The sequence below is a fragment of the Urtica dioica genome, chromosome 3 (genome assembly GCF_054948205.1).
Source record: "Urtica dioica subsp. dioica isolate 48M chromosome 3, U.dioica_male_clone48M_v1_H2, whole genome shotgun sequence".
Lineage (NCBI taxonomy): Eukaryota > Viridiplantae > Streptophyta > Magnoliopsida > Rosales > Urticaceae > Urtica > Urtica dioica.
Genome location: NC_142758.1, coordinates 43,100,583 through 43,170,756, shown reverse-complemented (window position 1 = coordinate 43,170,756; position 70,174 = coordinate 43,100,583). Strand labels below are relative to the sequence as shown.

Here is a 70,174-nt window from a genome sequence, read left to right as displayed (position 1 = left end):
AGTTACTCATGACAGACTCACAACTTAGTACTTCACCAATAGGCCTTGTTCGGAATCACATAGTGAGTCCGAACTTTGACTTTCTCAAATGAGAATACTAAGGTGTGAAATGGCATGTCTCATTTCAGGATTAAGGTAAGCATGATGCAATTCATACATAGTGACTTCGAGACATAAGAGGTTAAATGGTTTGTTCTTATATTGTCTCTAGAAGTGCACTGGTCAATTCAGTACCTTCGGAAGATACCTAGAAGAACTATAGAGTCCCCAACTCTCAATGCCTCATAACCAGACATCATAGATTCTTCTAACAATCATACTGAGGTCAATAGTCCTTTGACCCTAAGATTGCGAATATATCGTTTTAAGCAAACTACGAAGAGTTTGTTCATGCAAATCTACATTTGTCTCTTCGTAAGTTGTTAAGTTTGTTTATGGACTAAAAGACTAAGGTTTTATCATAAAGCTTCAAACAAAGAAAGAATGAATGAACGTTTCAACTTTATTAATGAATAGGCAATTACAAGCAAGAGTCTTCATGAGACTTTATTACATCAAATGTACAAAATAAAGACTACAACTCTTCTTGTGGGCACCATTGACAACAAGGACCCTCTCAACCCACTCCCTTGACACAACGACCTCCACAGCCCCTACCAAACCGTCCAGGATTGGCCGTGAGCACATTGGGGAGAATTAAGTGATGGATTTGAACTCTCCTATCAGAGTTGAGCTAGGAGCTCTATACGCTACCAAATAGGCCTTGAAGAAGCATTTGAATATGTATGCGATAAGTAAACACTTTGCATTCACGACAAAGAGTTCTTGTAAGAAGTATCTCCACGTCGTTTGCCCGGGTGACAATTGTGCGTGGGCAATTCGTGCGGTTAGATTAAGGGAGACCGAGGTTTTTCAAATCAGGAGGTATGTGTTTCTCCCTACCTTTCTCTTTTTTACATCATTATTTAGTTATATTCACGAACCTTAATGCACAGTATTTATTGACATTAAATTCAACAAACACTGATTTATTGACTTTGATATCAATAAACACGGTGATTTATTGACTTCAATGTCAATAAAGACTATGATTTATTGACTTTAATGTAAATAAATATTGTGATTTATTAACAATATTATTTTATAGGTTTGTGATCTATTAACTGACATTCATTTATTCTTAATATAGGTTTGATTCTGAGCATACATATTGCGTAGAGTCTAGAAAGAATCCAAAAGCCACGGCGCTATTCACAGGAGATGTTGTGAAACACAAGTTAGTGGATACTCGACAAATGAATTGTAAACCGAAAGAAATCCTTGGTTACATGGAGACAGATTATGGAGTTCGTATGACGTATAAGAAGGCTTGAAGAGCAAAATAAAAGGCCCTTGGGTTGTCATCGTGGAACTTTGTTTACAGCGGTAGCGATGGATGCAAATGAACAATGTTTTCCTCTCGCCTTCGGTGTTGGAGACTCTGAATCGAATGAGTCATGGTTAAATTTTTTGAGCACGTTAAAGGCAGCGATAGGGGAGAGGCCACGTCAAGTCATTGTATCTGACATGAGCAATGGAATATGTATTGCGCGCATCATCTTCTTGGAAACGTGAAGAACAATTTCAAGGGTCTCACCAAGAGTTTCAATTGGAAGTTTTATGGTGCAGCAAAGGCATATACTCGTATGGAATTTGAAAAGTATATGCGCATGATCGACCGGAAAAATATTGAAATTCGACAATACCTTGTGAATGAAGTGGGACATGAAAAATGGGCTCGTTGCTACATTACCAATACAAGGTACTCAATCATGACCTCAAACAATGCCGAGTCTATGATGCAATGGACTCCAAAGCTAGAGATTTTCCAATTTCGAAGTTGATTGATTGGTTGAGAGAGAGAATGCAAAAGTGGTTCTACGACCGAAGAGAATTAGCAACGGCTTCAACGAAGGTGCTTACTCCAAAATTTCAAAAGCGAATGGATGACTTTCATGCTCTTTCTACTTTAATGCTGGTAAGATCTATACTAATGTAATATGCTCTTTCTGAAGAAAAAAAATTCAATAACTCACTGTGACTTTTTATTGACATTAATACCAATAAGTTCCAATGTTTATTGACATTAATATAAATAAAAAAGAACATGAATTAATTATTTTTTCAATAACTCACTGTAACTTTTTATTGACATTAATACCAATAAGTTTCAGTGTTTATTGACATTAATATAAATAAAAAAGAACAGGAATTAATTATTTTTCAATAACTCACTGTGACTTTTTATTGACATTAATACCAAATAGTTCCAGTGTTTATTGAGATTAATATAAATAAAAAATAACATGAATTAATTATTTTTCAATAACTCACTGTGACTTTTTATTGACATTAATACCAATAAGTTCCAATGTTTATTGTTCCAGAACTCACTATAAATACTTGTTCATTGTAGGTGAGACCTTCTTCTGTTTTCGAGTTTGAGGTTTTAGATAAAGATGGAGAGAGATGGGCTGTGAATTTGCAGCATAAAACATGCTCATGTTTAGAATTTCAAACAGATAGTTTTGTATGCGCTCATGCGATTGCGGCATGTCATATTCGTAACCTTCCACCTGTGGACTTTTGTTCGGCCTATTATACAACCGAGTACTGGAAAGGGTGTTATTTAGGTGTCATCCACCCCCATGGCAGTGCTAAAGCATGGGACATTCCTGTTGAAGTTAAACAAATCAAATTACTTCCTCCTCACTTCAACAGCCGTCCTGCAGGTAGACCTAAGAAGAGAATGATACTATCCCAGGGTGAAGTGCCTATTGGGCGTAAATGTAGCAGGTGCGGCAAAGAATGACACAATAGAAAGACATGTGACGATCCTGTTCCTTTGTCCCAGTTTTATTGACAATGATGTCAATAAAACCTCAGTTTTATAGACAATGATGTCAATAAAATCCCAGTTTTATAGACAATGATGTCAATAAAACCCCAGTTTTATTGACAATGATGTCAATAAAACCTCAGATTTATTAAATACCATACCTGAACACATCAGTAAATATGATCTCAATAAATCCTCAGTACATTTCAAAATAACATACTCTAGACATTAAATAGTGTACCTGAACACATCTCATAATACCACACACAAAAGATTACCATATCCTGAAGACATCTTAATGCTACCTAATATCATAGTTATGGGATAGCAAAATAAAAGCATACATATCAATGTCGCTAATACTACACATCACATATCATTGTCGGACATGCATCTATTCTCTTGCTTCAAACTGCCGTGCCTATAAAGATCAATCACTAGCTTTTGGCGGTACATGCCCATGTTGTCTTGCTTCAAATCCGTCAATGGAAGCCCGTGCATCAAGAAATCTGCGGTCTTAATGACAAACATCCCGCAGTCTCCGCTATCAATATAATACACAATATTAAATTTAAAAATATATTTACTATCTAGAAGTAGACATTTATAATGACAAACATCCTTACCCGTTATGTTGTTGAGGCATATCATCGGCGAATATAATTTTGAATGGCTCGGAAGTTTGAGCCTCAATTTTCAAGCTTCCAAATGCATCAATTGAGCCTAGCAAGATGGGAAGGAATTCAGCCAAACCGGCTATACTGCTCTAGTTCCCTTTCGATAGCTCAACGAGTCATAAACAGTCATTGACTTGGCGGGGAGGGAGATAACCAAAAGAATCCAATGATCCTTTGAGTGAAACGGGACATAAATAATACCCACGTCTACCCAAGAACAGACGCAATTCCCTGCTGATTTCATCCCTAAAACGATCTTCTGCGCAGTTAATTGCTTGGACCAGTCAAACTTGTCGGGATTCTCACAAGATTTCCATTCGTTGTATAGTTCTTCCACATATTTCGTGAAATGCGTGTTGGTGGTCGTGTATGCATGGCTGACTTCCGTGTACTTACTCTTCTTTCTAAGGTAGTAGAATAGTACACTCATGTGCTGTAAACAAATAGAATTCAGATGATTTCTTGAAATGAATAGATATAAATCAGATTATTTATTGACATTAATGTCAATAAACACTTCTGTTTATTGACATGAATGTCAAAAAATGATACCTCATCGGTTAGCCATTCCTCTGCCATCCACAAGGTGTAAAACCATGTTTTCGAGCTAATGCATACGTCCCGGAAGTCCCATGATGGAGACAACGACTCTTCAAAGTCATTGTATTTAATCTTGACATTTGTCTTCTTGTATCCGGGTTTAGACCAACTTCCAACCACTTTTTCATCACATCAACATCATCAACGGAAGGCGGTGCCATTGGATCCGAGAGTGGATAAGGAGAGGGCATTTTCTTCGAGCCGGTGGTGAAAAGAACATATGGCCGCGACTTCGGTGTAGGAGTGTATGTTGCCGGGGGCCTCCGGGTCCACTGTTTTTCCGGCGAATCGGAAATGATGATAGCTTGCTCTTTGACCCGGTCTACAATATCCTGGGTAACAACTACATCGTCATCGTACATGCCGGCCTCTTCTTCCACTTCAATATCTCTCAGTTCTTGTGAAGTATGGTTCAAAAAACCCCATTCTCCATAAACAACTACCTGGAATTGAATAAACAAATATAAATAAATTAATAAATAAATAAATTTGGAATGTTTGAGTAAAAATGACTACCTGAGATTGAGTGAAAATGTCGTTCTCTCCGTATACCCGCTTCTCTGTGTTCTCCCTGTCTCCCTCACCGGCTTGAGTGTCATCATCTTCTTGCTCTCTTTCTTTTTCTTCTTCACGTGTCTCTTCTCTCTCGTCATCATGTGTCTTTGGTCCTCTCTCGTCATAATCTCGTGGGTCTTTATTCTTCGGAAAGATCAATTTGATCTTCTCGTCAAGGCCCTTGACATGTTGGCTTAACTCGTCAATTTTGCCATATATGTCCTTGAGATCAGACTTTACAGTAGCCATTTGATTCTCCAAAGCTTGCAACCGCTCCTCCTAATAGAATGAATAAACAATTCAATATACATCAGTTATTAATATTAATGTCAATAAAGACACGTTTTTATTGAAATTCATGTCAGTAAAAACATGTGGTTATTGACATGAATGTCAATATTCATGTCAATTATGTCAATAAAAACTTGTGTTTATTGACATGAATGTCAATATTCATGTCAATTATGTCAATATAGTATTTTAAACTTCACCTTCTTCTCAGTCTGCCATTCTTCGCTCTCAGAGACCAAGGACTGCACGATGTCCCTCTTATTTAAGGCACCCTTGTGGAAGACAGTTTCGTATAGACCATCCTTAACAACTTCCGAATAAGAACATTTACTGTAGTCATCAAGAAACCGTAAGCCGGTGATCTCCGCAAAATTCTCCTTACTGAATGACCGAGGTTCACCGCCAATTTCAAAAAACAAAGCATCAGAAGATGAGTCCTTGTATTGTCCAGCCCGCGAGATAATATGGTTGACTATCGCCGAAGAATTGGCTATCTCGGGGACGTCAAGGAAATTCCCAAAACAAGACTGCCTGAATATATTGGTCTCTTCCTCGGACATTGATTTCTTCATGACCTCATTGAACTTTTGAATACCGCCCAAAAAGTTGAACGTAACCCCGGCAATTTGGTCATCGTCCAAGTCTCTGCTCCATCCCTAAATGAAAAAAACATTACTTAGAACATGATATCGTTTAAGTACCATTGTCAAACCTGCCGGTTTATTGACATCAATGTAAATAAAACAGACGGTTTATTGACATCAATGTCAATAAACCAGACCGTTTATTGACATCAATGTCAATAAAACAGACGGTTTATTGACATCAATGTCAATAAACCAGCTATTGTCAACGACCCCGGTAACACCATACACATGAGAAACTAACATCAACGTCAACGGATTAAAACTATAATTAACATCTCACATTTGGGCGCCAATGATCTTTCTTCAACAACATAAAACTATAATCAACATCAACACTATAATCAACATAAAAAATAATCACTAACCTTTTGATTTTTATTGGATGACTTCGTGATTCTGGGCTTAGAGGATAGTTTTTATGACGAAATCGTCAAAGGAATCATCTTCGGATACCACATTGGTATCTATTTTTGGTCGCTTGGCCGGAGACTTCGGCGACTTTGAGATGATCGTCTTCCTCTTCTTCTTCTTTGCAACACTCGGCTTCTTCTTCGCAGCGCTCGGATTCTTCTTCTCCGCGCTCGGAGGAGATTTCTCAGGCAAGGGATGGGAAACGCGAGGACTTCTACGCACCACCGGGGGAGATTTCTCAGGCGAGGGTTTGGGTTTCTTGGCGGGGGATTTTTTCTTCGGGTTTGAGTTTGGGTCCGATATTTGGGTTTGAGTTTCGGCCAAAATGGGTGTGGTTTTAGGGTTTTGGTTTGGGTGTTCGTCGTTAGGGGTCTGGGTGTTCGTCATTTTGGGTGGTTTTTGCCGAAGAAATGGAGAAGAACTGGAGAGAGAAAGAGAGAGCGAGAGAGGCGCGGTGGTTTCGGTGAGGTCTGGGTGAGAGGCGTGGTGGGTTTCGGCCGAAGAAATGTAGAAGATGAACTGGAGTGGGAGAGAGGCGCGGTGGGTTTGTTTAGGGTTTCGGTGAGAGAGAGCGAAATGGAGAGAGATGTTGAGCGATATGGAGAGAGAGAGAGAAGTAGTTTTTGGACGCGAGAGAGAGAGAGAGAGAGAGAGATTTTGGACGAAGAAGAAGAAGAAAAGAAACGCAAAAGATGAAAAGAAAAGATTTTGGACGGTTTCAAATTTTAATTCCAAATAAAATTAATTGATATAGGTAATAAAATTAAAAGAAAAAGGTTAAACTAAATTGAAAGGATATAAATGTAATAGCTCAATTCATGTAGTCATATTTTTGGATTAAATTTGACTTATTTGATTTTGGTCCAAAATCATTGTAGAAGTCATAGAATATGAATAATCCCATTTTAAAATAGCAAAACTATGGGAGCCTTCCCCATTTTCTCTTCTTTTATTTTTGTTTGAAATCACTTATTAGTTTAAAATAAATATAACAAGGTGCTTTAAATGTTTAAAGCGAAAAAAAGATGATAGAACTAAGGTGACTTCTAACAAAAAATAGTTTTGCCAATTTAAAATTTACTAAAAAAAAATCTAAAAAAAAATAAAAAAAAAATGGCTTAAGGGATATGGAGTTAGTATTTGAGGTTGTTTTATTTGGAGTTGGTAATATTAGATATAGCAATGATAAACATTATCTGAAGTTATATTTTGGGTGTTTATTCTACATACCAAAACGGGCCATCGTGAGATATTCAAACCTTTGCTTTGACACAAAAAGTGCGACATGTATATGTGTGTGCATTTCTATTTTTTTTATTTTTTTTATAGAGGTTTCATAGGAAGAACAAAATTCTATAAGTTCAGAGTATTCTTTACCCAAAAAAAAAAAAAAAAATTAAATAAATAATTAATCGATTTATCCGGTTTCTCTACTTTAGGAAGTTTACACTAATTTTGAACTTTGTTTTACTTAGAAACTAAATTCCTCAATCTTGAAAGTTTCGATAAAAAAATAATTCAGAATCAAATAAGTAGCTAACCAATAATATTAAGGGAAATTGCCTCAAGTACTATCATTTTATAAGATTTTTTTCAATGTTCCACCAAAAGCCTAATTTGGTCAGAAATACTACTAGATCTTGTGTACAAATACAATTTTACCCTCATATTTTTTATTCTTAGCATTCTCTCTCCCCGCTCAATTTAATTCCCGCCTTTAATTCCATCCCTTCTTTTATTTCTCTCTCTTTCCCTTACACTTTATGGTCTCGAATTGACCTCATTTTCTTGTCCACTATTGACATTCATGTTAGACAGCTCCAACAATTTATCTTTGACACTTTGTGTGAATTCTTAGAAACTTTGTTTCATCTCCATCCTAAACAAACTCCACTCTCCCATCATATGGTTGACTGTGTCTTCCACATACTTCAACCAAGCCTATGTTAAAAAGTAGATGTTAGACATGTTTTTTTTACTAGACATAAATCAACAAAGAATAAAATTTACATACCTCTGAATCTTTGTTGAGGTCTGAATGAGGTGTTCTTGATGGAAGGGATATGTCTCTAGTTGATTCTACTCATGCCTGTAGCAAAATGTCAACAAAGGTTAAGAAATAAAAGCAGCAATTGATGTTAGATGTTAACAATTGACATCGATGATTGTCGTAGATATCAATAGTTAACATCAATTGTCGACGTATATGTCAACAAATGACATCAATTGTTGACATAAATGTCAAAAATAGATATCCATTGTTGACATCCATGTCAACAAACAGAGAACCCAAAACTCACGTATGTCAACAATAGATATCTATTGTTGACATCTATCCCAATAATAGTTATCTATTGTTGACATATATGTCAACGATAGTATCTATTATTGACATATATGAGTTTTGATTTCTCTGTCCGTTGACATAGATGTCAACAAAAGACATCTATTGTTGACATCTGTGAGTTTTTGTCACCCTCATTTCTTGGTATTTGTTACTAGGTCATCTGCACTTAGGAATAATCTTGCCTAGAGACTTAGATTTTTCGAGACTGCGTCCTTGGAACTAAGTGCTATTCGTGAGACAATTGTTGTACTAATTTTGTCTGTCAACAAATCCAATCAGAAAAAGTATTTATAATCGCTCTTTCTCTCTCTATAGTGATTTTTCTCTCTTTTGTTTTTTCACACAGCCAAAAGTGATGGCTATAATATATTTATAGCGAAACAACTAAGGCAACAAACAAGTCTGAAATACCCAGAGTATCCTTGACCTAATTTCTGACCAAAATGACATACATCAATTAGACTCCACACCAACAGTGCTATGCCGAGGTGTGTTGAGAGAGTCGACTAGGCAATGCCTAGGCAAACTACTGACGATGTTGTGAGATCTTCATGAGGGTTAAGTTGTTCAATCTGGACTGGATTGCCTCACACAGTTGGAGCAATTGTATCAGGAAAGAAATAAGTGGGAACTTAGGTTTGTGGGGGGAGTTATGTGGTGGGGAAAAGTGTGTAGTGAATTTTAATTATAGTATATGAGCAGTAAAAAATAAAATAAGAAGTTGAGAGGGATGAAGGATCATTGATGCAATTAAGTTTTTTGTGGAACAACAAAAAAGTACTCGAATTAATTTCATCAACATGAAGTGTTCTATCGGCAAAGTTTAAAGCAACTATGGCTTCAAGAAGTGATGTAGACTCGGATTAAAAAAAAACACTATTGATCAAAAGATCGATTTTTTTCATTCATTCCAAACTCCTATTACAATGAGGTCTTGAAGCCTATTTATAAGAAAACCCTAATACTAATTAATACCGGAAAAATAACAATAAATATAAAATATTCCAATATAGGGATTCCATTTAACGCACGGCTTCTATTTTTTTTAATTGAGGCGAGAAACTTTGGTGAGTATTCACATATTTTCGACGGTATAAATAATTGCTGGTAGCTATTTACCAAAAATTTATGAACTATTGGCTATCTAGCAATTCATATAGTTTTGGTAGCTTAATTTGCTAATTATTTGTATTTTGAATACCTTTGGTCAGACTGGTTATACTTGTCCGACTTATAAAAAAGAATTAAGTTTTACATATTTGATTGATGTAAATGGATTTCCGACTTGTTTGACTGATAAAAATAAATATAATTGTAACATGTCCGATTAGTCATACTGGTTTGATGGGATAGATCGGTCTAATTAATAAGAATAAATTTTAATTTTAACATGTTCGACTTATAAAATCAACACAAAATTGTATCATCGTTTACATATTAAATTTATACATTATTCAGATGTTTAGGAAATTAATGAGTGACCACATTCATAAATATAAAATCACTATTATTTTTATAGATTATGAAGTGTTTGAGAGGATTATGATCATTTATCTCTTAAAATAGTATATTTAACTAATACAACATATTTTATATATCATTATACTAAAATAATAAAAGTAACAATTTTAATAATAGTCATAATAAGAATAATAACAACAGAATTCTTAATATTATATTTAATATATGTACTTCATTCGACTTAGTTCAACTGATCTTGACTACTTAAATTATTGAATATGTTAATCGTTAATGCTCATGAAAGAGTATAGTGAAGTACCTCAAATCCATTACCGCGTGCGATTTTTTGTTTTTGTTTTTCATAAACAGTTTTTTGTAGAGTTTATTTATCAACCAAAAAAAAAAATATCGATTATCACGTACAAAGATGTTATGATATATATATATATATTACCACGTGTGAAAGAGTTTATGATATAATATAATATATATCAATATATATATTATATAACGAACAACAAAAAAATATATATTAAGATGGCTGATATATATTACATACCCGATATAATATAATATATATTAAGATCAATATATATTATGTTTACTTTATCATCAAGGAACAACAAAAAATAGTTTTTGAAATAGTATATTTAACTAATACAACATATTTTATATATCATTATACTAAAATAATAAAAGTAACAATATTAATATAAATAATAATAGTCATAATAAGAATAATAACAACAGAATTCTTAATATTATACTTAATATATGTACTTCATTCGACTTAGTTCAACTGATCTTGACTACTTAAATTATTGAATATGTTAATCGTTAATGCTCATGAAAGAGTATAGTGAAGTACCTCAAATCCATTACTGCGTGCGATTTTTTGTTTTTGTTTTTCATAAACAGTTTTTTGTAGAGTTTATTTATCAACCAAAAAAAAAATATCGATTATCACGTACAAAGATGTTATGATATATATATTACCACGTGTGAAAGAGTTTATGATATAATATAATATATATCAATATATATATATTATATAACGAACAACAACAAAATATATATTAAGATGGCTGATATATATTACGTACCCGATATAATATAATATATATTAAGATCAATATATATTATGTTTACTTTATCATCAAGGAACAACAAAAAATAGTTTTTGAATTTGGTTATATATATTTCGTTAGTCCGACTGTCTCACGTAAACCTAAACAAACTCAACGCACACATATAACGTACAAAGATGGCTGTTAAGGATAACGAGAATCCGTGGGGCCGGGGGTGGTTCCGAAGAAGAGGAGGGGATGGCCGGGCGTGGCGGCGGAGGGAAGTGACGCTCCAATAATGGACATAGATGTCAACAATAAATGTCTTTTGTTGACATCTATGTCAACGGACAGAGAAATCAAAACTCACAGATGTCAATAATAGATATTATCGTTGACATATATGTCAACAATAGATAATTATTATTGGGATACATGTCAACAATAGATATCTATTGTTGACATACGTGAGTTTTGGGTTCCTGTTTGTTGACATGGATGTCAACAATGGATATCTATTTTTGACATTTATGTCGTTTGTTGACATATACGTCAACAATTGATGTTAACTATTGACATCTACGACAATCATCGATGTCAATTGTTAACATCTAACATCAATTGCTGCTTTTATTTCTTAACCTTTGTTGAAATTTTGCTACAGGCATGAGTAGAATCAACTAGAGACATATCCCTTCCATCAAGAACACCTCATTCAGACCTCAACAAAGATTCAGAGGTATGTAAATTTTATTCTTTGTTGATTTATGTGTAGTAAAAAAACATGTCTAACATCTACTTTTTAACATAGGCTTGGTTGAAGTATGTGGAAGACACAGTCAACCATATGATGGGAGAGTGGAGTTTGTTTAAGATGGAGATGAAACAAAGTTTCTAAGAATTCACACAAAGTGTCAAAGATAAATTGTTGGAGCTGTCTAACACGAATGTCAATAGTGGACAAGAAAATGAGGTCAATTCGAGACCAGAGATCCCTCGGAAGGATGAACCACAGATTCAAGTTAAAGAGGACAAGGAAGATGAAGAAGACAAAGAAGAAGAAGATGATGAAGTAGAGAAGAAAAAGAAAATGAAGAAGACAAGAGTGACGAAGACAAAGAAGATGAAGAAAGAAGAAAGATGACGACAAAGAAGATGAAAGAAAGAAGAAAGATAAAGAGGAAGATAGAGATGATATGTACATTTATGTCAACAACTGCAATCATATAATGTACAACTTGTTTTTTAATCAATCTAATGTTACAGGTCCGGTTCAAGAAAGCCGTGTAGAAGGTGAAGAAGAGAATGAAGTCACACAAGACAATCAAGGAGGTATAATCATTTGAAGACCAAGTGTCTTCGAGATTAGTGATAAGGGTCAAGTTTTAGACATCAAAAACACTACTTAGTCTTATTTTGCTTCGTGTTTTTATAAAAATTGTTGGAAAGCTGGTTTCCTAAACAAGACTTTAGTTTTTGCAAAACATAATGGATGAATCAGTAGTCATTAAATTTTGATATATGTTACAAAATATTCATTAACCAAATGGAAACGTAATAAATGGATATCTATTATTGATATAGATGTCAACAATAGACATCTATTGTTGACATCTATGTCAACGATAAATGTCTATTGTTGACATCTATTATTGACCTAGATGTCAATGATAGACATCTATTGTTGGTCAACAATAGACCTTAATTTGTCAATAATTACACAAACTTTACTTTTTATGGATTAACTTATACTTCTTCTAAATTCGGGACAGATCCAAGACAGCCAGTTAGATTCAAATAAAAAACTAACTGAATCACAATCGAGAGCCTACCTCTTACGGTTGGATTGTGAGCAATACGAGGAGGAGATGTACAATGACAACCAACTTATTTATGTTGGCTCGGTTCCTGAGGGCAGAACCTTGGAGGAAATGGAGGACGACATCAATGAAGCAATGGACAAGGAAAATCGGGGCTCCTGGAAGATTGTTCCGATAAACATAGAGGATTCACCAAAAAGACTTGTCAAAATCACTCGATCTCTGAGAAATACACTCCAAACTCTCATCCCGAGGCCATAGAATCACCCCAAAAGAATCCTTTTACTGCTCATTTCGTTCCAACGTCTCTTGAAAACATCCTTGTAATAGAGACTTGACTGAATATTGGATTGAGGAAAAAGAAGGACGAGGAAGGGCTTTGGTACGTGAAAAGTGAAGATGCTTTATAATGGGAATGGAATTTCACGGAACTTGAAGTCAGATCAAAGACATTTTTGTACATACTATGGACTGAAGAAGAATGACTTTCCGACATGTACGACTGTAATCTCTTTATTTTTATTTTTTCCTTTTTATGACATAGATGTTAAGAATTATTATCAATTGTTGACATCTATATCAACAATACCCGTCAATTGTTGACATCTGTAAGTAATTAGCCCACTGTTTGCTGACATATATGTCAACAAATGACATATATTGTTGACATCCATTTTAACAACCGGAGAGCTAATTACTTATAGATGTCAACAATTGACGGGTATTTTTGACATAAATGTCAACAATTAACATATATGCCAACAATTGATATTAATCCCTCACACTTTCATTTTTTTTTTTTTTTGCAGCATGTAGATATTATGTCTACTACCTCAGCAAGAAGAGGAAGTGTGGTAAATTGAATGATTCGTTCACAATATGAACGTTTTCTTTCATAGTTATTGCATTCAATGGTATGAAGCTTGGCTCAAGTGCAAAGACAAGGATCGGTTTGATTGGACCAAGCAGTCCCGAATCTATGGTTGCATCACTGCCACCAACAACTCCCTGAAACCCTCTTGGCCATGGGTGGACATCGATGTCGTATACATTCCCTTTTTTTCGCGGATAGGTTGCACTAGCTTCTTCTAGCTGTGAAGATTCAGGAACGGTCTATTACGATCTACGACTCTATGTCCGAGAACAAGCATCATAAAAAATGGTACTGTGCGATGTCCAAAAAATTGTTGAATCTTCCCGTTAGTCCTCTGTTTCTATTAATGTGTTCGATCTATTAGAGATTACAGACACCAGTTCAGCCCGGTTCAAAGTCGGAACTTACACAAACATGCCACAACAGAAAAATGGGTACGTATATGGCTATTGTTGAATAATAGCATTTTCATACTCCACAAGATGTCTAATTACTGTTTAATCCCAGCTTTTTTAAACAATGGCGATTGTGGCATGTTTGTTATGAAGGCCATTGAGTTTATGAATCATGGGTTCGATCTGTCAGAGGTCAGACAAGATGACATGGTCATGTACCGACATAAGTTCACGATCGACCTATACCGACACGGGGCAGTGAAAATAGCAACCAAAGTGCGATCGGACATGGAGATGGATGACGATTAGGAAACTTTTTATTTTGGTTTGTTAAAGAATGTAATATTTAAGTACTCATTTATGACTTCTTCTTTTAGTTTGTTCATGTAATAGACTAAGTACAATTGAGGTAATTGTTGACATCAATAATAGATATCTATTGTAGACATAGTTGACGTCAACAATAGAGAGCAATAGTTGTCAACAATTGCTCTCTATTGACGGTTTGTTCATGTAATAGATTACTTTCAATTGTGAACTTATGTCCAAGTTCCACTGTGCTTGAATAATAAATAAATAGCCGTCATCACTGCGCACAAAAAAAAATAGGCAGAGTTATTATTTTTGGCTTTAGATGTTAGCAATTGTCATCCATTGTTGACATTAATGTCAACGAAGTTCATTATTTGTTGACTTCAGATGTCAACAGTTGATGGCAATTGTTGACATCTAAAGTCGACAAATAATGAACTTCGTTGAAAAACCTTTAAACATACACAGACCAAACAAAGCATTTAAACAACCTATAAAAATTACAGAGAACTTTTTAAACTACGGAAAATTTTGAAAAGGCAAAAACAACGAACCTCGAGCTTTAGTTTGGGCGAGGATCTGGAGTTGGAGCTTGGACGAGGACTTGTGCGCTCAGCGCGGGCGAATTCTGCGGGCTGAACTTGGACGAGGGTTTTAGAGACAATAATTTCAAAGCTTGGGTGAGCTTCCACGGGATTTACAGGGGAGAGAGAGAGAGAGAGAGAGAGAGAGAGAGAGAGAGAGAGAGAGAGAGAGAGAGGAAAAAATGTTTCAGACTTATAAAGAGCGTGAATATTAAAGAGACAATATGGAGATTAAATGGTCATTAAAAGAGTTGGTGTGGGTTGGTGTGTGATTGTAAGAAAAATTATAGTTGAGTGTAAAATTGTATTTGTACAAGTGAAGTAATAGTATTTCTAGTCAAATTAGACTTTTGGTGGAAAATTGAAAAAAACTTATCAAATGGTGGTACTTGAAACAATTTCCCTAATATTAAATTAGGTGCATAAAGGTAATATATCAATCAAATATTTCAACTTGTTGTCTTCATAATTCTGTCAAGTAAGGAGTACAAATTTTATTAATGTTTATGATCCGCGGTTTTTTTTTTCGTAAGAATGCCACTGAAATTTTGTACTCCTTACTTAAATAAGTGGCCTGGCAGACCGTAATGTCAGCGACATACGATAAATAAGTTATTTCGGAAATTTAGGTGAATTTGAGTAAGAAATCACTGAAAATTCCCGATGTTTTTAATTATATAGAAAATAACATAAATTCGACAAGTAATGCAAAATTTTCAAATTGTGATTCAAGCCAGTTCAAAAACTTGAAGTGCATATCGGCCGAAGCAAATATTTGAGCCTGTATTTCTTTGAACAATAGTAAGACATTTTTTTACTGTAAAATCAAATCATCGCATTTAATCATTGGTTGTACCGAAAACCTCTAATTCCAAACAAAACGAGATAAATATTCTCTTATTTCACATCAGCGATGTAGTTCAGTTTCAATATTAGGCTCGTGATGTAGGAGAAAGGTCCATTAATCCAATGAACATTATCATGTAAGACTCAACTTCAAGGCAACAAAATTTCTTGCGCAAAAATCCATCATGTTATGACGTCTCACACCGGTCATAAAATGGCGTTTATGAGAAACATTATAAGCTTCATATTTTATTTATTTGAAATTCACAAACTAAACTGAATAAAATACACTTGGGATACTAAAAAAAGAAAGAATTAAAATCCAATTACAATCCAGTAGAGAAAATAAACAATATAAATTTATCTGGACAAACATGGTTTGTGATGAAAGATACAAGACTCCAAAGTCTGCAGAATAGACAAGTAAATAAAATCTATTTTTTAGATGAATCAGAATAGTCAAATTAATCACAATTCTTTCCCAGTTCTCAGTACTGACCCAGCTGAGAGGTATAGAAAAATAAGGCAAATCTACGTGTCTCTGACAGTTGACTGGCCTTAAGAATCAGTTATTGAATAGACTCCAGTGATGATCCGCGGGTAAGTTCTCCTTTATCTTCTCGAGTCTCTTGAGAATTTCCAAGAACGAAGGCCTCTGATTCATGTCCATGGCCCAACATTGCTCTGTCAATCTGAACCAGGGATGGGAAAGAAAAATAACGATTCAGATCGGGCGACAATCAAATTGGAGATTTTAATAGAATTAAATCACGAAAGAAACACAGCGTCTAGATGGTATTGAATGCACATAGACCAAGTAGATAGAGAGCTAGAAAAGCATATACGTACTCATTTTGAAATATATATATATATATATATATATATATATATATATATATCTATATATCTTTGTACTAATTTTACAAAAAGTTGAGGTAAAGTCAGAAAAATTTACGACTTACTCTCTCAAATCAGCAACGTATCCTTTTGAGCGAAACATAGGGCGATGCCCCTCAGACACATACTTGGCTGCCTCATAAGGCTCGTAATTCGATAGTGGCGGGTCTCCTTCGAGCATCTGAATTGGTCATGTTTTAAGTTTATCAGAAATTTTACTAGTGTTCCTGATATTACTAGTGGTGACTAAAAAGCTACATTACCTCGTAGAGTATCATCGCAAAAGAGAAGACATCAACCTTTTTATCGTATCTCCGGTGCTTGAATACCTCCGGAGCCATATACCGGTCTTTTGGTCGTTCCCATGAAAAATATTAAGGAGCAAACATATACATAAAATAAAATAATTATCCAAAGTTCTTAATGCGCCAAATACGGAACGTTACATTTGATACTTACAACTTCCAGTCTCGCCAGTCATTTTGTACACATCATGAGAGTTCTGGACCTTGATGAGCTTGCTCAAACCGAAATCTCCAACTTTCAAATGATCTGCACTAGAATTGACTAGAAGTACGTTCCTGCAGTGAATAGGAAAGTTTGTTCAAGATGCATAAAATGAGTTGCTTTGGTAATGTAATCCAAGAAATGAGCGACTCACCTCGGTTTAAGGTCTCTGTGAATAATGACATTAGGCTCATTGTGAAGATAAGCCATTCCCCTAGACAGAATAAAATTGCAGAGAGTCATATGAGCACAACAGTCATTTCAAAAGATTGCATGAACAAAAATAAAATGGGCAGTCCGTTAAATAATAGAGAAGCGTATATATACATATATAAGAGCAGCTCTGTGTGTTAGGAGAGCTACTTTTCACTCTTGTGCTCGTTTTGTGACTTTACGGAACTTAAGTAAGCACCTGAGAATGTCTGAAGTAAAAGATGTTGCATGACTAACCTGGCTATGTCCAATGCAAAGTTAATAGCTGTCGTAGGAGTAAGCGATCCCTTTTCCTTTAAGTACTGATGAAGATCACCCTAAAATAGTACGAGACATGAAATAATGAGCAGTAGCTTTGAAACTGTGAGAACTTCTTGACACGCGAAATGCAAGTTCAATAATCAGCGCATTTGCAACTATACATCAAAACGTGTTGTACAAGTAAAATCCAACATCATCGTTGTTACTCAGCAAAATACACTTTTTTTTTTCTTTTTCTCCTTCAATGACTTATAGGAAGTTTGAAGAAAAATACCCCTCGCAAAAACTCTGTTATTAACATAAGTGGCTTCCTTTCGGTTACAGCTCCAAGGAATTGCACAATGTTTGGGTGGCGAAGCTTAACTAGCAGCTTGACTTCATGCCGGAAGTCCTGACTGAATCATAAAAGTAAACAGGCAGATAAATTTTAACTTATAGGTACCAAATATACTGGACTAAGCTGCAACACTGTCCCACAGAAAAATTGGAAGTTCACTTGTTCAGTTATCAGTATCATATTTTTTGTTTCCTTTTCAAGCAAACAAAATACAAATCCTTTAACTCAGACAGAAGACTAAAAATAGGGAACCTGAGAGAGAATAATGTAACTATAAAGATAATAATGCATACATAACAGAGCTTACATTACTAATCTATCATCTGAAAGGGATGGAAGAATGCGCTTGACAGCGACTGGTGTTCCACGCCAATGAGCTTTTAGAATCTCACCGAATGATCCCTGCAAGGACAGCATCATAGGCATAATTCATTTACTGCGGTTACTAAGAAAGTACAGCATCACTGGTGTTCAATGAGAAATAACCACACTGCACATATAGCACATTCCCTTCGACTCGCTTGAGAAGATTCAACACACCCATGCAAAAGATATCCCGGTTTGATTGTCAGGAAAATAATTGCTTAAGGATTTCTCTTTCGCATTTCAAATAGAGTATGAGAAAATAAACTATAACATTAACAAAAATAAAAGAAGACAGAACTTATCTCATTTTCATTCTATTGAACAGCTTGGTATTGCGACTAAAATATTCAGGACTTTTTTTAGTAGCTTGAAGGTTATTATAAGAATCACCAGTACTATCAAACATTAATTACCTTTCCAATGATAGCTGATCCCGAGAAGTCAAGCTCGGAAGGTTCGATTTCCCAGTCACACTTGTTTGGAAGAGGAGGAGGAACAGGCTTTGGTTCAAAATGGCTTCCAGTTTGCCCCTGAAACGTGAAGATTGAAGCCTTAGAAATAATTGAATAAATAATAATAAAAGAAAAACTGACAATCATGAAGAAAGAATCCCAGTATTCGAAACAAATTCTTCACTTGAATGACACAGTAAAAGCTGTTACAATTGAGCATTACTCCAAATACATTTGAAAGATTAGAAACTTCTAGTCTCAAGGACTAGAAGAAAAACCAATAAAGTTTCTAAATCGAGAATCGTTGTGTATTTCATAACCTATTAAATTATATAATAACACAAAAACTCAATTAACTTCGCGGAAAATTTAGCCCTCCCAAAGGCCAACAAAGCTTCATATATCAACTCGAAGAACCAACTTCTTCGAGAAACAAAAATCCACAAAATAAACCAGAAGACTAGAAAAAAAAAAAAAAAAAAAAAAAAAAAAAAAAAAAAGAATTCAAAACCACATAAATGCGAATACTCACATAAGACAAGCCGCCGTATGATTTCAAGATCTCGATCATCGGATGTTTCTTAGCGCCCTCTGCATCAGCCAGTGGCTGTCCAAATCCAAAAAAATAATATATATTATCAAGAATATCATCAACCAATCAATCATCGATTAATAAAAATAAAAATTACAACAATTCAATATCGAGAGAGAGAGAGAGAGAGACCGTGTTCTTCCATCGATCTTGGGCGTTGACGTCGGCGCCGAAGTCGAGGAGGCATTTGGCGACGTCGGTCCAGCCGTGGAGAGATGCCACGTGGAGCGGAGTTCGGCTGTCATAGTCACGAGCGCTGATGAGCGAGCGATCCTCTTCGAGAAGCTTCTTCACGGCCGTGGCGTCGTTCTGGTGAGCGTGCCATAGGATCAGCGACGTTTTGCTCACCCTCGCTTTCTCTTTCTGTTTCTCCGACGACGACGCCGACGCAGACGCCGGAGAACCTCCCTTCCCTCCTCCTCCTCCGCCGCCACCGCTCTCCGTCGTCGTCTCAGAGCTCATCGCGATCTCGATTGATATTTCTCTCTCTCTCTCTCTCTCTCTCTCTCTGGAGTTCCTCTTGGGCAAGCTGACTTTTGGTCTTTCGGAAAATGGAATTATATCTATTATTATTCTTAATTCCACATCATATTTTTATATATATATATTGCAGGCAAAATACTTAACGTTCATAGACTAGTAGACTCTTAAGTTGGAAGAAAATACTTGACAACCTCATATCTAATGAAAAATTAATATTTTTAAAATTAATTATATCATTTTATAATATAAAAAAAAAATTAAAAACAAATCCTCATTAGTATACAAAAATCATTGATTTTTCTTAAAAATAAGTAAAAATTACTAATATATCATTTTATAATTAAGAAAAACAATTATAAGAAAAGAAATTTCTCATCATTGATAAACAAAATTATTATGATAAATGTTTAATCAATTTTAAGATAAATTAGTGATAAAAAAAAATTATTATAAAATAATATAATTAATTATAATTTTTTTAACAACAACTATTCTTAATTTATTTTTGTTTTATAAAATGATGTAGTAAAATGATTAATTACTTTTAAGAAAAATTATTTAAACAAAATTTGTATTCTAAAATGATAAAGTTAATGTTTAATTATTTAAGAAAAAATTAATGATTTTTATATACTCAGGATATATATATTTTTCTTTTGAACTGTTTTGTATTATAAAATTATATAATTAATATTTAATTAGTTTTAAGAAAAATATTAATTTTTCATTAAATCTAAGATTGTCACGTGTCTTTCCATCTAACTTAACGGCCTAAAACGTAACATTATGTATTTTTCTCACCGAAAAAAATGAGATATATAATTATGATTTTGAGAAAATATTAAGTATTTTGCCGCTATTAACTCTATTTTTTTATGGATTATTTGAAAACAATGCGTATGTGGAATGTCTGATGTCCACATCTTTTTTGTAAGAGATAGTTGTATATAGTTTACTAGTTTTTATTTTTATAAGTAATAAGAGAGATAGACATAACTTATTTAAATTTTAGTATAATTATTTAAAAATTAAGAAAATATTTAAATTAAAATAAGATGCATACGCTTAGGTGAAACTTATATATGAATCGTGTTAAAATTTTATTTGAATTAATTGAGTTGTAAATTTGTTCCATAGTTTAGTGAAGACTTTTTAATCATATATAATATTTTTAAAATACAAAAAAATACAATAAAAAAAAGCAAGCACATGCAACGAATGAAATTTAAATGGTTATATATAAATATATATATATATATATATATAATATTTCACATAATTTATACAAAAATTTATTACAATTAGTCAATCCATCACTTATTTTTTCTAGACTCTACCCTAAATTTCATAAATAGCCAACATAATTTCACATGTATCATTACACTCCTATTTACTATCTCTCATTCATTACGGTGGCTCTCGATGAATTCACCGGTGGCTCTGTCATCATAGAATTCAGAGTCGTCGTCGAATAATTGGCGTCAGATAGCAGTTTGAAGGAAGTGGAGTGGCAGTTCCATCTAAGCACCTAGATTTAATATTAAGTATTGTGTTATTTATTTTAGACCGTATCTTTCATGATCATTTAATTAGCATTGATTCCCACCAAAGTGACAAATAGAAAGTTAAAAAAAGAAGGTCAATTGCTTTAATACTCAAGTTGGACAGAGTAGGCATTTGTTTTTCATTGGACAATTATTGAAAGCATATCTGCTTTTGGAACTCCCGAAATTGAGAGACTTAAAAGCTAACCGACACAATTGGAGACACCAAATATGAAACTTCTTTCAGAAATATGAATGAAAACGATTATTCATCATTTGTCCTTTTTTATTATTACCAAAAATTACATCGTACTCGAGGGTCGAGATTTGCGTCTGCTTCTTTTTCTATATTTACCCCGACGTTTGAGAAGTGATGTTACTCTGCACTGCATTCCACTCTATATTGTTACAACATTTTTTTTTAAGAAAGTTTCATGCACAAAAAAAAAAAAAAAAAAAAAAAAAAAAAAAAAAAAAAAAAAAATCAGGAACTAGATATTCAAAAAGAATTAATGACATTTTTTGCCCCTCGTCTTTGACCTCTTTAACACCTTGGTCCCTGATTGAAAAAACTTACAGTCTTGGCCCATTATGACCAGCCAATTTTCATATTTGGTACTTCTGTTAATTTTTCTGTCAAAATTACCGGATACTCGTCACGTGCAAGTCACGCCTGCGAATTGTGGAGGGTAATTATCGTTTTGCCCTTACATGTTTGTAGAAATATGAGTTGGATGAAAAAAATAAAACAAAATAATATACTAAATGAATATAGAATATATAAATTAATAGAACAAAAATAAATAAAAATATCTATGTCATCGAGCTCTGGTTCAGCGTCGCGCTCGAAAGACTCCCCACCTCCGCCGCAGCCACGTCATCGTCCGCCGATCCTCCGATCTCGAACGCGCTCATGGCGGCGCTGAAGCGCGCCCAGGCCCACCAGCGTCAAGGTCGAGCTCTGAATCGCGCCGAGGTCATTCATCTGGAGAAGGATTTGACGGAGGTTGTGTCAGCGGTGGAAGCTCGGATCGGGAACTCCGGCGGAGGAGCGGTGGTTCTGAATTTGGGAGATTTGAAGTTTCTGGTGGAGCAGCCGGGCCAGGAGGCCGTGGCTGAGGTCGGAAAGCTTTTGGCGAGATTTGGCGGCGGCGATGGAAGGCTTTGGTTCATCGGAACCGCCACGTGCGAGACTTACTTGAGCTGCCAAGTTTACCATCCTTCCATGGAGAATGATTGGGATCTGCAGGCGGTTCCGATCGCCGCCAGAGCTCCTGTCCCCGGATTGTTCCCCAGGTACTTCATCTGAAAGTTGCCCACCATGTGTTTGATTCATTGTCTTTATCTTTTTTGTATTGAATTGGTTTTAGGCAGGGGACGAATGGGATTCTGAGCAGCTCGGTGGAATCGTTGTCTCCGTTAAAGGGCTACGCTCCGGCCAAGCTCGGTCCGCCGAGAAGGCCTGGTCTGTCGGAGAATCCCGATCCTTCGAGAACCGCTATTAGAATTCTTATTCTTATTTTTATTTATTTTATTAATTTTAATTGTAATATGATTTGTTTTGTAATTTATTATTAAATTACGATTTTGTCCTTATTTAAAAGGCACGTGATACGCACATGATCCATTTTTCATCTGTTTTGACGGTTTTTTTAACAGAAGGACTGAAAGTGAAAAAATGACTATCATAATGGGCCAAGATTGTAGGTTTTTTTAACGAAGTACCAAGGTGTTAAAGAGGTCAAAGACGAGGGGCCAAAAATGTCATTAATTCATTAAAAAACAAAAAAATAATCAGTAGACAATCGCTTAGTTTTTTGTAGAAGAATGGGTTGCATTGCAAAAGTATTCAATCTTTAACCCCCCCCCCCCCCCCCCCCCCCCCCCCCCTTTTTTATTAAGATTTTGCTAAAATAATTCATCATTACAAAAAAATTAACAAATATTTGTTCAATTACCTTTTTATAAAGATTTAGCCCACATGTTTTCGCAAGTACAATTAAGAAGTATTAATTTAATTTACTTTTTCAGTTAATTTAAGAGATTTGTAACTAAATAGACCACTTTAAATATGTGATTTTAGATCTAGCCTATGTTTGACAATTTTTAGGGATATAGCGAAATGACTTATGTGGCAATGATTAAGGTCTGATTTGTCATTACTTATTAACAAATTCGTCATTTTCTCTCTCCTATTTTTTTTCAAATACTTTTTTTTCATCAAAACTTCAAAAATTCGTATATTTCTCATACGAACTCGAAATTGAGTGATTTTAGATCCTACTAATTTGAGGCGTCGAGATCTTGAAAAATAGACCCATTGTTTGATGAAAAATTATATTTATGTCGATAATTTCAAAAAAATTCAGTTATTTCCATATTTCAGGTAGTAACGTTATTTTTCTACATCTATGGTATTAAACATAATTTTTCATTAAACACAATGGATCTATTTTTGAAGATCTCAGCGTCACGAATCCGTAGGATTTGGAATCACTCAATTTCGAGTTCATATGAGATAGATATGGTTTTTTGAAGTTTTTATGTAAAAAAAAGTGTAAGAAAAAAAATATGAGAGAAAAAATGACGAATTTGTTAATAAATAAGAACAAATCATACATTAATTATTGAAACATAAATCTGTTGACTATTTCCCTAAAAGTTGTGAAACGTAGGCTAAAAACAAATTTCATAGTTTCATTTTAGCTATTTTGCTACAATGCCCTTAATTTAATTCACTAAAAAGTTAATTTAATTTAATATGTAGTTAATTTAATTTTACTCTTCTAATTAATTAAATTTATTGCGATGTTAATTTTAATTTTTCTATCCAATTAATTAAATTTACTGTCGATCCGAGTATTCACCTTCATCGATTTCAATCAGCCTCCGCCATTTCCAAACAACAAAAATACGAAGGTTAAATTGAATTTACAGTTTTAGTAAATTAATTTACTAAAAAACATAAAAAATTTCAGAGTTATGTACGAGAATTATAACAAAAATCTTAGGCAGAATAATTTGAATTGATTATATAATGAGCATGCAAACGAATATTATAAATTAAACTATGTAAATATCACCATCACCGATTCCAAATAGCCAGTGCCGATTTCAAACGGTAAAAATACGAACGCTAAATTGAATTTACTCTTCTCGTTAATTAATTAACTAAAGAAACCAGTAAAATTTACAGAGTTGTCTACGAGAATCATAACAAAAAATCCTAGGCAGAACAATTCGAATTGATAGTACAATGAGCCTGCAAACGAATATGGTTAATTAAATTAGGGTAAACTAGCAACGTAGCCATTTTGAAACATGGTTTTTGGAATCTAGCCAACGTTTGGTAAATTTTGCAATCTAGCCATTTACTGAAATTTACGGATATAAAATACCTAATTTACCGTTTTTCTTATACTTACTTGATCAAAGCACTAGCCCACGTTTGACCGGTTTGAATTGTATACGGCCAATTAATTTAAGATTTTTTTCGCAATTTAATTGGATATTTAGCTATTTTAATAGGAGATTCGGTGAAGTAATTAAAAGAGAAAATTTAATGCAATAAATGCACAAAAAATTTACCATAATTAACAGAAATTAACAAATCAGCGGAGATTAACAAAAATTTACAAACATTTACACTATATTTGCTTACACGGCTATAATTTCAGCAATTTAATTTCAGCTTTTTGAATTCATAATAGGAGATTCGGTGATGTAATTAAAAGGGAAATGAAATATTTACTTGATTGAATAAGTCAAACAAGATAATGAATACACGTAATTATGATAAAATCCCGTTCAAAATTAGAAAATAAATTTGGAAAACAAAAATACCGTATTAAATGCGTATTAAAGTAAATGAAATAAATCGGCTCTACCTGCACATATGTAAATTTACCATAATTAACAGAAATTAACAAAACAACGGAGATTAACAAAAATTTACGAACATTTACACTGTATTTGCTTACACGGCTATAATGTTCATTAAAGAAATAAACGCTCAATAACCAACTTTGCCAAATATAGAATTTTTTTTAAAATTTGAAATATAAACTGAATATAACAAATTCAGCTACAAAACCAAGTTTCAAAACGTGGGCTAGTATTTTTGAAACCAAACCAAGGCTAATATAGTAAATAGCATCTTACATAAATATGACACGTCATCAAATTTGGCTAGATTCGAAAATTAAACGAAACGTTGGCTAGATTACAATTGCAACGTTTGATGTGGCTTAGATCGACTAATTTTTCATTAAATTATGTAAATATCACTATCACCGATTCCAAACAGAAAAATACGAATGGTAAATTGAATATACTCTTGATAAACGACCATGGCCAAAGAAGAGAGAAATTAGGGTTTGAAGATATTTTTGGATATGTGGTGTAATATTAGATGAGGTGGGCTAATTTATTAATTACAAACTTGGGCTATTTTTTAAAATCAAAGTGGACTATTTGGCTAGTGAGGTAATTGATTCATACATTATTTTACTCTTTATTCTTACCTAATTATTCCTTTTTTTATTCTGAATTTTATTTTATTTAAGTATAAAGCGTATACTCATTCATGGATACATCATACATCCAAATAAACCACTATTTAACTTTTAAAATACTGTATACAACAAAAACCTTCAAATTGATATAAATTTATATTGATCCACATATGGAAATGGACTTGTAGCAGCAATAGACTTTCGCTATTCATTTTCACTCGCAATTATTATTATTATTTTGACGGGATTCATTCACAAATTGTATATGAATGAATTCCACTTCATTTACAAATTCTATTAGCTTCTAAGATTGATTTTTTTCTTTTAGTAGTTCTTCGCATCAAGTCCTCTTGGATCTTCAAGACATTGATATGGTGCCCCGAGATTTCGTAAACGTCAAATACGTGCAAAGCGAAAAAAACCAGTAGTAAATTTTTCTTCTTCTAATACATACGAGTGTTTTAGAGCTTCGTTTTCGACTTCAAACGATTAATTAAAAAAAACAAAATAAAATTACACGACGAGCTTATCTTAACAATGAAAATCAGGCTTTTGTCACGGCTGCAAAAAAAAAAATATTTCTTTGATCCTAATTCAAGACTGAAGACTCTGCAAAGTAACATGAAAACTCTAAAGACTGTAAACGAATTTTTACTTTTCCAGATTAAGATATATGTAACCTTTCTACAAATCGAGATTAAACAAGTTGGCGTGCATGAGGTTCCATTATAAAGTAAATTAGAGAAGAGAAACAGCTTACCCGTGATCTCGTAAATCTTTTAAGATTTTCTTTCTTCCTTTAATGAATTTCATAACAAAGGATTGGTCAGCTTCATAACAATAATGGAACTAAAACTAGCAATAGAAAATTACGATCTGAAGATACAAAATTATAAGAGCAAGCTTGGCAATAATTCACACCATTATTCCGATGATCGGATAAATCATTACCCTGGACTCTTCTTTTAAATTTTTACCTTCACAATCCCCAGCACATTACCCAAAAAAATAAAACCACCTCAGCACCTCTCACACAAGTGAATCCTATTCGGCGATACAAAAAATAAAGAGCCGAATTCTGGCCAAACTCGAAGGAAACTTCTGTTCCGCTACTATTCCAAAAAAAAAAAAATACTATCTAGTTCTCGAAAGAAAGAAAAAAAACGGAATATCGGCCCAAAATATAAATCCTATTGGTCAACACAAAAAAAAACCTACTCTCTCCCAGTTCTGCCCAACGATTTCCTTCGCTTGGGGTACCTAGAACGGATCGGCAGCCTAGGACCGCTTTTGCGTTGACTTTCGATCAAGTCCTTGTAAGTGGACTTGTTAGGCACGCGGAGACGAGACAACATTTCCTCGAGATACTTGTTGGCCATTCTCGTGTCCCCGGCCTTGACGTAATTACGAATGAAAGCTCGATAAACCCGCTTAGTCGGACGAATGTTCTTGGCGGACATTTCGTCCAAGTACGCCCTAGCCGACCCAAAGTCTCCGATCATGCAAAAACCCGTGATCAAACAATTGTACGTGACCTCGTCGGGTAAAATCCCTCGCTCCGTCATCGCTTTCAATGTCCTCTTCGCTTCCTCGGGTTTTCCTTCCTTCAGACGAGCGAAGATCACGGTGTTGTAGATCGCTGAGTCGGGTCTCAGCCCGAGCGAACCCATCTCCTCGATCAAGAGATCGGCTCTCTCGAAATCTCCGGCGTCGCACGAGCCTTTGACCAAAACGCCATACGTCACGACCGAGGGCTTCACGTTCTTCCTCTTCATCTCGTCGAAGGTCTCGAACGCTCTCTTCATCTTCAAACTCCGACAATAGCCCTCGATCAACAAGGTGTAGAGTTTCAAGTCGGGCTCGACGCCCAAACCAACCATTTCGTCGAAAATCTCGCTAGCCTTGCTCATCTCGTTCCTGGCCTTGCAAACCCCGTAAAGAAGAGTTTTACAAACGTACGAATCCACCGGAAACCCAAGAGCGACCATTTCGTCCTTGATCTCGAAAGCCTCCTTTAATTTATTCATCTTAACAAAACCCGTGACAAGAAACAAGTAAGTGTATTTGTCCGACGAAATTCCCTTCTCGGCCATTAAATTCTTTGTCTCCATCGCTTCTTTGATGAGCCCGGCGTTGCAGAGACCGTCGATCATCCGATTATACAAGACCAAGTCCTTCTCGCCCATCTCGGAGAAGACCCTTTTCGCGGCATCGACGTTCCCGCTCCGAAAATGAGCAGAGAGAACACTCGTGTACGCATAAACGTCGAGACCGATCTTCATCTCCGACATCCGATCGTAGACCTTGAAAAGCATCTCGAACTTGTTAGCCTTCAACAAGTCTCTCAGCAGCAAATTACACGACACCAAGCCGGGCCTGAACTCTTCGACGCTCCTCAGACCCAAAAGCACATAACCGGCTTCAACAGGAAACCCAGATTTCCTATACTCATTCATCAAAATCTCGAAAACGAGAGGGTTCTTCGACCCCGAATCGGCTTCTTCTTCTTCCCTAAAACACTTGGCCACAGAGCCTAAAATACCGAGCGGAGATTTCCAAACCCTAACAATCCTTTCGATGACTCTACTAGCGGCGAATATTGAGCCCGAATTGCAAAGAGAAACGGCGAGGAAAGAATGCAAGTCGAGGTCTTTGAGATTGTTACCCGATTTGGTCTGGGACAAGAGGAAGAAACTGACGAGCCTTTTGGGCTCGGAAGCGCAGGCTTGGCTGATCACGGACCGTACGACATCGCGGTCGAGTTTGCTCGGAATGTCCGAGGACTCCAAGAGAGGCAACCAATCGTTGTTGCGAGTGAGAATATCGGTGATTCGTCGAACCGGGTCGAGGGTTTGGGATGAGCAAAATCTGCGCTTAGAGCTTTCATTTTTTATGAAATTCCTTAGAAGAAGAAGAAGACGATCCCGCATCGTCGCTTTTTGTTACGTTGGAAACATGTGAGCTTTTTTTAGGAGGAAGAAGAAAAGATGGTTTAAGAATATTAAATTTTAAAAAAAAAACAAAACCCTATAGAATAGTTTTATTGGATAAACGACGTTAATCTGTTTGTTTTTAATTTTGGGATTGTATCTATAAAGTCACTTGTACAAATAGCCATTTCAAACTTAGTGTTTAATAAAATAGTCAAAATTTCACAAATTGAGACATTTTAACCACTTATAATGTAAAAAATACTAATATATAATTAATTTTCAATATAATTAATCGAAGCTTCTAAAATTTTAATCCGCTATTTGATAAACCAGAAAAAGAAGACGCCAAAAAATTTAATCCTACTTTCAAAAAATTTAATCAACTCTTCGATAAACTAAAAGTAGAAAATGAAGAAGAATAAGATGTCAAATTATTTAATCCTGCCTTCAAAAACTTTAATCCACTCTTCAATAAATCAAAAGTAGAAAAGGAAGAAGAAGATCTCAAAAAATTAAATCCTGCTTTCAAAAAATTTAATTCACTCTTCGATAAGCCAAAAGTAGAAAATGAAGAAGAATAAGAAGTCCAAAAATTTAATCCTGTTTTCAAAAATTTTAATCCACTGTGCGATAAATCAGAAGATGAAGATGCATAAAAATTCGACGACGATCTTCAACTTTTGATCTTCAACGGCGATCGAACACGAAGAGTCTGCTACGCGACTGATACAAAGAAATCGATAATGATGATGATGACGACGACGATGAGACGGAACGAGATCCCGAGCTCGAATCGAGGCGCTTGAATATGAAACTTACCTAATTCGTCGGAGATTAAGGCTGAGTTTTTCAGTGTCGGCGACAGAGATCCACGAAGATTAGGGATGCGAACGGCGAAGATGACTACGGCAATGAGGACGGCAATGACGATCGACGAAGAGGTGGATGGTGAGTCAAATTTGTTTTTTTATGGTTTTTTTTCTTCTGGTCGAATGGTGCTTGAATGGTCTGGAGATCTGTTGTTTGGGTCTGTTTAGGTCTAAGGGTATTATCCGGTTTTTTCAAGTTTGGGCTATTTTGCCCCAAATGGTGAAAGGTTGGTTGTTTTGCAAAGCCTAAAGTTCCAAATGGCTATTTAGCCGATGAGCCCTAGAATTAATTCCACTTTTTTACCCTTCTTTTATTTTAATTTTTGTTTATTTATTTAAAGTTTTGTGGTTTTTGTTTGTTCATGTTAATAGTCATTTATTTGAGATAGTTCAACAGTACATCCTTTTATAGATTGAATAATAGGATTGGATAATAGTTCAACTGTACACTATGATGTTGATGATACTCAATTTGGTCTGCTCCGTCCAACTATCAACCAATATAGTGCATTTATACAAGTTTCACCGCTTCTTTTATTCTTGCACGAAGTTCTCCGCATCTACAACTTTCATATCGAGATATTTGTTGTGAACTTCATACACTGAAGGGAAATGAACCTCAGGACTTGCAATACAGATGAACATCACATTCAAATAAACAAAAAAAAAATGCAGACGAAAATATTGCAATACAACAAGTGATGAGAATTATCTAGATCTTGAGCAGTCTCAATCATGTTTTTGACTTCATGAGTGTTGACCTTACTCGCGGGCACGTGCTGGTGAACGATGAATTTGGTGATAACTCGTCCAAGCCTCATCTTCTTCCTCGGGTCCAACATCTCGTCAACTGATGGTTGCCTCCACTAGGAGAGTTATATAACGAGAGAGCCGCAGGTGGAGGTTTTGCACCCGAGCCTCCCTCGGGACCCAATTGCAACCGTGTTTCCCATTCTGTCCGAGCCCCTTATTGGTGTGACTTCTTCGTCGCTGCTCGCAATTGGGCTTCGTATTCAGGATCCTCTTCATCATCGTCATTGTGAAAGGGTTTGTTGAAGGTCTTGCGAATCATTTCGTCCAAGGTATGTTTCTGCTTCTTCTTTTAAATATTACCAAGGATTAAGGCCCGCATCTCCTCTATCTCCTCAGGAGGGATTTATCACACATTTTTACGTTCTTCTGAGCGTCCAAATGTGTCAGGTGATTTTTCATTCTAGTGATCCCCCCTCGTCCCATTATATGACCGCATAAATTACAAGTGTTAGAACTTGTCTTTCCCAGAACGGGCGTAAATACTTCCTTGTTGGGTCAGGTAGCGTCATTCTTCAAGTCTACAAATAACACATAAAGCCATAATCACAAAGTGACAACGCATATCTCATATACCACATAAACACATATACACATATTCATAATTTAATTTCATATAACTACCATAATTTCTCATGAACATAACATTTAAATAACATTAGCTTAATTTAATTTGGGATTGAACAAAATCAAAATCAAAATTCTGATTTAAATAACAATAGCTCATCTTCATATACAAAACAAATAAATTTAGTTTAACCATGACAAATCTTTAAAAAAAATTCAACAAAATCAACAAAACACATAATTTCGGATTATAAATATAAATATTTCGAAATAAAAATCAGATTTATATTAATAAACATGAGAATAACTAAGAAAATAATCTTAACCTAAAAAATCCATAAGAAATTTGAACACAAAACATCAGATTTAATCAAAATGTAAAAACTTTCGGAATCTGAAAAGTTACCCGTGCTTCTCGTTGGGAAGAAGGAAATTTTCAACATCTGGCCGCCGGAAAGTGGTCGAACTCCGTGGAAAGAGGTGGTTTTGCGTGAAGATTCTGAAGCTTGGCAACGGGAAAACAAACCCTAGTTTTCGGCGTAAATGGCAATCTCGGACCCGAAACTCATTTATATACCCTAATTTAAAAAAAAAAAAAAAACCAACTGAACCACGGTTCACTTCTCGTCCATTTCCCAGCGATTTTAGGGAAAATGACGGTTTTGTACTGAACCATGCTGGGATCCTCCAAACTCCGGTTTTCGGACGGGAACCTCGAAATTTTAATCATTGCTTTAACATTAATAGTTAATTGTTTCTTAATGAATGAGAAATGTTCTTAAATATTTTTTAGGGTAATTTAGCAAAATAGCCAAATCAAACCTTTAAAATTGCTAAATAGCCAAGGTTTTGTAAATACTAAGTAAATAGTCAGATATCATTTAAGACATATCTGAATTTACTAAAAAACCCAACCTTTCCCGCCCATGCACACGGTTTACTTAAAAAAAAAAATTAAATGAGGTAGCGTGTAACGAAAAACGAGGAACATTAACTGCAATTGATTTCCGAATATCTCTCAACCATTTTCATACGCCATTAAGAAAAAAAATCAGAGTAAATATTGGCAGTTTTGAATAGGTTTTGACGTACTTTGCAGTAAATATGAGTAAATCCGAGTTTTTAATCCTTGGTTTTGACAACAGTAATGGTTGTTAATATGTGTAGTAAATGTATGTAAATATTAAGAACTTTTATTTTTGGATTCGTGTAAGTGTTTATTTACGCATATTTACTGCATAATTTGTCGTATCCTGAACTTATAACACCAAAAAGCTTAACTGCATTATAACACCAACGCAAATTTATTCCCTAAAATAAAGGAAACATAAATTGACCAGATCACGTTCATATTATATTGGGAAACAATTCAAATAAATTCGGGAAAACATTTATCCCGAAAATTCAAAAATTGTAATTCAAAATTCAAACGCACATGGGCAATTTTCGGAAATAAAAAAACCTATTATTGGGCCACGTCATCAGCCTGGCTATTTACTTAGTATTTACAAAACCTTGGCTAAATAGCAAATCATAAGGTTTGATTTGGCTATTTTGCTAATTTTTTGTATTTTTTAAGTGACAGATTTGGATAATTTTATTGGAGGTGTGAACAAATTACAAATGTACTAAAAATTTTAGTCTCACAGTTCAGAATAAATATCACAACATTGAAAACAAATGAATTATGATTTTTTGTCCTTTACACAATTTTTTTTTTTTTTTTTTTTTTTTTTTTTTGCTAGTAAGTCCTTTAGACAAATTAGAGTGGGGAGTAATTACTCGGGAGTCATAATGTTTTCCAGCCTTGATCATCAAGGAATTGCTAAACTAAAATTAAAAATAAAAAACCAAAGAAAGAAACCCCGTTCACAAGACACGAGTCACAAAGAAAACCACTTCGACATTCGATCATCTCCACATAGCATCCACTTCCGGCGATCATCCATCCAACGGGTTAAAACCCTTCCACGTGGACACCCACACAAAAGTAAGGAAATAAGAAAAAGGGTTCACAATTAAATGCATGTAAATAGAGAAGCTTTTAAAGAAAGGCATTTAGGATTTTGACGGAAGGAAACAAAAGCGTACGTTTTCTCTGAAAGACAGCCATGCAAACGAAGAGCAATGAAAATGCGAACCCACCGGAGAGCCCAATCAACGGTTTGAGATGCCCTGATTTTAGCGCCAAAAGTGACAGCCAAGAGATCGCTCTCTCTGAGCCGTGCGATCAGGCGCCGAAACAAATCTCTTTGGACGACTCTCAGAGCTTCCATGATAAGCTCTATGGTCTCTATGAGCCGAATGGTGTCAACCTTGTGTAAGCTACGTTGACTATGTTTTACTTTTTTCTTAATTTATGAATCCATGCATTTTGATTATTTTTTTGGTTTAAGTTTTGAATGCCCTCGATTCGTAACCAGTTTTTATCTTTTATTTTTAATGCTAGGCTAAATGTGAGAGAGACATTGCTGAACTTGCATGTCTTTTATAAAGAGGTCACTCAAAGAGGAGGCTATTATCAGGTTTTTTTTTTTTCTTTTCTTTTTTTGGTGTTAAAATATCATTAAACTCACTCACTGTCTTACTCAGACCTTTTCTCCTTCAAAGAAAGTAATCTCAACTTTTCACTTAGAACAAAAAAGAAACAGATAAAGAAAAGAACGAATCATATCTGGAAAACAAAAATAGTAATGATTGATACATATAACCAAAGAGCTACCAACAAATAAGAAAGTAAAGTTTCCGACGATATATATACTTCAACATCATTTCAATTGTTGCTCTTAATTTGACGTAGGTTTTTTTTTCTTCTTTTTCTTTTTCAGGTCAACAAGGACAAGCGATGGGAAGAAGTTTCTGCGGCGATGAATCTGAAAGGAACAGAACCAAAACTGAGTCAACAACTTCAGAGAGCCTATGCAAGTTTCCTCCATCAGTTTGAGCAACTTTACTTTCACAGAGCTTCCCAAGGTAATCACAATTACTATTATTGTTACGATATAACCCTTTCATTATCACTTAATTTGTGTTTTGATGAGTCTTGTATAGGAAACAAGCGGAAGAGGAGTTTGGACACCATAGAATGGGCAAATAAGAAGGCAAAGGGCAAAGGTTCTGTTTCTGTGATTAGCCTTTTTCCAACTCTTGATATCATGGCTAAGATCGAAAGAAAAAAGCGACGAATTACCGATTACTTTTTTTTTTTTTATTATTTGTTTGTTTTATAGGCTCGAGCACACCGAAGAAGGAGAAAAGCCAGAAGCCCGGTCCGCAAAAGCGAACAAGAACGGCTTATCAGATATTCTTGAAGAGAGAGTGCGAACGGCTCAGAGGAAGTCTCGACGAGAAGCTCGTTGGCCAAACACATCGGTCCATGGCCGATGATGCTTGGAAACGCCTTTCTGAACTCGATCGCAAAGTAACATTCTTTTTTTTTCTTCGAATGAAAGTCTTTTTCAACTCTATTTTTTTTTTTTTTTTTTGTAAATTCATGAACTTGTTGAAAATGGGGTTTAATGGGACTTTAACAAATTAACTTACTAAAATTGACATTGAAGAAGTGAACAATTCAATTGGATTTTCGGTCAGAGTGCTAAAATCGAGTACTTATTGCTATTGAACATTTATTATGGATTTCTATTTTTTTTATCAAAAACTTTATGAATAATTAATCCTGCTGATTCTAGTCCTGAGGTTCCGCGCTTGAAAAAAAAAAAAAAACTTGGGTCGTATTGCTCAAATAAATTGGTGCAATATTGGATGTAGCTTCCTGTAAAATTTAGACCCTGGTTTATTTAATATTTTTTTTTTTATTGCAGCCGTACATCGATGAAAGTAACAAGGACAGGGAAATCTTCTGCGAAGAATTGAAAGCTCGCAGGGAGGCCGAGAATCGACAGCGGCTTCCGGAAGATGTGTATCGCGTCCGTCCAGAATTCGAGATGCCAAGCCAAGTTGACAGTCAACCGACGGTTGACTTGGCCGTACTGCAAAATGTTCAGAGTAACTGAAAACGTGTGTAAGAAGAAACAGATTCTCTTAACAGTTTGGCAGCTCTTTTTTTCGTAACCTTACATGTAAATTGTAATGCTGGTTTGTAAAATATGTAGAGCCTGGTAGGAATGAGCTGTTTATAATTATAGGCACGGTTTTGTTTTCTGCTTTTGAGGAAGCAGAGTAAGGAAAATATAGGTTGATTTTTTGGGAGTGGTTACTATAGACTAGACTGTATTTCTAAGCCTTTCTAAGGTGGTGTTTTGTTGAATATGATTTGTGATCATGCTTGCCTATGTAAGAGATTCTCTTGTCAAAGTGTACTTAATTCTTGTGTGGTTTAAAATTGACAAATTGTGATGATTTGGTGGATTTAGATAGTGACAATTGCATATATTTGGCTTGTGATCAAAGTTTTTATTCTATTATATTGATATTAAATATTATAACCAGTAAATTTAGTTATGATTTTGATATAAATATAAGTAGTCAGTCTTTATAATGGTAATTTTTTTTTTTTTTTTACCTTTACTTTTCTATCATTTTTTTTTTCAGATTTTGGTGCATGCATTTTTAAATATTCCATATATAAACTATAAAATTGTTACTTTTGACATAATATAAATATATTGTATTTTCGTAGTCAAATTCAAACATATATGTAAATTGATGGAACTATATATAATTCTACTTGGATTAAAGAAATTATTCCTAGTATCCAAAGGCCGCATAAAAAATAAAACAAAAATTATTCCTTGTAAATTGTGGTCGTCCGTTTTGAGCTCATAGAAGAGACCTTCCCGGATCCCGGACTACCGAAGCACAATGACATTACATAAATAAAACGTGCTCAATTTCCTCTGCCGTGTACACCTTCTTTTAAGGCCAATAACCATCGAATTTTTTTGCATCTTTCTTCTATACTTTGGACTTTCATTTGTCTCGAGAAATGGAACATTTCGTGGTCTCTAGAGACCTTGAGGAAAATCCCTCTAAGTTGTTTAGCCAAACCCGGCGATCTTGTAGTCCTTCCCACAATCTGATCCGGTGATTCTGCAGATAGATTGCGAATCCGTTGATTCAAGCAATCTCTGGACCTTTTTGCTGAACAGAATATCTAATCCTCCTGAAAAGAGCCTAGACCTTGAACTTTTCTTTCACCCATAAATATCTAATAATGGAATCAGTTATGAGTAAAACTAAAAAGAAAATATGCTTTGGTATTACCCTGCAAGGTTTAAGACCTTTTATTAAACTAATCAAAACTGTCCTAATCCAGATAACTAATTAATAACAAGAAAATAACACAAGATCAAATCTTCATAGGTAGGGAAACAATGACACTGGGAAACCATCGACTGCAATAATAAGAGTCTCTATATTTTTTAAATGAAGAAGACAATAGTAGCCCGGGAAAATTAGGGTAAGAAGGAAGCTTGGCTTAATCAAATTTAACATCTTGTAAATTATCATATAAATTTTTAGATTTCAGCAGTAAAAATGAATCGAAACAAAACAAAGTAGTTTATGCTTATATTACCTTTTCACATGATCATTTGAGCAAAGTCCTCCAGAGCTCTGTCATTCGAGGTAGTGTGACTCGAAATCCCAGCTCTCTGAAAAAATGATAGGTTTAACCTTTTAGCTCTGTCAGAAGAGTCTGAAAAAAATGAAACAATAATTTGCTAACACAAATAATATCTGAGATATCCAACCTTGATGAAGGTAAGCACGGATCAGCGCGTTGTTGAATGGCGTTTCATTAAAGGCAAAGCAAAAACTGTTCAAAGCCGTGTTATATGAAGCCCTTTTGTGCCATCTCATTACGCAAATTAAACGCCCTTTCCTTGAATCCAGATCTGTAATAACCATCGATCAGTGTCATATATGTCTCACAGTTCGGAGTCAACCCCTTTTCGGAAACACCACGGAACAAGTCCTCGGCCTTTTCAATGTCTCCGGCGACAAAAGAGCCGCGAATCAGAGCGTTGTAAGTCGCGATGTCGGGACTTATGCCCTTGAATGACATCTCCTCGTGAAGCCGAACGGCCCTCTCGAGATCGCCTCGCCTGCATAGACCGACGATTATAGGGTTATAATGGTAAATATCCAGGACCAAACCCTTCTCTTGCAGCTCCGAGAGGACCCGGAGAGCTTCTTCGGTTTTCCCGCTCGAGGAGAGGCAATTGATGAGAACGGCGTAGCTCTGAGCCTCGGGAATCGTTCCCCAGGCGAGCAAACGGTTGAACGCCGAGAAAGCTTGTTCGAGATCACCGTCTGAGCAGTGTCTGCGGATCGAGGCCTTGTAAACGTACTCGTTGGGCACGCCGGGACAAGCGAGCATTTCCTCGAGATACTTGTCTGCCATTTCCGTTTTCCCGGCCTTGACATAGCCGTGCACAAAAGACCGAAACGTGCGTTCGGTCGGTTTCATTTCCCTCGCCAGCATCTCGTCGAAGCACTCCCGGGCGAACTCGAAATCTTGAATCATGCATAGCCCGGTGACTAGAAAATTGTAAGTGGTCTCGTCGGGCGCGATCCCTTGTTCCGTCATCGCGTTCAATGTCCTTTTCGCTTCCTCGGGTTTGCCTTTCTTCAGATAAGCGAAGATCACGACGTTATAGATCGCACAATCGGGTCTCATTCCGCAAGAAGCCATCTCGTCTATCAACATATCGGCCCTTTTGAAATTTCCGACGTCGCATAGGCCTTTGATTAACAAGCCGTACGTCACGATCGAGGGCTTCAAGTCCATCCTCTTCATCTCGTCAAAGGTCTCGAACGCTCTCACGAGGTTCCAGCTCCGGCAATAGCCCTCGATCATCAAGTTGTAAACTTTCAAATCGGGCTTGACACCCGAACCGACCATCTCGTCCACGACCTCTCTAGCCTTACTCATCTCATTACCGGCCTTGCAAATCCCGTAAAGAAGGTTACTATAAACGTAGAAATCCACCGGAATCCCACGAGCGACCATTTCGTCCTTGATCTCGAAAGCCTCCTTCAATCTATTCCTCTTGAAATAGCCCGTGATGAGAGACGTGTAAGTGTATTTGTTCGGGAAAAAACCGTTACCGGCCATCAAACTCTTCATCTCGGCCGCTTTATCGACGAGCCCGGCGTCACAGAAACCATTGATCATCCGATTGTAGGTCACCGAATCGGGAGGACAACCCTTCTCGTCCATCTCGGAGAAGACCCTTTCCGCGGCATCGACGTTCCCGCGCCTGAAATGAGCCGAGACGATGCTCGAATATCCGTACACGTCGAGATCGAACCTCATCTCCGACATCCGATCGTAGACCTTGAAAAGCATCTCAAACTCGTTAGCCTTCAACAAGTCTCTCAGCAACAGATTACACAACACCAAACCGGGCCTGAAATTCTCTACGCTCCTCAGACCCAAGAACACGTCACCAGCTTCAACGTACAAACCCAAGTGTCTATACCCATTTATCAACATTTCAAAAACAACATGATTCTTTGGTCCGTGGTTTTCGCTTTCCCTAATGAAACACTTTGCCACAGAGCTCAGGACATCGATCGGAGACTTCCAAACCTTTATCATCATTTCGACTATGCTACGAGCGTCGATCAGAGAGCCCGAATTGCAAAGAGAGACGACGAGAAAGGAAAACAAGTCGAGGTCTTTGAGATTACCGGCTTTGGTCTGTGACCAGATGAAGAAATTGACGAGCTTTTCGGGCGAGGAAGCGCAAGTGTGTCTGATCACGGACCGTACGACGTCTGGGCTAAGGGTGTTCGGAATGTCCGAGGACTCCAAGAGAGGCAAGCAATTCCTGCTGTGAGTGAGAATGTGGGTGATTCGCCGAACCGGGTCTAGGATTTCCGATGAGCAAAGTCTGCTCGTAGACCTAACATTGTTGAAGAAATTCCTCGGAAGAAGACGATTCCACATTGTCGTTGATTGTTGCGTTGAAATTTGAAACATAAAAAGCCCTATAGAAAGAAGGAGGAAGAAGAAGAAAAAGAAAAGAAAGAAAGAGGGTTTTATTACGTAAAAACCCCTATAGAAGTGTCTTATTGCATTTAAACGACACTTGGGTTACAAAATTCCCTTTTTATCCCATCACTCGTGAATTTTGAGAATCAAATTTAAATAACCAATGATAGAGAAGCTAAATTTATGTTTGAGAAAAAAAGAAATACAAAACATGCATTTGAAACTAATTTGAATTAATAAAATAGTCAAAATTTTAAATTTTTAGTAAAATAGTCAAGATTACATTGTCAAAAGTATTTTGACATTTTTATTAAATTTTAATTAATTAGCAACATTTAATTTTTATATATTAGCAAAGTTTTGATGACAACTTTATAATTCAACTTAATTTCTATGAATATATTGTACTTTCGATGTAAAAAAAGTAAAAACTATATGAAAATCAACAGAAGTACAAGTTATTCTACCAGTGAAGAATTAGGAAAGAGGAGATTCAGAGAGAGAGAGAAGAAGATCAGAGTTTGTTGTGAATGAGTTTGAGAAATTCTCATTAACTGTTTATGAGATCTGTTGATCGTATTTGTATATCGTTACATTGTTGACTAGTCTAACAATAATTAGTTGACTGAGGTGACATGTACATAGCACTCTCTAACAGACTGGAGGCAAGCACGTGTTTGCACGTGGCACACAGCCTTTAGCCTTCATACACCCCCGTGAGCTGGACGATCCTCTGTTCTGAGATGTAGTCGCCGGCTAAGCTCAAGGAAGCGAGCTTCAGGCAGTGCCTTTGTGATAAGATCTGCAAGCTGTTCCTCTGTTGGAATGTAACGCACATCAATTGTTTTGTTGGAAACCAGGTGGCGAACAAAATGGATGTCCACCTCGATGTGCTTAGTTCGCGCGTGAAACACAGGGTTGGATGCGAGAGATCCAGCACCTTGATTGTCGCACCAGACCACCATCGTCGGTGAGTCAAGAGGAACGTCTAGCTCATTCAAGAGCGACCGTAGCCACATGACTTCAGTGGAGACTTGAGCTAGAGCTCGGTATTCGGACTCCGTACTCGATCTGGATACGACCTTTTGCTTACGAGCAGACCACACGGCGAGATTTCCACCGAAGAAGCAAACGTAGCCGGTGGTGGAGCATCGATCGTCGAGACAGCTCGCATAGTCGGCGTCGGCGAAGGCTTCAAGGACTAGCCGAGTTGCAGGGCGAAACATCAGGCCATGGTTGAGCGTGCCTTTAACAAACCGAAGAACGCATTTGCACGCTTTCCAGTGAGTCTCAGTCGGAGCTTGGAGGAATTGAATGAGCTTATTGACGGCGAAGGACAAATCCGGGCGCGTGAGAGTCAGATATTGAAGACCCCCAACAAGACTTCTGTACAATGTCACGCTTTGACATAGTTCACTACCATCAGTTGCAGAGAACGACTTGGAGGACACCATCGGGGCTGGGTATGGCTTCGAGTCCACGAGATTGGCTTTGACAAGAAGATCGTAAGCGTATTTCGATTGAGAAAGCTTGAGGCCGCTCGAAGTTCGTGAGGATTCAAACCCAAGGAAATGACTGGATGAGCCTATAGAACCCAGGGATTTCAAACTAAAGGCAGAGTTGAGGTCGGAAATGATCTTGAGAATGTGACTTTGACTATTTCCGGTGATGGGGATATCATCGACGTAGACCAAGAGGAAGAGAGAGACACACCTCCATTGTTGAAGAAGAAGAGGGACGTATCACATTTGTTGTTCATAAAGCCCCAATTGACCAGATATTCACGCAGTTTATCATACCAAGCCATCGGAGCTTGTTTAAGTCCGTACAAGGCTTTAATGAGTTTGCAGACGTGTTGAGGCTTGGTTGAGTCGACAAACCCCGCTGGCTGACGCATGTAGACAGTTTCCTTTAGATCACCGTTTAGGAAGGCATTGTTGACATCGATCGGTTGAATATCCCAGCCTCGTGTTACCGCTAAAGTGATGATAATTCTCACAGTAGGTCGTTTGATTACGGGGCTGAACGTCTCAAAGTAATCAACGTCGGGTGTTTGCTGAAATCCCTTCGCAACGAGTCGGGCTTTGAACCTGCTTATAGAACCCTCAGGCTTGTACTCGAAATACTCATCTATTGTCCACAAGAGACATGTCCCATGTGTGAGGAACCAGACGCCAAGTGTTGTTTGCTGCTAGCGCTGATAATTCCTCGACCATGGCACTCTTCCAGCGAGGGTCTGCGATGGCTTCAGCTACAGTGTAGGGCTCAGGTGTAGTGATATGATTTAAGAGACCAACGTGATCAGGTAGTGTTTTTGGTTTGAAGGTATTGACTCTGGCTCTTGTAGTCATTTGATGAGATGAATTTGTTGCAGGTCTGAACATTTGTGGTATTTGAGATGGGATTGGGTTATTATGGCCGTGGGAGACTACTATTTGATTATCTGCAAGGTCAGGACTTGGATTGGGAGAATGTGTTGGGCTATTTGGGGAATTGGGTGGGTTGCTTTGTGTGGCAGATGGTGATGGTGATGTGTCTAGGCTATTAGCTGATAGATAATGTGGTGTATTGTGGGATGGCAGAGAAATGGGACATTCATTTATGGGAATTTGAGTTGGTGTTTGGTTATGGTATGGAAAGCCATTTTGAAAGGGATAACACTGCTCGTTGAAAGTCACACTTCTAGCAGTATAAATTTTTCCAGAAGAGTGTAAGCACTTGTAACCCTTATGTGTGTCACTATAACCGATAAACAGGCATAAGTCTGATATAAAATCAAGTTTGTTTTTGTTATATGCCCGCAGGTGAGGGAAGCAAGCAACTCCAAAGACTTTTAGAAGGGTGGGGTCAAATTTCTGGTTAAAGACTAATTGGTATAGGGATTTGAATCCAAGTACTGAACTAGGGAGTCTATTCAGTAGAAAACAAGTTGTAGAGAATGCATACCACCAATAGTTTGTAGGCATATGACTTTCTGCAAGAAGTGTCAATCCAAGCTCGACGATGCGTCGGTGTTTTCGCTCCACTCTTCCATTTTGTGGGTGCGTGTGAGGGCACGGATGTCTGGTCATTACACCAAGTTGCTTTAGGAGTGGCAGTAGTGCTCTAAACTCTCCTCCCGAGTCGGTTTGGAGACACTTTAATTTGGTGTCGAAGAAGCGTTCAACATGAGCTTTGAACACAGCAAATGCACTCTTGGCTTCGTCTTTGCTCTTTAGAGGATAGATCCACGTGAACCGAGTGTTTTCATCGATGGACGGTGATGGTGAAGGCCCCCAAAGATCTGCATAGACCATGTCTAGTGGCAAAGAAGCATGATATGTTGACCTGAGATAGTTTCAATGACAAGACTTTCCAATGTGGCAGGCATCACGGAACTCAACTTCTTTAATAGTGCAATTTTTTACATCCAACTGTTTGATTACATGTGCCAACACTTTGGAGCACGGATGCCCAAATCGTCTATGCCAAATAGTACTAGAATTATTGGCTTTATTGTTGCAGGTAAGATTACAAGACTTAGTAATTGAATCTGCAGGTATTGAATCCTTGATAGTGTTGCTGGTAGTTGATACACTAAAGGCAGTCTTGATGTCATCGTCCTTTCCTTTAAGCTTTGACAGATCTAGCATGTACAAATCATCCTTGAGTACCCCTGTTAGAAGGACCTGCCTCGTCGTTTTGTCATTGATCACACAACCATCACAGAAAAACTCAGCAACCTCATTGTTGTCCTTCGTGAACTTAGAAACACTAACCAGGTTTTTAGTGATTCTAGGTACATAAAGAATATTTTTTAGGATCAATGATTTAGGTTGAGTGTTTATGTGTGATTCTCTGGTGTGAATAATAGGAATAGAATTACCATCGCCTACGATCAGCTTGCCTTTCCCTTTGTAATTCTCTGAGATTGCCAAGTGATTGAGGTTTGACGTGATGTGGTTCGTGGCGCCACTATCAATGTACCAGGACTGGTCATCTGGCATTTCCTCAGTGGCAATGAGAGTTGTGGATTGAGGCTGAGTAGTGTTAGTGGAGCCAGGAGTAGATTGGTATTGTTGATCAAACCTGAACCAACACGACGATGCAAGATGACCGGATCTGTTGCAGATCTGGCAAATCACGCGATTTCCACGACCACCGCGACCTCGTGCTCCTCGATTAACTTGATTTCCACGACCTCCACGACTGCCATTGTTTCGATTCTCTGACAAGTTTGCGGAGGCTTGTGACAGATCTGCTGTTAGTACCGCGTTTTGTTGCTCGAGGCGTGTTTCGTGACATTGGAGGATGAACTGAGCTTCGGCGAGTGACACGAAGTCAGGTATGGAGGTGAGCATAGCGACTACCGAGTTGTAGTCGGCGTCGAGACCGCCAAGAACATATAGAAGGAGTTCTTCGTCGGTGACGAGCTGATCCGCCGCGGCGAGATTGTCTGCCACCATGCGAATCTTCATTATGAATTCGTTGATTGACAGCGATCCTTTCTTCATCGTCTGTTGTTGAACTCTGAGTTGAAGTAGACGCGCTTTTCCACTTCCGGCGAAGACCTGGATCAAGGTTGACCAGATCTGATGTGAGTTGGCGCACCTGGCGATGTGTCCGAGCATAGACACAGAAACGGATGACATAAGCCATGACATAATGGCTTGATCGGTGCGATGCCATATTCCATAGTCAGGATTGATTCTGACTCTGATCGACGCGATTGTTTGCAGATCGGAGCTCAGACCGCCGATTGCCATTGATTCCAATACGAAGCTATCAGCGAGCTCAACGAATTTCGGAGGACACGGCTTAGATCCATCGATGAAACCTTCTAGATCATGCGCTCTTATGGCTGCCAGGACCTGAGATTTCCAGAAAAAAAAAAGTTGTCTCGATCGAGCTTCAATGTCGTCGGAACAAGATTTGCTGCGAACGGAAAGACGCTAGCCTGGATCGGTTGAGTAGCCATTGACATTTGTCGAGTGGCTCTAATACCAAGTGAAGAATTAGAAAAGAGGAGATTCAGAGAGAGAGAAGAAGATCAGAGTTTGTTGTGAATGAGTTTGAGAAATTCTCATTAACTGTTTATGAGATCTGTTGATCGTATTTGTATATCGTTACATTGTTGACTAATCTAACAATAATTAGTTGACTGAGGTGACGTGTACATAGCACTCTCTAACAGACTGGAGGCAAGCACGTGTTTAGGTAGCCTTCATACTACCTAAACTCAAATTTCGTTCCCCATGAATTGTGATTGTTCGATGCAATCTCATGCCAAAACTTCTCATCGGCTGTGTGAATCATATAAAATAAAAAAAATAAAAAATAAAAAAAGTTCCCTCTGAGTCCAAGAGTACCGAAGCACAACGACTACATGGCATAAAAAACGAGCTTGGTTTCCTCATAACCCAATTTGCACAACCATATTCCATATAATCTTGAAAAAGAGAACATTTCGTGGTTCGTAGCAACTTCGAGAAGACTCGTCCGCGCCGTTTAGCCAAACCCGGCGGTCTTGGAATCCTTTCCACAATGTAACCAAAAGAAACATGTCCTTCAAATAATACAAACAGATATAAGGGAAAAAAAAAAAAAAACTTTGGTATTACCTAGCAAATTCAAGACCTCTTATTGAAAAGAATAATGAATACTGTCCTAAACTTGAAAAGCTTAATCAATAATAAAAACAAATTTTATTCAAATATTAATACACCAGTATTAGACAGCTTTTTTTTTTTTTTTATACACCAATATTACAAATAAAAACAAAATAAAGTTACTTTTTTTTTTTCCCTAACATCACTTCTTGACAATTGACATGGTCATTTGAGCAAAATAAAGTTTTCTATACATGGTCCTGAAAACTTAATGGTTTTTACCTTTTAGCTCTGTCCGAAGCGTCTGAAAAAAATGAAACAAGAGCTTCGCTAACACAAAATATATCTGAGATGTCTAATCTTTGATGAATTCAAGGTGTTGTTGAAACTTGAAAGGTATATCATCAACGGGAAAGCAACTGCGAGCAAAAGTCTTGCCTATACGAAACCCTTTTGTGCCATCTCTTTACGCAGCTCAAGTTCTCTGTCCTTGTATCCAAATTTGCAATAGCCTTCGATCAGTCTCGTATATGTCTCGCGATTAGGACTCAACCCCTTCTCCGAGACACCACGGAACAATTCCTCGGCCTTTTCAACATCGCCGGCGAAACACGAGCCGCGAATCAAAGCATTGTAAGTCGTTATGTCGGGACTGATTCCGTTCGAAATTATCTCCTCATGAAGCCGAACGGCAGCGTCGAGATCGCCCCGCCTGCAGAGACCGACGACGATAGGGTTATAATGGTAAATATTCGGGACCATACCCTTCTTCTTCTCTTGTAGCTCTGAGAGGACTTGGAGGGCTTCTTCGGTTTTCCCGCTCGACGAGAGGCAATTGATGAGAACGGCGTAGCTTTCGGCCTCGGGAATTGTGTTGCAAGCGAGGAGACGGTTAAATGCCGAGAAAGCTCGTTCGAGATTCTCGTCTTTGCAGTGTCTGAGGATCGAGGCCTTGTAAAATGACTCGTCGGACACGCTGGGACAAGCGAGCATTTCCTCGAGATACTCGTCAGCCATTTCCACGTTCCCGGCCTTGACGTAACCGTGGACGAAAGCTCGATACGTGCGATCGGTCGGTTTTATTTTCCTCGCCGACATTTCGTCAAAGTACGCCCGAGCGGATTCGAAATCCCGAATCATGCAGAAACCGGCGACTAAAGAATTGTAAGTGGCCTCGTCGGGTGAAATCCCTTGTCCCGTCATCGTTTTCAAGGTACTTTTCGCTTCCTCGGGTTTACCTTCCTTAAGGTAAGCAAAAATCACGGTGTTGTAGATCGCACAATCGGGTTTCACTCCGCACGAAGCCATTTCCTTTATCAAAATATCGGTCCTTTCGAAATTTCCAGCGTCGCAGAGACCTTTGATCAACATGCCGTACGTCACGACCGTGGGCTTCAAGTTCATCCTCTTCATCTCGTCAAAGGTCTCGAACGCTCTCACGAGGTTCCAGCTCCGGCAATAACCCTCGATCATCAAGGTGTAAAGTTTCAAATCGAGCGTGAAACCCATACCGACCATTTCGTCCACGGTCTCTCTACCTTTGCTCATATCATCACCGGCCTTACAAATCCCGTAAAGAAGAGTTCTATAAATGTAAAAATCCACCGGAATCCCACGAGCGACCATTTCGTCTTTAATCTCGAAAGCCTCCTTCAATCTATTCCTCTTGAAATAACCCATGATAAGAGACTTGTAAGTGTATATGTCCGGCGAAATGTCCTTCTCGACCATCAAACTCTTCACATCCGCTGCTTCATCGACAAGCCCAGTGTTACAGAAACCGTTGATCATCAGATTACACGAGACCAAGTCCTTCTCGCCCATCTCAGAGAAGAAGACCCTCTTCGCGGCGTCAACGTTCCCGCACTTGAAATGAGCGGAGACGATGCTCGTGTATGCGTAAACGTCGAGATCGATCTTCATCTCCGACATCCGATCGTAGACCTTGAAAAGCATCTCGAACTCCTTAGCCTTCAACAAGTCTCCAAGCAGCAAATTACACGATAACAAGCCGGGCTTAAACTCTTCGACGCTCCTGAGACCCAAAAACACGTCACCGGCTTCAACACACAGACCCAATTTCCTATACTCATTCACCAACATCTCGAAAACCATGGGATTCTTCGACCCGGAATCGGCTTCTTCCCTAAAACACCTGACCACAGAGCCCACAATATCACGCGGAGATTTCCAAGTCCTGACCATCATTACGAACACACTGCGAGCATAGGTCAGAGATCCCGAATCGTAAAGAGAAACGAGGAGAAACGAAAACAAGTCGAGGTCTTTGAGATTACCCACTTTGGTCTGCGACCAGATGAAGAAATCGATGAGCAATCTGGGCTTGGAAGCGCAGTAATGGATGATCACAGACCGGACGACATCTTGGTTAAGGATCTTCGGAATGTCCGAGGACTCGAAGATTCGCAGCCAGTCATGGTTGTATTTGAGAATAACAGTGATTCGTAGAATCAGGTTGCGCGTTTGCGGCGAGAGATATCTGCGTCCAGAGCTGAAATCGGCAATGCCGTGCCTTGGAAGAAGAAAAAGAAGACGATTTGGGGCTATGCGTACGAATTTCCACATCGTCGTTATTTTCCGTTGTAGACATCCAAGTTTTTAAGGAACGATAAAGAAGAAAGGGGTTTAATGATTATTACATGAAGACCCTAATCGATGACTTTAGCTGCATAAACGACATTATAAGAGAGAAAGGGGTTTTTTTTTTTACACCTATAAGAAAAGGATTAACGAGAATATGAAATAAGTATGTTAAAATGGTATTGATTTCATTGATTTCCCCCTCTGTTTTTTTTTTTTTTTTTTTTTTTTGTACTTTTCAAATAATAGTCCTAATTGAAGGTTTAAACTTTAAATTATGAAACAATGTATAGATTTAATAAGTGAGTGTATCATTCACATATTTAAAAATGGAGGGTATTATTTTAGAGAAATTGAAAATATTTGGGAATTATTTTACACACACACACAAAAAAAGAGAAAGTGAGGTTATTAACTTGTAGTCTACCAAAAAAAAAAATTGTTGGCTACTACTCTACGATTCCTTCGATTTCAAATCTCTACCTCCGATCTTTGTTAAAAATTGGTTTGATCTTGAAGTAGAGTTAAAGTTTTTGGAGGACGATTGAACTTATGTAAAGATGATTGGAGTAGAGTTATTATTTTAGTTTCATGTTTTTTTTTATGAAATTAATAAATTTTGCATTTTAGGGCATTAAGTAACAAAAAAAAAAATTCCAAAAACTTGAACAAAAATTCTATGATTCATTTTCGTTTTCATTGGAATTTGCTCAAGAATGACGATTTTTCCATTCCGTCCCAAGTGAAGATCCGAGCGGATCTATTAAAAAATTCCATCCCGTTACTAAGCCTGAAATTCATAATTGTTATTGTAAGAATTTTTGTCCTAAAACTAATTCTCGAAAAACGGATTCTAACACACCACCACACACAAGCAAAACAAGAAATTGAAAACACATTGGATTATCGACGTTTAGACTCAAACCAACAATGTGTTGATCCCGTTGAGCTCCGGTCGGAGAAACTCATGCACTATCGTCGGTTCTCTTTGATTACACTTTCAGGATCGCTTCCCTCTCTCTCTCTCTCTCTCTCTCTCTCTCTCTCTCTATCTCTATCTCTTATATACAATATTCACAGCGTTTACAATGAACCAATTACACAACTCTCACAAGGAGCTCACGATCAATGTGATTGAACATGTACAATTAAACACTCAAGAATATTCAGAGAAGAAGAATAGAAATCGCTCAAACCTTAGCAGAGCACAATACAATCAAGAAGAAGAGATTAAGTCTAATAATGATGAACCACAGTCAAAGCTTCAAAATATAAGACTGGTCCGGTTCGTTCTAAATCGAAGTCTACAATTTTGAAATTGGATTGATTATTTTAGATTGGCCAAAAATCAAACCGGATCATATTAGACAAAAACAATTTTAAACCGGACCGACGCTTAAAATAATCGGTGATCTTGTCCAATTTAGAGGGTTTTTTTTTTTTTTTTTTTTCCACTCCTAAAATGAGGAATGTAAACTAAAAGAAAATAAAAATATTGTCCTAAGCTTCAAAGTTTTGTAGTATTTGAGTAATTTACCCAAATAAAAATAAAAAATACAATCCAGTCGGCAACTACTATACAATTTCTTCGGTACCAAAGTCTCTCTCTCTCTCTCAATCTCTCCGATCTTCGGTCTGAAATCGTTCGATTTCGGAAGAGTTAGGGTTTTCGGAGTACGATTAGACGAGTAAAGATGAGCGAAGTCTTCGAAGGCTACGAGCGTCAGTACTGCGAGCTCTCAGCCAATCTCTCACGGAAATGTAATTCTGTCTCCGTTCTTCCCGATCAAGGTAATAATCGGTTTGATTTCGAAGCAAAATGTTCCAAAATTTGTCATTTTGGAGAATCTAGGATTTTTCGGCTAGATATTATAAATTTTGTTCGGTCTTAATGTCGGATTAGTAATTGTGATTCAACAGGACAAAAGCAACAGAAACTCTCTGAGATCAAAGCTGGAATAGACGAAGCTGATGTTTTGGTAATAATAATTGTTTCAGTTTCGAAATCATAAGTTTAATTTAGGATATATTTAGTTTCCATGTAAGGATGGGAAATTTGGACATTGTCGATGAATTGGATTGTAATGGTGATCTTGGTCGCTTGGCAGATAAGGAAAATGGATCTGGAGGCGAGGAGTTTGCAGCCGAGCGCAAAGGCCATGCTTCTTGCGAAGTTGAGGGAATACAAATCCGATCTGACTCAGCTGAAGAAGGAACTGAAGAGAGTTGCTTCGCCCGATGCTAATCAAGCTGCTCGAGATGAGTTGTTGGAGACTGGAAATGCCGACGCTCTTTCGGTATGTTGATCTTTGATTGAATTGAGAATTTTCTAAATTCAAGCTTCCTGTAATTTGACGAATGAATGTAGACATTAGAGAGTTATAATAATTAGTAGATAAGTAATGGGGTTAATATAGAATGCTTGGAAGTTAAATTAGCCTGTAAATAAGGGGGATTAGAAGGGAAAAGAACAGAAATATGGAGAAGAAATTCTGATCTTTGGGAGAGCCAAGGGACTCATAATATCCCGGGAGTTCTAATTCCATTGTGATTTCGGGATTTGCAATAGAAATACAAGTTTCTGACTTTCACTGTGATTTGCGAGCTGTTCTTGGTTTACATTCATCTGGTTCATAACAGAATGTTATTTATTTATGCAATGTTGAATGATTTGAGTAAAATGAATTTAATATTTTTTTTATTTTAAAGTTGAATTCGTCTTTGATCTATGGATTTTGTATCTACTGGTCATGCTTTTTTGTTTGTTTGTTTGTTTACGATAAAGGTTGTGTTCTAAATGGAGTTTGAATGCTCAAAACTAGTAGTTTGGGAAGCTAAGTTGCATATCACAATGCTGTTTAAACTGTTAGGTTTCTATTATTGTCTTCTTTTATCCCCTTTATTAATCATAATCGCAGTCGGTCTAGTGTTAAACATGCAAGTTCAGTTTCTATTTTCAATTACGAGGTAATTGATAATTGAATATTGTTGAGCACCTTGTTCTTTCCAGATTGCTTCCTCTCATGGGAAACGAGTTCATGGCTGGGATTTGAAAAACATAACTTGATGCTTTCTTATGTTCCGAGTGTATGTTTCGTTTTTAGTTGAATGAAAGTCTTGGCTTAGGAATTTTTTAACATTTTTTTTTGCTAGAATGGCCATGAGTAGAGAAAGATAGATAGACAAAAGAAAGTGTCAGTAAACATTATCATAATTTTTTTTTTTTTTTGTCAATGTGGTTAAATGATTCAGGCTTCCGCTACGCAAAGAGAGAGGATGGTTATGTCTGTGGAGAGATTAAATCAGTCGAGCGATAGGATTACAGAGAGCAGAAGGACCATGTTGGAGACCGAAGAAGTCGGCGTCTCAATCCTCCAAGATTTACACAACCAGCGTGAAACTCTTCTACACTCTCACAAAAAAGTATGCATTATTTTATTTTACGTTTTTTTATTTTTAGTGCAAATAGTACCCGAACTCTAATGCGTGAGGTATTTTGGTATATAAATAATTTTTTTGAAGCATTTTAGTCATTTTCTTTAAATTTTTTGTAAAAGGAAATTTCACACCGTAACAACTTAAAGCATTTTACAATTTATAAAGCTTGTTTATAATTTAATTATATATAAACCAAATCTTACTCTAGAAATGCAATATTGTTTTAAAAAGTATTTAGTGTTTTAGGGTCAGAAATTAATATATATATTTTATTGAACAAGTTACTCAAAATGTGCGAGTGTTGAATTTTGTAGAACTAAATAAAAATTAATTTTGTAGAAAAGGACTAAAATGTTACAAAATCAGTAGTTCGAGTACCATTTTCTCCAAAAGTTAATTCCTCTTGGACAAAACACCGATGGCTTAATAGTTTTTTTCTCGGATCCACCATAACCTATCTATCACGAAGAACACAGCTCTGAATATCTTGATCAGATCTAATTGCATTGCAGCTTCACGGCGTAGACGACGCCATCGACAAGAGCAAGAAAGTCTTGACGGCCATGTCTCGGAGGATCACAAAGCACAAATGGATCATGGGCTCAATTATTGGAGCGCTTATATTCGCAATCTTGTTGATCCTGTATTTTAAGCTTTTCCGCGGTTAAATGATCGCCGAACTTGTTTGTGTGTAACAGTTCGTAATGTCTGTGCTTAGAGAATTCTCTGATCATATATTCGCCACTTCCATATACACCCCCTTTTTATTTTTATTTTTATCATTAATTTTTTTCTTTACAATTTGTAACTTTAACATCAAGTCTCTTGTCTGTTGAAAATTGAAATAAGTTAATGTCACTCATATTTTTGCGGATAGGTCACTTTATGACTAGGATTATTTCTGTGTAATATATCAATAATATTTTCATTTTTTTTTTTATTGTTTGCTTGCTTATACATGAGTTCTGATTCAGATGTGCAATTTTGGGTACTTTTCATTTTATCGTAATTTCACCATTACAATGAACCTACTCGCACACTGCTTTATTATTTGTGGCCCTAATTTTTCGAGGAAAAATAGCATGTAGAAAATAATTGATTTATACTTGTTCATATGAAAATCTACGCTCTGAATTTTCACATCTTATTTGGTATGAAGTATAAAAACTAACATGGTCTAATTTGGAACAATTATAAAGGTTTAGTAGAAATCCTCACACGTGGACATACCATAACCAGATTAAGTCGAATATTTTTATTTATTTTTGTAAGAATCAATTTGAATCTTTCTCATCCTAAGTTGACAAAAATATCACAGTCCAAAATCAGATTCATCCAAAAAAAAATTCAAAGAAAATTAAGCTCCGAACTTCCTTCTCTAACCTTCTTTCCTGTTTTCTTCGTTCGTTCTGTTTCTTCGCACAGTCATTCACGGCACTACGTCAAAGGCTCGGAAGGAAGTGAGAGAGAAGGATTGCTCTGATGGATTCTCTATCGTCTTTAGCTCTGCCTCCGACCTCGCAGCTCCGTAGTTGCTGCCGGAGATCTCGCCTGGGCTCTGTCTACGCCTTGCGGAGACGGTGGAGACTTTCCGCCGGAAAATCCGCCGGCGGAGGAGAGCCGGACGAGGACGAGGTGGAGAGAGCGATCCACATGGACGGTACGATTCCGGCGAGCTCCGGCGAGTTCGTGAAGAGAATCTCGTCTCGCGCCTACAATATCCGCAGAAATCTCCACCAGAGCTTCGATACCAGTAGCTACGACGGTACGTTGAAATCGGATCGGATGTTCGATCGGAGTCGAAATGGAGTGATTTAATATTTCCTCTCTTTTTAAGTTTTGATTTTCGAGAGTTTATAAGCAGTTTTGGAGGCTAATCCATGGAGAGACCCTTCGAAGCCCGTGTACGTGTTGACTCAGAGGGAAAACCGATTGTGCACTATGAAAACCAGAAGAAATCGCAGGTCTGTGTTTGTTAGTATGTTTTAGCTGATTGAAATTTAATATATTTACGAAAATAGTCTGTCTAAAATGAGTAAAATGTGTAAGTATGATGTGTCAATAATTTTTTTTTTTAAATTACTTAAAACTTCGACTACTAATCAATTAGTTTCAAATAACTATTTAGTTTTTGTTTATTTTTCCTATCCTATTGGCCGTGGTGTTTGAAGCTGATAATGCATTTAGTGGTGTTTTTGTGTGGCAGCGAAGTTGAAAGAGAGCTTGGAATGCTGTTTTCGAAAGGAAGGAAAATCGAGAAGCAAACCAAACAGGCCGTGAGCGAGTCCAAATTCCACATGCTCGTCGAGGACGTCAGCGAAGGGGTTCTCGTAAGTCGTTTCTCGAGCCGTGTTTATTTGAATGATTGACATAAAATAAGAAAAACACGAAAAAGTAAGGCATTGGGCATCAAAATAGGAAATGTGAGATTGTTACAAGCTTTGTTCTGTCTGAACGTATTGTAACATGATAAAACTGACTCTATAAACAGCGCTGGATATTGCCTCGTTTTGTTAGCAAAAGGTCGGGTATTTTTACTTGCATCGCAAGATAACTTTATCAATTTTTGTTTTTGGTTTTTGGAATCATTGTCAAGGTTTTTGAAGACGAGAACGAAGCTGTGAAATACTGCGACTTGCTGCAAGGAGGAGGAAAAGGCTGCGAAGGGGTTGCAGAATTAGAGGCTTCATCGGTATCAGAAGAACTATATATATATATATATATATATATTAAAATATTGCGAAATGGTGGTCTGATCGATCATGAGTCGTGACACAGATTTTTTTTTTGAAATTTTTTTTGTTTGGTTTGCAGGTATTTGATATTTGCCGGAAAATGAGAGCTCTGGCAGTGCTGTTTCGCAGGGGAAGAACACCTCCGATGCCTCAAAGCCTCGAGCAAAATCTCAGGGCGAAAAAGCGTTCACTTGAAGACCAAGATGACTTGGTGTGAAAAAATATGAAAACTTGGAACTTTGATCACATTTGTAAATGAAGCCATACGTATAATGCGTATTGTATTTGTATGTATATAATAAACATTGAATTACATTACTTCCTTGGATTGACAACATACCTATACAAACTTCATGGAAACGAAAGAAGAAAAAAAAAAAAATACTTGCAGTTTGTACTTCGTATAGTTCATTTTCCACGTCTCCTATAAGTTGTGAAAGCGACTATGAAAAAATGTCGTTTTTTCATAATTGTAATGTCGTTTACTTCAAGCTTTAAACCCTCGGCACTTTTCTTTCTTCTTCTTCTAATTCCAACACTCCTCAGTTCATTGATTTCCAACGCAAAAAGAAAGACTATGTGGAGATTCATACGCATAACCCCAAATCGACTTCTTGTTCTTCTTCTTCCTCCAATTCCAAGGCATGGCATCACCAATTATGTCTCTGCTCACAGCTTTTGCTCATCGAAAACTCTCGACCCTGTTCAGCGAATCACCGGTATTCTCAACCACAATAGTAATTGGTTGCCTCTTATGGAGTCCTCGGACATTCCGAGCATCCTCAACCCAGGTGTCGTACGGTCCGTAATCAGCCATTACTGCGCTTCCAAGCCCAAAAAGCTCATCAACTTCTTCCTCTGGTCCCAGACCAAAATGGGTAACAATCTCAAAGACCTCGACTTGTTTTCCTTTCTCGTCGTTTCTCTTTGCAATTCGGGCTCTCTGACCGACGCTCGCAGTGTCGTTGAAATCATGATAAGGGATTGGAAGTCTCCGCTCGATGTTGTGGGCTCTGTGGTCAAGTCTTTTAGAGAAGTAGCCGATTCCGGGTCGAAGAATCATGTCATTTTCGAGATGTTGATAAATGGGTATAGGAAAGTGGGTCTGTGTGTTGAAGCCGGTGATGTGTTTTTGGCTCTGAGGACCGTTGACGAGTTCAGGCTTAGTCTGGTTTCGTGTAATTTGCTGCTGAGAGACTTGTTGAAGGCCAACAAGTTCGAGATGCTTTTCGAGGTCTACGATCGGGTGTCGGAGATGAAGATCGACCTCGACGTGTACGGGTATTCGAGCGTGATCTCCGCTCATTTCAAGTGCCGGAACGTCGCTGCCGCGAAGAGGGTCTTCTCGGAAATGGGCTGCGATCCCGACTCGTTGATCTACAACTTCATGATCGACGGTCTCTGCAACGCGGGGCTCGTTGAGGAAGCCGCGGAGATGAAAGGTTCGATGGCCGAGAAAGGTTTCGTTCCGGATAAATACACTTACACGTCGCTCATCATGGGCTATTTCAGGAGGAACAAATCGAAGGAGGCTTTCGGGGTCAAGGACGAAATGGTCGCCCGTGGCATCCCGGTGGATCTTTACGCGTATAGAACTCTCCTCTACGGGGTTTGCAAGGCCGGTAACGATATGGGAAAAGCTAGGGAGATCGTGGACGAGATGGTTCGTACGGGCGTCAATCCCGACTCGAAAGTCTATTCCTTGCTGATCGAGGGGTATTTTCGGGACCACGACACGGTCAGCGCTCTCGCAGCCTTCGACGAGATGAAGCGGGCAAATCTGAAGCCCTCGATCGTGACGTACGGCGTGTTAATCAAAGGCCTGTGCGGCGTCGGAAATTTCGAAGCCGCCGATATCTTGATCGAGGAAATGTCCTCGTGCGGGCTGAGACCGGACTCCATGATCTACAACACCATGATTTCGGGTTATCTCAAGGAAGGCAAACCCGAGGAAGCGAGAAGGACGCTGAACGCGATGATCGAACACGGGTTCGTCCCAAACGAGTTCACTTACAACTCGTTGATCGACGGTTTCTGCACGATTCGGGACTTCGAGTCGGCTAAGGCGTACTTGGACGAGATGTTGGCGAAGAAGATTCGACCGACGGAACGCACGTACCGGGCTTTCGTGCACGGCTACGTCAAGGTCGGGGACATGAAAATGGCCGACAAGTATCTCGAGGAAATGCTCGCCCGACACCACGTCCCGAACCAGTCCGTCTACAAGGCCTTGATCCACAGGCACTGCGTGGACGAGAATCTCGATCGGGCTTTCATGGCGTTCGAGTCTCTCCTCGCCTGCGGAACGGTTTCCGAGGCCCAGAGCTACGCCGTTCTCATCAACTGCCTCTCGTCGAGCGGGAACACCGAAGAAGCCCTAACGGCTCTCTCGGAGCTGCAAGAGAAGAAGGGCTTGGTCCCGGAGATTTACCATTATAACCCTATCGTCGGCGGTCTCTGCAGGCGAGGCGATCTCGACGGGGCCGCTCGGGTTCACGAGGAGATGTGTCGGAAGGGAATCAGTCCCGACATCGCGACCTATAATGCTCTGATCCGAGCCCTGTGCGACGCCGGGGACGTCGAAAAAGCCGAGGTATTGTTACGAGCGGTCTCCGAAAAGGGTTTGGCTCCGAACCGCGAGACGTACGCGACGCTGATCGGGGGTTACGAAAAATTGGGAAATACGGCCGGGGCGTCGAAGCTGCGCGACGAGATGTCGCGAGAGGGATTTCTTACGAGATAGTGATCAAGATGATGAGGTATTTTAGGTTCATTGCTTGTCAAAAAGTTGCAAGATTTGGGAGGAAATCTGGTCGGATCTTGCTAAGTGGGAGGTTTTTTTTTTTGTTATACAAATGGCCTCTCTCTTTTCTTTTTCTTTTCTTCTCCTCTCCTCATTTGAGAAAGAATAACCAAACCCATAACCAAAGCCAATCTAGAAAAAGAGAACAAATATCCATAAAACACACGCATCTCTCATATCATCTTTTCAGGTTATTGAGTTGATAATCTTGTTCTATGGTAAAAAAAATAAAATAAAATCTTCTTTTGCAATGGGAATAGCTGCTACAGAGTCACAATTCCCAGCACTCTGAAACCACCAATTTCGGAGTGCTAGGAATTTTAGTCACACTAGCTATCTGTGTTCACATTGGATTTCAGTTTCTAACTGTATTCTTACAGTTCTCTTCAACTCACATTACTTTTTTTTTCCTTTTTTTTTTTAATTTTTTATAAATGTGCTTGTGTTTGTGGATCAAGTAGAAGAGCCGAGGGATTCAAGAACCCGAAGGCCAACATTCCAAATGTTCATGACCGGATCACAAGAGTGGGAAGATTGATTTGACGGCGTGACTAAGTTGTAAGGACTATGAGGGCTTACGGTGCAAATTCGCAGAGGTTTGAACTCCAGAAGGTAAAGTTTGAATTAGTGAGAGTCACAACATTTAGCTGCAGATTTGTCCATGGAAACCGGATATGCAATCATTTGTGATCAAGATGATGAACCACATGCATACATACATTTGTTGCCGTTAGAATTTGAGGGAAAAACAGAAGATAGTTGAAAAAATATGAGAAATTGGGTTAATAGTTATTAGTTGACTGCACGGGTTTAAATTTCGGGAAAAGTCGTCGATTATGCGGTGAAATTGCGCTAATTGGAGGAGGCCGGCACATTTATTACCTTATACGCGTTTCGCCATTTGTTGCTGAGGAAATGTCATCGTTTTGTCGAGGAAATGGCGTGTTGTTTCGGCACAATATGTCGTTTTTCCAGGCACAAAACCAACATTTTTTTCTCGTCATTCCGGCAACATATTCAGAACGATAACCCTAAAAAATTTCGTTGTGGACCGAAGAGGCGACTCCAACATCGACGACTTTCTCGTCATGCCGTCCATTTCCTGTCACGCCGGCATGTCCGAAGTTCGTCCTCAACTTGGTGTCAACCTGCGTTATTTCATCGTGTGCATTTTAGACAACATATTAAAAAAAAATAAAGTTATCAAATTTTAATTTTGCAACATTATTTCCGTCGGTATTTCCGTATTTTATCGCAATTTTCAACGAATTTTTTTCTCAAATTTTCACGTTATTTCCGTCGGTCGTCACGATTTCCGATTTTTGAGACCATCGGCACATTATTGGTCATCGGCGCAGTTTCCGATTTTTTAGACCATCTGCACATTATCGGCCGTCAGCATTTCAAACCTTGGTTGACCCAAAGGGATGCGTATACCACCCTTCCATGTATTTCGCCTCGTCAAAATTCTTCACCACTTCCATTTATTTAGGTAAAATTTACAATTTTCTAAAGCTTAGCGGCATTTGCCCCTTGGTCACTATGTGACTCTGCCACTGGTTCCACGGTGTGTGTGTGTGTGTGTGAGAGAGAGAGAGAGAGAGAGAGATAGTTTTTAAGGAAATAATAGTTACCTGACAGAGTGACGTCTACAAATGTTAAAACAAGCTAGGAGTTTATTGCTTCCACTACGATATAAATTATTTTTAATTTTGAGAATTCATTAACAAGCTAATGGATAAAGCTAAATTCGTTATAAAAGCCAGATCTAATAAGTCTGGAATATTGAAACATAATAAAAAGATAAAACAAAATATAAAAAAGAAAATAAAAATAAAAAGTATCTTCCCTTAGGTCGAGAGTCTTTCATTTATTGAGACCGTTAGAGTTTCCCTATCTCAGGGGATGTGACGATACCGAAGATTAAAAATCCAAGTCTTGATTTTTTGAGAGAGAGAGAGCGGTTAGAGTTTTTTGAGAGAGGCTAGAATGAGAATTGTTCCAACTATTTCAATTTGTTAAATTTATATAATTTCAAATGTATTTAATGGTGTTTTTCTTTCTTTAGTTATGTTTAAAAAGTAGTATAAATCAAGGTTGGTGGGTCTTTTTTTTTTTTTTTTTTTTTTTTTTTTTTTTTTTTTTTTTGTGAAGCTCTTATAGTTTAGGTTCTAAACAAGCTTTTTCAAAGTCGTGCTTTTAACCGAGTTAATTTTCTCATCCTCTTGCTAATTCGAACAATTTTACTAATCAAATTCAATCTCAATAATTATGAAAAACGAGCACGAAGTGAGTACTTTTATACTGACCCGACCTTGAACAGCGCGGCACAACTGTATTCATGTGTACCCATTTAGTATACTAAAGACACAAAACTAATTTATGAAAAAAAAATCCATTCACTCCAATTTATACAAATATAAACTATATCTTGGTTGGATGATTTTTCTTAGAAAAAAAATGGTATTAAAACCCTCTTCAGCCTTCTTTCACCTACTAATTGTCACTTCTTTTGTAATGATATCACACAAATTAGCCCACATGAAAGTTGAAATTGTAAAATAGTCAACGTTTTAAAAATTTTGTTTAGATAGTTGGATTTAATGACGTGGCAATTAAATCACTCTTTTGCTTCCGATTTTACTCTTATTGTTAAAATATTTATTTAAATAAAAAATAATTAATGATAATATTTGCTTCTATCTCCATCTCTTTCTCCAATCACATCTGTTTTGTACATTAAAAATCCATAACACGTAAACTACTACAAATATACTATTATTTCCTTAAATATTTATCACATATCAATATAATTGATTCCTTAAATATTCATTTTTATTCTGCAACTAGTCTTGTTAGTTGCATACAATTTCATGTATCATTCATGTGATACAAACTTTCCAAATGAATATTAAAGAACAATAATTTCTACACATCTCTCTCTCTCTCTCTCTCTCTCTCTCTCTCTCTCTCTCTCTCTCTCTCTCTTGAGAAATCAACGTAGTGGTCGAATCTCTTGCGACGGTATAATCGGATCTTCATCGATCGACCGATTTGAGCTCCTCCGCGACGGCCCGGATCGCCACCGATTCGTAGTCTTTGTTCGGCTTCATTTTCTTCAAGAGCGGTCTATCGCAGCAGCGAAAAGTTTCGTCGGAGAGCTCTTGGAGAATCTCGATGAGTTGGATGTTCCGATCGCCATAAAGGATTTGGACGGTGATGACATGGACTGTACGGATCATAGGATTCGAATCAGCGAACGACGTTTTGCCTTCACTGATTTTGAGCCAAAGATCTGCGGGCCGAGACTCGCTCCGTCTCCGGATGCACCACACAGATCTGCGGCACCAACAACGAGACTGCCATCATTGCGCCGATATATGTAAGCAATTTTTTTTGTGTTAATTCATGTGAGTGCATGTTAATTCGTGTTGATTTGTGTTAATTCGTGTTGATTTATGTTAATTTGTGTTGATACATGTTGATTTGTATTGATTTGTTATTAAATCTATTGACTTGTGTTGATTTCTATTGATTTGAAAACTATTGTTGGTTTGTGTTAATTTGTGAGTTAGTGTAGAAATGTCGTTGGAATATGTTAATTTGTGTTAATATGTGTTTATTCGTATAAATTTCGATTTTTATTTGTAGGAAAATTGGCGACTCTGTGCTCCGGCCAGAGAATTGGCGGTTTGAGACGGATCGACGATGAAGATCGGCATGAGTTGACTTGACGTTGAAAACCGGCGGTGAAGATCTTGTAATATCTTTAGAGATTTTTTTAATGAAACAGTTATTTATTGTAATATTTTTCATTAATTTATTTATTTCTATTAATTAATTTATTTTTAGTAACCCTTCATTTTAAATGAAGGGTATTATTGTCTATTTATGTTGGTTAATGTAGTTAATTGACTAAGCTACAAAATAGACCAAATATTGACTATTTTACCAATTTCATGTTTCAAATTGGCTAGTATACTCTAGCTCCATTAACTCTTTCATGTTTTCTCCTACTAATGCCTCGTTAACACTAGCATAACTTTCAGAATACATTGGGAAAATGACACAAATATATCCCGTGTTTTAGTGAAATGTCGAGTTCAACCTTTGGTTTTCAAAAATATCGAGTTCATACCATCTGTTTAACTAAAATAACGAAATTATACCATCTGTTTAACTAAAATGACGCAATTATACCTTGAAATAAACAACAGCACCATGAATCTTCTTTTTATTGAATTTTCATTGACGTTGACTATAATATTTATATATAAACACCAATTATCTTTATTCATTCACGTCATATATATGTAATTTATTTAAAAACTAAAAAATAAACAACAGTCTCTTAGTCGTGAAAAACACAAAAAAATGTAAATTGGTAAAAATCGATAGTTAATAGTCATCAAAATCACAAATTCGAACATATAATCAAGGATTTAGAGTTGCAATTCGAACACGGAATGAAATAATCTATTGGGAGATATGAATTTTATTATTTAATTTCAATTTAAGACTAATTTTATTTCAAAATTCAGAATTTGAAAATTAGAGTGTTTTTCTTATATAAGAGTTAATATCAATGAAATGGAGATTTGTGATCTGTTATCCATTTCAGGGTATAATTGCGTCATTTTAGTTAATCAGAGGGTATAATTTCGTCATTTCAATTAAACAGAAGGTATGAACTCGACATTTTTGAAAACCAAATGTTAAATTTGACATTTTACTAAAACACATGTATATATGTGTTATTTTCCCTAATACATACATTGACTTGGAAACAAATTAACAAATTTTTTAAAAACTAGAAATTGGGCATTTACGTCTAAATTCCGAAATTTTAAGAACCATAAAACCGTCGTTTTTCTTTCTAGTAATAAAACGTCGTTTATCAAATTTTAAACCCTCCTCAGCCTTCTTTCTTCTTCTTCTTCGACGAAACACTCTCTCCTCTGTTCTAAGTTCTAACGCAATACGGCGATGTGGAAATTCATACGCATAGCCCCAAATCACCTTCTTCTTCTTCCTCGTCCAAGGCATGGCATTACCATTTCTAGCTCCGCTCACAGATTCCACTCATCGAAAACCCTCGACCCGGCTCAACGAATCACCGACCTTCTCACTCACAACAACAACTGGCTGTCTCTCTTGGAGTCCTCGGACATTCCGAACAGCCTCGACGCAGATATCGTCCGGTCCGTAATCAGCCACAACTGCGTTTCCAAGCCCAAGAAGCTCGTCACCTTTTTCCTCTGGTCCCAGTACAAAGCCGGTAATAAAAATCTCAAAGACCTAAACTTGTTCTCATTTCTCGTCGTTTCTCTTTGCAATTCGGGCTCTCTGATGGACGCTCGCGGAATCATCGAGACGATGATAAGGGATTGGAACTCTCCGCTCGGCGTCTCGAATTCCGTGGTCAACTCTTTCAGGGAAGCCCGTTCTTCCGGGTCAACGAATCCCGTGGTTTTCGAGATGTTGATATCTGCGTATAGAAAAGCCGGGAAGCCCGTCGAGGCCGGCGAGGTGTTCTTGGGCCTCGCCGGCGTCGAGGAGTTCAGGCCCGGCCCGGTTTCGTGTAACATGTTGCTTAGAGACATCTTGAGGGCCAACAAGTTTGAGCTTCTTTTTAGAGTCTATGATCGGATGTCGGAGATGGGCGTCGAGTTCGACGTCTATGCTTACACGAGCATCGTCTCGGCTCATTTCAAGTGCGAAGACGTCGCTGCTGCGAAAAAGGTCTTCTTTGAGATGGCCGAGAAGGGCTGTTCACCGGATTTCATGACCTACAACTTCATGATCGGAGGTCTCTGCAACGCCGGGCTCGTCGACGAGGCAGCGGAGATGAAAGTCTCGATGGTCGAGAAGGGTTTCGTTCCCGATAGATACACATACACGTATCTCATCATGGGCTATTTCCGTGGGAACAGACCCGATAAGGCTTTCGAGGTCAAGGACGAGATGGCGGCGCGTGGAATTCCCGTGGACTCACACACGTACAGGACTCTCCTCTACGGGGTCTGCAAGGCCGGGGGCGAAATGGGAAAGGCGAGGGAGATCGTGGATGAGATGGTAAATTCGGGTGTGAAGCCCGACTTGAAAGTCTACACCTTGATGATCGAGGGGTATTCTCGGGATTTCAACATGGTCGGGGCGTTCGCAACGTTCGACGAGATGAAACGGGCGGGTCTGAAGCCCTCAGTCGTGACGTACAATGTCTTGGTCAAAGGCCTTTGTGGGGTCGGAAATTTCGAGGGAGCGAATAGCTTGGTCGAGGAGATGAGTTTGTCGGGGCTCGAGCCGGATCGGATACTCTACAACACGATGATCTCGGCTTATCTGAGGGAAGGAAAACCCGAGGAGGCGAAGAGGACTTTGAGAGCGATGAAGGAGCGAGGGATTGAGCCGAACGAGATCACTTACAATTCCCTAGTCTTCGGGTTTTGCTCGATCCTTGACTTCGAGTCCGCTACGGCTTATTTTAACGAAATGTCGGCAAAGAAAATTCAGCCGACGGAACGCACCTACCGGGCTTTCGTGAACGGCTACGTCAAGGCCGGGAATTTGGAAATGGCCGATCGGTATCTCGAGGAAATGCTCGCGTGTCAAAACGTGCCCAACGAGTCAGTCTTCAAGGCGTTGATCCACAGACACTGCTCGGACGAGAATCTCGACCGAGCCTTCTCGGCTTTCCATCGCCTCCTCGCTTGCAAGACGATCCCCGAGTCCCAAAGCTACGCCGTTCTCATCAGTTGCCTCTCGTCGAGTGGGAAAATTGAAGAGTCTCTCTTAGTCCTCTCGGAGATGCAAGAGGAGAAGGGTTTGGTCGCGAATATTTACCATTATAACCCTATCGTCGTCGGTCTCTGCAAGCGAGGCGATCTCGAGAGGGCTGTTCGGCTTCACGAGGAGATGTCCGTCAAGGGCATTAGTCCCGACATCGCGACTTACAATGCTTTGATTCGCGGCTTTTGCGACGCCGGGGATGTTGAAAAAGCCGTTGACTTTCTTCGCGGCTTCTCTGAGAAGGGATTGACTCCGAACCGCGAGACTTATACGATGCTGATCGAGTGTTATGAGAGATCTGGAAACACGGGCGGGGCGGCTAAGCTGCGAGACGAGATGGCCCAAAAGGGCTTTCTTTTGACGTAGCCTTTTTTATTTATTTATTTTTTTTATCACTATCATGATTGGATTTTTAAGCTGCTCTTTCTTTTGGCACTTCATATTTCAATTTTTTGAATCACACTAGGTAGCTCTCTCTCTCTGTTAGAACGAGAAAGCCTTGTTGATTACACTCTAGAGAAAGAAAATAATGTATCGTCTTACTTTTTTATACAGTCTATACCAGGTTTTGTTGACCCTCGATGTTTTAAAGGGTTGACTGAATGGGTTCGGATGAGAATTGTGTTCATGAGAGATTCATTAGAGTGGTGTTGTCTTGATAAGCAGGGATACTAACTTGGGTGTCAGAAACAAAATTATTATTATTATTTTTTAATTCAAAATAAATTTTGAAGTATTTGTATATTTGTTAGATGAATTATTTGCAATTCTAGTTTCTTTGTTTTCATTCATTATTAGTTCTCAGAGTTATGAATATTACTAAATCACAACGGCTTGGTTGTTTTTTTTTTTGTTTTGTTTTTTTTTTTAATGGAAAATTCATTGATGACATTTTCTTTACTTTGGGGTTATAATTCTATTGCTCCTATGGTAAGGGGAAATTAGGCCTAGTTTGGCATGACTGTGCTGCTTTCAGAATTGCTTTTAAAAAGTACTGTTAGAAAAAGTGTTGTCAGAGAAAGTAATTGACTGTTTGGTTAATCAAAATCAAAAGCAATTCATTTTTAAAAAAAATTCAGTTTAGTGTTTGGTAAACAGTTTTATTTAATTAGCTTCTGAATGTCAAAAAAGACTAAAGTAAACCTAAATAATATAAGTTAAATCTCAATTGACATGAACATTTCTCTTTTCTCCTTGATCAAGAACAACCTGGTTGTAAATAAATGTAACTCGCTACATATCTCCACTCCGGGTAAGGAAGTGACAATTTTCATAATAGTGGCTATGCTAGAATCAAGTTGATCATTTGATGTTGTTGCCGGTGCACTCTTTTTTTCGACAGCTTCACATAAACGATCAATTTGTGCTGATAATTTCACCGCACCTCCGATTTTCTCACTTTTTCTCTCTCTTTTTCTTTTCAAGGAACCGAATTCGCATGATTTAGAGTTAAATTTTTTCTTCGTACTCGAATCACGTGACTCGTTATCACTCTCAAGTGGAGTAACATCTTCTACTCCGTTGCTAACCTCACTTGGAATAGTTCCAAAGGTAGGTGTCCAAGCATGATCACCAGTTATTGTGGTATTCATAAACATCCTACCTAACATCTCTACAAATTCTGGTTGAAAACCTTCTTTTCGAAATTTCGCTGCATTAGGATGTATCTGTAAAATGAATGATAAATTTTTAGACTGATAAATGCTCACAAAATGTAGATAAATTCTAAATATTTGATAATTACCTGTAATTTCTTGTCCCACCATTCATCACTTGCATCGATTGTTCTCTTTTGAATGTTCCAGCCAAGACCAGTTTCTTTGCCAATGAGTTGTTTCCACAATTTCCAATCATTCTTGAGAGAATCCCATTTATTTTTCAATTGAACTTTATCGTACGTCTTTCCGGTGTTAATTTTGAAGTTCTTGATCAAGTTATCCCATCCAACCTTCGTAAAATGAGTTCCTAGTCGTTGTCCACCTTCAACTTCTTTAACGCATAACTCACAAAATAAATTGAGAGTCTGCGCATCCCAAACCACATTCACTCTTGATTTAACATTCTTATTTTCTACTTGGTTGTGGTTGTTTTGGCTATCCATCTAAAGCCAAAATAATAAATGCAAATTTTAATTATAATATTTTATCAAATAACTAAAACGTACACATCCTATATACATATTAAAATAAACTCAATAAACTATAATATAATATTCATTCCTATAGTAGCTATCATCCTATATCATGAAATCCTGCTGTCCTTGGTTATGATGAATATTAAAATAGTAATATAGCAATCACTTGTGCAGAGCATCAGAAACGTGATGGTGCCATGGTGGGCGAAAAACAAAAAAACAACTTATTTTAGACTGTTTTTGTTTTTACAAAAAACTAAACCATTTTTTAGTGTTTGGTGAAACAGTTTGTAGAAAAAATTTCGAAAACGATTTTTGAAATCATACGTGAGTCTTTAAAGCTAGGAATCTTAGCTTTTTCAAAAATCGTTTAAGCCCCCTAATACACAATTACGTTTTTATCCTCATATATCCTCAAAAATTGTTTAAACCTCCTAAAATCTCTCTAACCTATCGTACACTGAGTTATAGAAACTCAGTCGCAAAGAAGAAAGCGCAAACAAATATCCTAAAATTTCTCAACAGAAATCTTAACAAATTAAGTGTATAAATAATTTGAATTCACATCTTATTGCGACTTCAGAAAATACAGAGTTTCATTTACAAAATCAAACCCGTACAACGCACGGCTATCTTTCCTAATCAGTCTCAGAATATTTCCAAGAACCTGAAAAGAACAGAATCAAGGTTAGTGTTTCTAAATAAACTCAATAGATGTTTACTAATCCTAAACTGCAAAAGAAACAGTGTTCAATTTTTGGCTTCTAATTCTAGACCTGGTTGACCAAATGTCACAAGCCCATATTTTCTACATTTCTTAGACCCATATTTCTAAATTCTCCGGAGCCTACAAATTTCAACAAGGTTGTTCTTCAAGGCTTTTACATTTAAAAAAAAAATCATGTCTAAGGATGAGAAGAGAACGACATTCCAAAACTGAAAAGAGATCAAATTGGACCAAGGTCAGATAACTTATCAGAATTATTGTGTCCTTGAAAATCCAGAAAAACCCGGAGCGTCTTTCTAATACCCACGCCCACTAATCACCACAATCAATAATAGGCTACAGAGTTTTAGAGAATTATTAACACTTACAGTAATAAAAAAGAGCATTTCTCTCTTATCTGTGCAGATGATTTAGGTTCTTTATTTATGTCTTCCGTGTTGTGAAAGTATTATGAGGTTTCATCTCAAAACCAATTGGTAATGAGAGGAGTAACACATGACCTTTATAAGCTCTTGTTAGTTCCCATTCACTTTCGACGTGAGATTCCTAACACGCCCCCTCGAGATGGCGGCTTTTTGCGTCCGCTCATCTTGGGCCGAATCCCAAGATTGGATCGGATACCCGTTTGGGCTTAATGGGCTCTGATACCATGTGAAAGTATCATGAGGTTCCATCTCAAAACCAATTGGCAATGAGAGGAGTAACTCATGACCTTTATAAGCTCTTGTTAGTTCTCATTCACTTTCAAGGCGTGTTAGGAATCCCACATTGAAAGTGAATGGGAACTAACAAGAGCTTATAAAGGTCATGAGTCACTCCTCTCATTACCAATTGGTTTTGAGATGGAACCTCATGATACTTTCACATGGTATCAGAGCACATTAAGCTCAAACGGGTATCCGATCCAATCGTTGGGATTCGGCCCAAGATGAACGAACGCAAAGAGCCGTCATCTTGAGGGGGCGTGTTAGGAATCTCACATTGAAAGTGAATGGGAACTAACAAGAGATTATAAAGGTCATGGGTTACTCCTCTCATTGCCAATTGGTTTTGAGATGGAACCTCATGATACTTTCACACGTGTCATACCAAAAAAAAAATCACCTTGAGTCAAATGACCAAAATATGAGATTTACAGGGAAAACAAAATAATAATAATAAAAATTCATACATCGGCAAACCCTAATCCACGACGACCATGTCCTTTTCCGATACTCCGACGCCGATCTCGTAGCCGATCTCAAGGTTGAAACAAAAACAATCAGCTATAAACCCCCAAACCAGAAACCTTAGAGCTCAAAACCCCCAAACAAAAAAAATCAGCTCAACAGATTTGAAGAAAAAACTAGAACTTACCTCGATCGTGAGCTCTGACCGCCGCTTTCGTTTCCCCAGCGTTGTGTGCCTCACGCTTGCTCGGTCGCTCTCTCTCTCTAAAAAAATTTCGCGAGTCTGTCGGCAAGAGAAAGAGAAATGGTTGATAGAGAAGACTCACTTAAGAGTAAAGGGAATAGGTGGTAAACATACGCATATAACCCCTTGGGTCGTGCCATTATTGTTTTATGAAAACTTTGAAATATTTGTGGTCCGACTTGACAATAGAAAATACATGACATTTTGCTAATAACATACTAGTAGAAAATGTCAATTTATAAATACCAAGTTATAATTTCCAATCTATTTATAGATTTCTACTGAGCTTTTGCTTTCGCTCAACAAAGTAGATCAATTGTCGATAGTTTTTTTTATAGGGCTCGGGTTGTTTCAAATAAAACATTAGAGTGAATATTTTTTTTATCAAACATTACAAAAATTGAAACTCTCTTTGAAAGTTAAATATTTACTATTTTTAGATGTTGTATAGTACAAATAATTCATTTTTAAATATTATTTTATTGATGTAATAGAAATTTACTTGAATTAAATGTATACTTGTAGATGACTGAAAATCAAGATACACGATCACGAGCAAAAGCAATATGAGATAATGATGCGGTTGATATCTTATGCGACGTATGTATTGCAGAGATTGAAGCTAGACATCGACCGGGAACAAGCTTCACCAAAATAGGATGGGAGAATATGGTGAAAAATATTTCACAGAAAACACAAAGAGTATACGATAAAGTTCAGTTGAAAAATAAGTTTGAGTTATTGAAAGGTGAATGGAAACTCTGGAAGCACTTGATCGGAAAAGAAACTGGCCTTGGATAGAATGGTAACAACAATACCGTTGACGCAAGTGAAGAGTGGTGGAGTGGTAAAATAAAGGTTTGTATCCTAAAACAAATAAATTTACAAACTTAAAATTTAAATTACAAATAAGATAACACTTTTTTTTTGTAGGAGAATAAAAAATTCGGAAAATTTCGCAAAGAATACATTTCTACCGACTTCGAAGATAAATATCTAAGAAGAAAGAAGTGATGAATCGGAAGGATCCAATATCTCAACCGAATCCTTAAAAGAATGTGAACAACAACAACAAAAATCCCCTAGACGTCAATAATTTTCCAAAGTTTAAAAAGGCTGGTGGAAGGAGCAAAGTTAGTGGAGCGGCCAAATTATCTTCTATAATTGAACGTCTTGTGAAGGCAACAGAAGAGCGAAGCGACACCATATACGTCGCAAAGATTTTCCTGGTACTTGTATCGCTGAAGTAATGAAAGTTGTTTTGTCACTGCCTGGTATTGAAGTAGGACATCCAACGTGGCTTTTTGCGACCGGACTATTTCAAAGTCGCGAGAAGAGAGAGATGTTTGCAACGATGAAAGATCCACATACTCAAAACTGTTGGCTCATTTACGAGTATAATCTAGTTTATGACTCTAGTCTAGGAGGAGCTCCAAATGTCTCGCGCTTTTGAATTTTTAATCAATTGTATTTAATAAGCGATCTTATATGAGAACTATAGTCATTGTTTTGCATTTGTTAGTTTATTGATTTCCCTTTGTTGTTTATTTTGTTTTACTATAATAATCAAACAATATGAGAACGCTAGTCTTGTTTAAATTCCTTGGTTTCTTACTTTTTTTTAACATATTAAGTTACTTTTTTAGTTTAAATTATGATTTCATCGACTAGTATTTAGGTTTACGATATTACATATTTGTTTTCAGGAACAAATTGATATCACATAAGATGATGAGTTCGAAATTATTGCCAAAAAGGAAAATAACAAACGCATTGTCCTTATACGGAAAATTGCTCATTTTATCCAAATTTATTATGATACATACATTCGTAAAGTTCCTTGTATGGATTAAAAAAAATGGGGCATATTCTCCTTCAAGAGATATTGAGGGGAAGCAGAAAGGAGGTTTTCATAAGTTTGGAAATAAGTTACGGATTCAAAGGTTCAAGACATATGACTACATTGGAGATTTTAGGAATGACTCTAATGATTCTAGGACATGGTCTAGGAAACCGATTAGTGCAAGAGATGTTTCAATATTCTGGTGAGACGATAAGTCGATATTTTTCGGAGACGTTGGATATATTATGTCTCATGGAATTTGATGTCATAAACCTGCTGATCCAAAATATAAGAGTACTCCCAAAGAAATAGCAAACGATTCAAGATATATGCCAATGTTAAGGTATTATTATCGTACTTTTGTAATTTATTTTCATCAATATCGTATTACAAAATTTTGTATACTTTAATTGATATATTGGCTTTTATAAGGATCGCATTAGTGCTATAGATGGTGTTCACGTTCCAACTTCTTTACCTCAAGCAGATCAAGTACCGTTTATCGGCAGAAAGAAGATTCCCACTCAAAATGTACTGGCTGTATGTGATTTCAATATGAAATTCACTTTTGCGTATGCTGGTTGGGAAGGTAGTGCGCATGATTCAAGGGTATTCACTGCCGCTCTTTGTGATATTGAGATTAACTTTCCAAAACCTTCAAAAGGTATGACTTTAATTTTTTTTTTTTATAGCTTTTTCTTGTATACAGTTTAAACTAAATCATTTTATTCAACTTGATATGTCACAAGAAAGTATTATCTGGTAGGCTTTGGCTATCCTAGTTTGCCTGGATATCTTGGTCGTATAAAAGTCAAATATACCATCTAGAGCATTTTCGTACGTGAAGAACTCAACCTACTACAAGGAAAAAAATCTTCAATCGCGCTCATTCTTCTCTTAGAAGCATCATCGAGCGGACCTGTGGAGTGTGGAAAAAAAGATGGAGAATCCTGAATGTCATGCCGAGTTATCCATTCAAAAATCAAGTAAAAATAGTTATCGCAACTATGGCACTGCATAACTACATTCGAAT

The 70,174-nt window shown here is 37.4% G+C and overlaps 9 protein-coding genes across 14 annotated transcripts; 6 read left to right on the top strand and 3 right to left on the bottom strand.

The window, feature by feature from the left end:
- The first annotated feature begins 1,843 nt into the window (after nt 1-1,843).
- On the top strand, nt 1,844-2,851 carry LOC149402952 (uncharacterized). Its single transcript, XM_089608571.1, has 2 exons — nt 1,844-2,017; nt 2,456-2,851. The coding sequence occupies exons 1-2, from the start codon at nt 1,844-1,846 to the stop codon at nt 2,849-2,851; spliced, it is 570 nt and encodes a 189-aa protein (XP_089464697.1).
- A 13,191-nt stretch (nt 2,852-16,042) lies between these two features.
- VIK (VH1-interacting kinase) lies at nt 16,043-19,974 on the bottom strand. Its single transcript, XM_089609888.1, has 11 exons — nt 19,523-19,974; nt 19,331-19,405; nt 18,760-18,876; nt 18,288-18,382; nt 17,918-18,038; nt 17,620-17,699; nt 17,324-17,383; nt 17,122-17,243; nt 16,926-17,011; nt 16,728-16,843; nt 16,043-16,457 (listed from the first exon to the last, which is right to left on the bottom strand). The coding sequence occupies exons 1-11, from the start codon at nt 19,850-19,852 to the stop codon at nt 16,331-16,333; spliced, it is 1,329 nt and encodes a 442-aa protein (XP_089466014.1). The 5' UTR covers nt 19,853-19,974; the 3' UTR covers nt 16,043-16,330.
- A 13,202-nt stretch (nt 19,975-33,176) lies between these two features.
- LOC149402950 (putative high mobility group B protein 11) lies at nt 33,177-35,484 on the top strand. The gene is made up of 6 exons (XM_089609961.1): nt 33,177-33,430; nt 33,560-33,635; nt 33,939-34,083; nt 34,162-34,224; nt 34,341-34,531; nt 34,932-35,484. Exons 1-6 carry the CDS (start codon nt 33,222-33,224, stop codon nt 35,121-35,123), a joined length of 876 nt encoding a protein of 291 aa, XP_089466087.1. The 5' UTR covers nt 33,177-33,221; the 3' UTR covers nt 35,124-35,484.
- A 210-nt stretch (nt 35,485-35,694) lies between these two features.
- LOC149402949 (uncharacterized) lies at nt 35,695-39,038 on the bottom strand. Of its 3 annotated transcripts, none has more exons than XM_089608169.1 (3): nt 36,822-39,038; nt 36,647-36,722; nt 35,695-36,277 (listed from the first exon to the last, which is right to left on the bottom strand). In XM_089608169.1, exon 1 carries the CDS (start codon nt 39,023-39,025, stop codon nt 36,902-36,904), a length of 2,124 nt encoding a protein of 707 aa, XP_089464295.1. In that variant the 5' UTR covers nt 39,026-39,038; the 3' UTR covers nt 35,695-36,277; nt 36,647-36,722; nt 36,822-36,901. The 3 variants fall into 3 exon arrangements, with proteins under 3 accessions (XP_089464295.1, XP_089464297.1, XP_089464296.1); XM_089608171.1 differs by having other exon boundaries at nt 35,695-36,243; XM_089608170.1 differs by having other exon boundaries at nt 35,695-36,232.
- Nucleotides 39,039-39,544: 506 nt separating this feature from the next.
- On the bottom strand, nt 39,545-47,379 carry LOC149402948 (uncharacterized). 3 transcript variants are annotated; one of them, XM_089608138.1, is made up of 3 exons: nt 44,941-47,379; nt 44,272-44,584; nt 39,545-39,772 (listed from the first exon to the last, which is right to left on the bottom strand). In XM_089608138.1, exon 1 carries the CDS (start codon nt 47,242-47,244, stop codon nt 45,097-45,099), a length of 2,148 nt encoding a protein of 715 aa, XP_089464264.1. In that variant the 5' UTR covers nt 47,245-47,379; the 3' UTR covers nt 39,545-39,772; nt 44,272-44,584; nt 44,941-45,096. The 3 variants fall into 3 exon arrangements, with proteins under 3 accessions (XP_089464264.1, XP_089464265.1, XP_089464263.1); XM_089608139.1 differs by having other exon boundaries at nt 44,272-46,876; nt 46,960-47,178; XM_089608137.1 differs by having other exon boundaries at nt 44,272-47,379.
- Nucleotides 47,380-48,798: 1,419 nt separating this feature from the next.
- Nucleotides 48,799-51,634, top strand: LOC149402947 (vesicle transport v-SNARE 12-like). Of its 2 annotated transcripts, none has more exons than XM_089609832.1 (5): nt 48,799-49,050; nt 49,180-49,238; nt 49,368-49,556; nt 50,512-50,682; nt 51,210-51,634. In XM_089609832.1, exons 1-5 carry the CDS (start codon nt 48,954-48,956, stop codon nt 51,363-51,365), a joined length of 672 nt encoding a protein of 223 aa, XP_089465958.1. In that variant the 5' UTR covers nt 48,799-48,953; the 3' UTR covers nt 51,366-51,634. The 2 variants fall into 2 exon arrangements, with proteins under 2 accessions (XP_089465958.1, XP_089465959.1); XM_089609833.1 differs by having other exon boundaries at nt 51,193-51,331.
- A 356-nt stretch (nt 51,635-51,990) lies between these two features.
- Nucleotides 51,991-53,829, top strand: LOC149402946 (plant/protein). The gene is made up of 5 exons (XM_089608888.1): nt 51,991-52,462; nt 52,562-52,661; nt 52,904-53,027; nt 53,294-53,389; nt 53,512-53,829. The coding sequence occupies exons 1-5, from the start codon at nt 52,180-52,182 to the stop codon at nt 53,647-53,649; spliced, it is 741 nt and encodes a 246-aa protein (XP_089465014.1). The 5' UTR covers nt 51,991-52,179; the 3' UTR covers nt 53,650-53,829.
- Nucleotides 53,830-53,877: 48 nt separating this feature from the next.
- On the top strand, nt 53,878-57,407 carry LOC149402945 (uncharacterized). Its single transcript, XM_089608886.1, has 2 exons — nt 53,878-56,191; nt 56,697-57,407. The coding sequence occupies exon 1, from the start codon at nt 53,878-53,880 to the stop codon at nt 56,173-56,175; it is 2,298 nt and encodes a 765-aa protein (XP_089465012.1). The 3' UTR covers nt 56,176-56,191; nt 56,697-57,407.
- A 3,761-nt stretch (nt 57,408-61,168) lies between these two features.
- On the top strand, nt 61,169-63,749 carry LOC149402944 (uncharacterized). Its single transcript, XM_089608887.1, has one exon. It carries the CDS (start codon nt 61,222-61,224, stop codon nt 63,388-63,390), a length of 2,169 nt encoding a protein of 722 aa, XP_089465013.1. The 5' UTR covers nt 61,169-61,221; the 3' UTR covers nt 63,391-63,749.
- The last annotated feature ends 6,425 nt before the right edge of the window (nt 63,750-70,174 follow it).

Coding starts and splice junctions, on each gene's coding strand:
- LOC149402952 (XM_089608571.1), top strand. CDS start 1,844: ATGGACTCCAAAGCTAGAGATTTTCCAATTTCGAAGTTGATTGATTGG. Junction 2,018..2,455: donor CTCTTTCTACTTTAATGCTG/GTAAGATCTATA, acceptor TGTTCATTGTAG/GTGAGACCTTCTTCTGTTTT.
- VIK (XM_089609888.1), bottom strand. CDS start 19,852: ATGAGCTCTGAGACGACGACGGAGAGCGGTGGCGGCGGAGGAGGAGGA. Junction 19,406..19,522: donor AAGATCGATGGAAGAACACG/GTCTCTCTCTCT, acceptor GGATTTGGACAG/CCACTGGCTGATGCAGAGGG. Junction 17,384..17,619: donor TTTGCATTGGACATAGCCAG/GTTAGTCATGCA, acceptor TATTCTGTCTAG/GGGAATGGCTTATCTTCACA.
- LOC149402950 (XM_089609961.1), top strand. CDS start 33,222: ATGCAAACGAAGAGCAATGAAAATGCGAACCCACCGGAGAGCCCAATC. Junction 34,225..34,340: donor TAAGAAGGCAAAGGGCAAAG/GTTCTGTTTCTG, acceptor TTTGTTTTATAG/GCTCGAGCACACCGAAGAAG. Junction 34,532..34,931: donor TTTCTGAACTCGATCGCAAA/GTAACATTCTTT, acceptor TTTTTATTGCAG/CCGTACATCGATGAAAGTAA.
- LOC149402949 (XM_089608169.1), bottom strand. CDS start 39,025: ATGTGGAATCGTCTTCTTCCGAGGAATTTCTTCAACAATGTTAGGTCT.
- LOC149402948 (XM_089608137.1), bottom strand. CDS start 47,244: ATGTGGAAATTCGTACGCATAGCCCCAAATCGTCTTCTTTTTCTTCTT.
- LOC149402947 (XM_089609832.1), top strand. CDS start 48,954: ATGAGCGAAGTCTTCGAAGGCTACGAGCGTCAGTACTGCGAGCTCTCA. Junction 49,557..50,511: donor GAAATGCCGACGCTCTTTCG/GTATGTTGATCT, acceptor TAAATGATTCAG/GCTTCCGCTACGCAAAGAGA. Junction 50,683..51,209: donor TTCTACACTCTCACAAAAAA/GTATGCATTATT, acceptor ATTGCATTGCAG/CTTCACGGCGTAGACGACGC.
- LOC149402946 (XM_089608888.1), top strand. CDS start 52,180: ATGGATTCTCTATCGTCTTTAGCTCTGCCTCCGACCTCGCAGCTCCGT. Junction 52,463..52,561: donor CGATACCAGTAGCTACGACG/GTACGTTGAAAT, acceptor GTTTATAAGCAG/TTTTGGAGGCTAATCCATGG. Junction 53,028..53,293: donor ACGTCAGCGAAGGGGTTCTC/GTAAGTCGTTTC, acceptor ATCATTGTCAAG/GTTTTTGAAGACGAGAACGA.
- LOC149402945 (XM_089608886.1), top strand. CDS start 53,878: ATGAAAAAATGTCGTTTTTTCATAATTGTAATGTCGTTTACTTCAAGC.
- LOC149402944 (XM_089608887.1), top strand. CDS start 61,222: ATGTGGAAATTCATACGCATAGCCCCAAATCACCTTCTTCTTCTTCCT.